A 72,089-nucleotide genomic window follows, 5' to 3' on the forward strand; every position below is an offset into this window, starting at 1 on the left:
TAGAAATCAAAGATTAATTACGTGTAAATAGCTTCACACAACTGTTTTTTTCTATAGAAAATGGAAGGTTCTCTATGAAACTTATTGCTTCTAGAAATCTAAATAAAAAAATTACAGAAATCAATAAAATGGATATGTCATTTATTCCCGAACAACTACATTGAAGATGAACACCTGTAATTTACTGTACATGTATGTCATGAGTTGATAAACAAAAATAAGCCCCAACTCTAAAATTTAGAGTGTTCATCATTAATCTTTTTTTACCATGACTAAAAATCAACATCTCATTTTCAAATATTTTGATTTAGGAATTCTAGATGCATTTACATGCAATTAAAGAAATCCAACAAGTTAATAAATACATGAGTCTATTGAGTTTACACTTTAAAAAAAAGGAAGATTTCTTATTTCTTATCTGATGTACTGTATGTAAATATTCCAGGGTACAATACATAAATTACATTCCCGACTCTAAATGCTGGATTAGTTAAGATTTTTTTAGATTTTATATAATATTTCATGCCTGAAAGCAAACTTTTTTTTTCTTCAGGATAACAACAGAAAAATATTCCATATTAGAATCAACCAAAAGTGCTCTCTTCCTTCGTTTTTGTCTCAGTTTAGCCAATATCAAAACAGGGAGTAAATATACACAATTACACATTAACTTTATACACTTTAAATACATTGCACATTCCAAATTTGGAATCTGTAGTCCAATTGTGATTTCATCTTAGGCCATTAATATTATCAATCAAATTTCATAGCATGATGGCACAATTTATAAAATCTGGCAGAATACCAGATCTGATACATTGCAGTTGCTGATAAATGGGTAACATGAAATTTGGCATATAAAATGTCCATCAATGCTCATGAATTTTCATCTTCAAGAGCTACCCAAAGTTGTTGATAAAAAATTTACTCTGAATGAAATAACTTATACAATATATACTATAACAAATTCATTAATTCTCCAAACTTAAAGTCTAAACCGAATTTGACTTTGACACACCTAACATGGAGATTATATTTCAGTACTCGGGCAGAATACTTTTAATCTCTGTTTATGCCTAGGCTGTGTTGTGTTTAATTACATTTGCGTCATTTTTTGACGGTATATGAATGCACTAAATTTGATCAATTTGAGAAAAAAATAAGAATGGTCAGGCTTAGATTTTGGCTCTTAGTGTCGAGCCCTGCATATATGTATCACCAATACAAGATGAACATTCATGAAAGAAAAGTTGTATGCATGTATGTACTTTCTTTGTTTAAATATTGTATTGCAGATGGGTTGGTTTTATTTCATTATAAACATGTACACAAGTTCCTGAGCAATGCCTGGCTCCAATATGAAGGCCTCATATACATTACCTGCAGATCAAAAATTCATGCCATTTTTCTTGACACCTTGTACATTTAGTATACTACTGCATGTACACAAACACAAAGCAATCTCTACATAAAAAGAGAAATTTGATACGATCATTACGTACTAAAAGAGAAAGAAATCTTTACAATTTTGTCCCCATATAACATGCGAGTTTCTTTTTCTTTCTCTGCCATTACCCATGTTAATGATCATACTGTCTTTTCATTGCACAATTAATTTTTCAATTAATCAAGGGCGGCCTGACACTTAATTGAGTTTTGTTTTCAGACTGCAAATGGCTTTAAAGTGCATGGTTAATGCTCTTATTCTTATTTTTAGTGCCCTTTACAAACCTAAAATTGGTATGAAGGTAATTTTAGACCCCAAAATGTGTGAAATTTAGTCAATACGACCATACCAATTCAGCTTCACTTAAAAAAAAATATATAGTGACCTTTAATTAATTATTTAATCAAAAATAACAATGCATGGGCCGAGTAGTTGTGCGTAATATAACCAACACGAAAATACCAACAAAAAAGCCAACATCGGCATTGGCTGAAATACGACGTAAAAGACGCTATTTTGTTTTTTCAACGGCTTTTTCAAATTATCTAATATTTGTGGTGGTACACAAGTATTAGAAATCGTATATTTATAGATATTTCAGCTCTCTCTGAACTGATTTTGATCAAACAAAGATGATTTTGTCATTTAAATTGTATGTTCTTTCAAATTTGACACTCAGTTTTTCATTATCTCACAAAATAATTATTTTGTGTAGCACCCTCTGCAACAGAACTCAACTATCCCTTTAAACAGGGATGATCTGATGTAACATGAATGCCAACATTCAGTCTGGAGCCCATCTCGTTAAGTAGGTACACTGTACATGTACGATTCGTTGTATATTTGACAAGAAATAAAATAACTCACAAAATCAATCACATGAAACATGTGAGAGACTTAATATTTTAGAGTACCCTTTGAATGAACATTCATCATTAATGTTACTAATATTGTTCAATTTCCTGTCAAATGAAGTAACCGCTAAAGGTATACATTTCAACTTGCCTCCTTAAATTGGAACTAACTAGATGTTTTCATCACTTTAGTATTCTTGAGACAAAACTACAATGTACTATTTTTATAACAATATTGATATAAAACTTCTAACTTAAGATTTTAAGATTTGATAAACCAGCCATATTTTGATATTGGAGTGAAGCAAGTAAACAGTAAAGGCATACAACATGTAATCATCCTTTTTGAAAGAAGTGTTAAAAGCTTCAAATTGAAAATTATATCTAAAACTGAAACAAACATCTGTTGTCACACCTTTTGGGCAAATAATTTAAATTGCACAACCTTACAAATACGGCAAGCCATTGCTTGCATGATTACATGTATTAGGCAAATAGGGGAGGGGGCAAAAATCCAATTTTAGGAGAAAGATTGCCACTCTGTGAATGATCTCTCAGCTAAACATTTTACTGAAACTACTGGTACAATTAATCATAATAAAAAATAAAAACAATTATATGTATGATCTTATACAGTAGGCCTGCGGATGCACCATGTGAGAGAGAGGGAGGATTGAGGAGTCCTCAAAAAGGACTCTCGGTAATCTTTCTTGAAGGTGTGTAGTCCCGATTATTATCTTATGATTATGATCTTGCTAGGTTTTCAATAATTTCGAGGAATAGCACTGTTGGTGAAGTTGCGACTAATACTACAACAGGGTTGTTTCATTGTCTAGAATGGATGTCACAATATATTTTGAGTTGTATTCTTTACCCTTCAGGAGCACTTGAATGTAGCTCAGTTGGGCCTGAATATCTCTTTAGTTTTAATATTGAAGTACCCGGTAGCCCCAGACCTGCCAATCTCTGGAGTTCAAAAACTGTATTCTTTAATCCCGAAAGTTGTATTTTACGGATAAAAGTAGTATTCTTAAAAATAAACATGGACTGTTACGCGATCAATGCCTCTTACAGTTCCTACATACAGGAATTTTTTTTGGTATGGATCATTGGTTGAATATGCATGATTTCGTCACGACTCCAAATTGCCGAAGTAGGATGCTAGTAGGATACTTTACAGGACAGAATGGGCATTTTGCCATTGAAAATGGCACACACACACACACAAAATTGAAGAAAAAAAAAATTGTACAAAATACAACTAAATCATACTGGTTGGCAGGTCTGTAGCCCTATATTCCCAGACAATCACTACAAAACTTCCTCACTGTCACTGTATAAGACATACCATGGCATTAAACTACCAGGTACAAACTTACAAAACTATCATTTTGAAAGAAGCATGGTCTTGCAGGCTTTAAGTTACTTAACAACCATCCTCAAAATGCTAAATACAGTTATCATAGAAAGGGAATGCAAATGAAATAGAAACAAGCAATAAATAAATAGCGAGATGGAATATTTGGAATGTCTTCATTACAACGCAAGAATAAGGCATCAAGAAGGAGGATGAAGCTGTTGTAAAATGCTGTCTATCTCTAGGACAGACTTAATGGTATAGTCTGCTTTGACATAGTCTGAGCTGGGTTGCTTTCCATGTGGATTGATCCACACAGTAGCCAGGACCCTAGCATTAGCTCCACCCTGAATATCGGTCTCCTGACTATCACCCACCATGACGCACTGTGAGGCCTCCACACCAAGCAGTTTACAAGATGTCTTGAAGATGGATGGATGCGGCTTTGGCTCAGGATGGTCTCCGCTGATGACGATCTCATCAAAGAAATCTTCTGCTCCTATCTGGGCAACTTTCTCTCGCTGGACTTGACTATCTCCATTGGTCAGAAGAAGCAATTTATACCTTAGCCGTAAACGCTTCAGTTGGGCCCTCACCTCTTCGTCAAAATACAACCCCTCAAGTCGTAGCTTCTTCCAGAGTTGGTAAACTCGGGCAGCAAACTCTTCATTCTGGTTGGAGTTGAGTGCAGTTTTCCAGAGTTGGGTCCTCCATTCATCTATGGGAATCTTGTTTTCAGGGTCTTTTTCTGCTGATTGTAGCAACTTCCTGAATGTTGAGACTATCTCTTCTGCATTACAGCTTGGAGTTTCTTTCTGGACAAATCTTGCAACCTGCAAATGATGAGATGGACATACATTTATTTAATTAGAAATATTCTAGTAAAGTCTCTTCAATTTATCAAATGGATTTCTGACCAGGTTTTTCATAAGTCATACTGCACTGCTTAAAGTTGGATTACTGACACCGACAGAATGAGTGATCTCTTGTTGAAATTGGGCTCTGTGTTGAAATTCTTGCAGCCGTATTTTAAACTGTTTAATACTGGGCATTGAGCTCAATTTCGACGCATCATAGTCAATCTGTTAAGTGGAACCAATGTATATTAGCCTAGGCGTGACCCATCGCCATCCAACCAGGCCAAGCGGCCCGCGCCGCCCCGACCGGCTAGGCCATGCCATGCCCCTGGTCAGGGCTCAGGCCGTTCGGGTGCGACACAGAAACCCCTGCCCGATCCGAGTTGAGTAGTGGCCCGCGCCACCGGCACGCCAGGCTCGTGTAGACGGCTAGGCCTAGGTTGTATTTGCTTAGAAAAGGGTGTAACCTCTTGTATACACAAACAATAATTACCTGCACAAAGGCATTAGCATCAGATTGTTTCGTCCATATCAAAGTATTGTCTAGGTCGAAAATGACTGCCGCAATTCCCATTTTTAGAGTGCAAAAAAGCATCAGAGTGAGAACAAAAAAATGTATTCGCGATTAAAACTCGACGACTAGCAACAATGACAAAAGTTGGCATACAGAATTATGTGCAGTTTTAGATACGGTGTCAGTGAATGATAAAAAAAGGCTAAACATTTATTGCAGGGAGGGGGGGGGAGGGGGGTGTGAGTTGGTCTAGAGACTATATAGCTCTCTGTTTTTCGCCTTCAAACTGACTAAGGCTGGGCTATATAAGACAACCCCGGTTCGAAACTGAACCACGTCTTTCGGATGATGTTGGTCCTCATACCTAAATCATCATATCTGATTGATACACGTCTGTAAAAATCCAATTCATACATCCATAATAATAAAGAGGAAATAATGATGATAATAATGATGCAAGAGAGAAAGACTGTACGAGTGCGAGTGTCCTTCATTTCATATTCCTCCGGGGCAACCTTTGGTACGTGAGCGGAGGGCTCACGGATCACGTACCAAAGGTTGCCCCAGAGGAATATGTTACAAATAAATACATTTTTAACTGCTTATTATTACTCTTGTGGACACACCCCGGAACACATTAATGATGCCATCCAATTTGAAACTTCCCCCTTGAAAAAGTCCTGAAAATATTGTTACGGGATATAGGGCGATTTTTTTTACTTTTACAACTATATGATGCTATTATTGTTTTCATTTGTTATGAAACATGAGCCATCAAAATGCTCTCTGCCACAGTTTGTCAATGATGATGCAATCATTACAAGAGATTGTATTATGGTGTTTGCCATCAAGACGATCGCAAATACCGTATTAAAATTTTTTTTTATTAAGGGCAATTCAATACCCTAATGTATTTTTTAAATAATTTTCTTAGGTAAAATTCATTACATAGTAGGCCTACATAAAACAGGGGTAAAACAGAAATTAAAAAAAAAGAGATAAAAATACATGGAAACAACATAAGTAATTGAATAATTATGCAACTCCCGCCCCTCGGTGTTATTTAGAGTACGCGTATGCATGTTCCCTCCCTTTAAAAGCCTCCCCCCCCCCCCGTGGTAGTGAGCACTATTTTTTTTAATTTTTTTTTTGCTCCCTAAAATTTGAAAATCGCGCCGACCGATAATTCGCTCAGTGGGGGAGGGGGGGGGGGGGGGGGGGGGTAATGAGAACTATTTTTTTTACTGGTGAACGGCACTTCCAGTTAAAATTTTCTTTTCAAATTTGTCGCAAAGCGCCAGTCAATTACATAATGTACTTGTATTTTCTTCATTAAGTAGAATTTAGAGTATAGATTCCTGGCTGCAGGCGCGCCAGAAGCTGTTTGGGATTTGGGGGGGGGGGGGGGGTAAACATTGGCGTAATGAGCAGAAACGCGTTTTAATTTTTTTTGTTGGGGGGGGGGCAAAAAATGCGTTCCCCCCCCCCCCCAGTGGCAGATCCAAGATGGGGGCCCGGCTCCCCCCCCCCCCCCCGGCAAAAAAAAAAGAAGGAAAAAAAAGAAGGGGAAAAAGAAGGGGAAAAAAAAGGGGGAAAAAAGGAGGAAAAAAAAAAAGGAAATAAAAGGGGAAAGATATCAAAGGTATCAAAATATGCTCATCTGACCGTAATTAATTGCCTAAAACCCTTGACTTCCGGTGGCTCTTCCCCATGGAACCCACCTCGGGCCCCTGGACTTCACGCGAATTAGTGTTCTGCCAGTGTCACAAATAAGGTATAAACATATGCTCATCTGACCGTTATTTATTGCCCCGAATCCCTGAGCTTCCGAGGGCTCCGCCTCCTGGACCCCACGCCAACTCGTGACCTGCAGTGTCACAAATAAGGTATAACATTATGCTAATCTGACGATTATTGATGTATAAACCTCTGAGCTTCTGAGGGCTCCGCCCCCTGATACCAACACCAATTTGTTTTCTGCCAGTGTCACAAATAAGGTATCAAAATATGCTCATCTGACGATAATTTAGTGTATAAAACCCCAAAGCTTCTTGGGGCTCCGCCCCCTGGACCCCACACCAATTCGTGACTTGCCAGTGTCACAAATAAGGTATAAAATATGCACATCTGACGATAATTTAATGTATAAAACCCCTGAGCTTCTGGGGGCTCCGCCCCCTGGACCCAACACCAATTTGTGTCGTGCCAGTTTCACAAATACGCTCAGATAGCAAAATATCTGAGGCCCATCTGGGTTTTGTATGGGCTGACTAAAGCTCACGTGGCCCATACAAAAACCAGATGTATACCAGATGGGCCTTCCCACCAAGAACCCACGCATATGGGCCCCATGTGGCGGATCCAGGGCCCCCCTTGAAATAAAATCATGTAAAAACACATGATTTTTTATTTTTTTGGGGCGTTGGACCCCCCCCCCCTGGCGCTCAAGGGGGGGGGGTGCAAATTTTAAATTTTCGAGGACCAAAAAAAAGATATGTGCTCACTACCCCCCCCCCCCCCCCCCTCCCCCACTGAGCGAATTTTCGGCCGGCGCGATTTTCAAATTTTCGGGAGCAAAAAAAAAAAATAGTGCTCACTACCCCCCCCCCCCCCCCCCCCCCCCCCTTCCACTGAGCGACTTTTCGGCCGGCGCGATTTTCAAATTTTCCCCTAAGAAATCCTGGATACGCGCCTGCATGATAATACTGTAATATAAACGATAAAAGAGTCCTATACCAGTTGGTAACCCCGTACTCTGGGGTAATGAGCGTATTTTCTTTTTGTTTGGTCCTAGAAAATATATAAAAATTTGCACCCCAAAAAGTTAAAAATCATGTGTTTTTACATGATTTTTTCTCAAGGGGGCCGGGCGCCCGGCCTCCCCGGCCCCCCCCCCCTGGCTCAGCCACTGTTATCATGTAAAATACTTCTTGAAAGTATTATTATGTACTAATACAAAGATGATAATAATGCCAAAAGAAGATGGTTATGATCATAATAACGATTAAATTTTTTTTTTAGATAAAAGTAATTATTTAGACATTGCGTCCTGGTACAATAACTTAAGTGGAAGTGGGTGCTGACATCGTTCACCCCAAGATCATCTACCTAGTCTAAAACTTTGGGACATTTGTCATAGTGAATAAGAAAATTGTCGTGAAAATATAGGTCTATATACTACAAATAAATCGGATCCGCTTGTCGGAATATGTCGGCCTAGACTATATCCCACCGCCTAGGCTAACTACGGAAGCCCATTAGTGCCACCTACGAAATAAATTTGAGAGAAATTATCTGCGGCCGCCGTTCATTAATTATCTGGCGGCCCACTTAATTATCTGGCGGCCGCCAGTTAATTATCTGGCGGCCGCCAGTTAATTATCTGGCGGCCGCCAGATAATTATCCGTGTCTTCACGGTTGTTTCATCGCAAAGCATGCGGGACATAATTCTAGTACATTTTTACCTTCGCCGTGATCAGCTGTCCCGTTGCAAAAACGGGATTCTTATCGAAGCAACATCTTAATCTTGTACATAATCCGCTATTCTGCAGTGATTTTCTTTCACTCCAGTATCGTTTGTACGGTAAGAAACCAAAGTTTGTGTTTATTCATTTTATGACGAATAAAGCTGATAATACGACGTAATGCATGAGAGTGGGCCGGGTCAAGCTTGAGTAAATGTAGGCCTAGACCTCTAGATCCAGTCCCGTATGTTTAAATGAGTGTGCATTTTAAGTAGACTGATTGCCTTGTGTTTTAGGTAGAAGTTAACAAATTTACAGTAAAATGAGACTTATGTCTCAGGAAATATGAATAGGTCTAGATTCTATAGACTATACATATTTGATATTGGAATAGGATCTACTAGAATGGCCGACAGTTGGATAGTGATGGCAATTAGTAAATGTAAAAAAGTAAAAGAGGCCATGAAAACGATAGATTTGTCGATCTTGATCTGAATATAATAGTATGTATTGATGAGCTCTACTTGAGGATCTACATGACAGGGGCGTATGAAGGAATTTTCGAGGGGGGGGGTTAAAATTTGAAAATCGTGCCGAAATTTCACATCGACTCAGCCAGCGGTGAATGAGAGGGGGGTGGGGGGGGGGGGTGGTTAGAGCATCTATTTTTTCCCGAAAATATGAATTTGGCAGACCGATATTTTGTTCAGTTTGATGGTAAGGTCACCTTTTTGGGGTCACCCTTTTGGGGTCACCCTTTAGCACAAAAATATTTCCCCATGATCTAGTGTGATAAGGGTTCTTTTGTTACCGTTATTCTTCAGGTTACCAACTTAAATTTGATTGTCTTTTTCCTTTTATTTATCAGTTGCAGCATCATCAAACACTATGGCCGATGAATCAGAAGATGACGTAGATGCTACAAGAGAGCTCATTTCACAATGGACAACAGAAGTGATACGTGACTTTCTACAAGGAGGGGACTCAAGCTTGTAGGAGTCATTATTTATGGGTGTTCTCTGCCCTGACGCTGGGGGTAATGTTCAGCCATTCGAGGTAGAGAGGTAGAGAGGAACTGGACGATGGATGGATGGGGGGGGGGGAAGAAAGGCATGTAGAGATGGCCGTCTACTATGTATAGAGACATTTGTGTGCTACTGGATAAGGACCCTCCATCACTAGAGGGGAAGAATAAGAGAGACTACAAAGAGGGGAAGGCATTTAGTTATTTTGTCAGTTTCTGGTTAGGGAGACATTTGTTTCATCTCCTGGGAGAAAGCTGTCTGAAATTCAAAATGTATTTGATACTTGAATAAATTTAGTTCATTTTCTAGACTGGTTCATGTCAAACCATTGATTCTACTTTCTTGTGAGTATACACTGTGCAGAGAGAAAGAGAAGTAACAGAGTAAAGAATGAAAATTGAAAAAGAAGCCAATATTTGAACGAGGAGGAGAAAATGGAGATTACGTTGTTGCCCATCAAGTTGGAATAATTGTCTTACTGTTTGTACATAATGGTCATATATTATAAGAACTGTATTGATCAATCTCAGGAGTCTTATACATGTAGATTGATTAATACAGTTTTGAGATGATGATGAACGAGAAGGAGAAGAGGGAGGAAATATCAAGAGTTGATGAAGAAAAGATTGATAGAGGGGTTATCATTACAGAGAGAGAGAAAGAGAGATAGACTAACATGAGGAAGGGAGAGCAAGAACAAGGCTATGACATAGGGGAAGAGATAGAAATCAAAATTATATTTATACAAACATTTACTAAATTAAAATAATAAATTAGAATACAAGGCGAGAGGAAAGAATGCAAACTAAAATTAAGCAATGACCATCACTATACCGTTCACATTATAATATAAATTAGAAAAGGTACATGGAAACATGTACATTTGTAAATTCAATCTCTCATTCTCTTGATCTTCCTTCACACCTAATTCTTGCTCTCCCTGTCTATCTCTCCCACCCCTCTCCGTCTCTCTCTCTCTTTCTCTCCCACTCTCTCTCTCCTTATTATCACTCTTTCTCTTTCATTAAGTGTCGACATCTCTCTCAATGCCTCTCTCTGTTTCTATGATGTTTCTCTTGTTAAATATTTTAAACATCAGGTCTGTCTGACCTTCCTCTCTTGAATAAATCTCTCTTGAATAAATCATGAATAACTTCAACTCAGTGTCCTACATACAGTAATGATTGCTTAGTAGTCATCTACAACCCTCGCTGTGTTGTTTGATTTTATTTATAAAATAAATATAAGCATGAGATCAATATCAACAGGTTTAATGCAATGCATATAAGTTGACATCCTATGAAGAAGTAGTAACACCCCCGCCCCCCCCCCCCCCCACCACTCCGGAACGAAGGTACCGCATGGTGTTCCCAATCTCTGGCTCGTAACAAAATTAAAAAAATTAAATATAAAAAAAAAAGCTACTTTTAAAGCGCTTACCACCAAAATCTCTAAGCGCTATAACAAACAAAAATAGACTGATAAACAATTACATATTAAACAAAACAAAAAAAGTGTGAATAAACCTACAAATACAATACATATACCGTACATGTACATCAAGTGAACAGAGCCTGGCAGCAGAGTTTTGGATTCTCTGGAGTTTTGCAATGAAAAAGATCTGCCCGTATTGACTTAAACAGGGGACTTATGCTAAAAAAAAGGGAAAGGGGGGGGGGGGTGCTGGGAACACGCATGTGCTTACCCTAAATAACACTGAGTTGGGGGGGGGGGGGTGGGGTACCACCTTTAATGCAAACGCATTTTAAAGGGATCCGGTAACTTTATCTCAGATTCTGAAACAAAATCCTGGATTTAGCTCATGCTGCAATGATAATTTTAGGTCAGTCAAGAACTCAATGACTTTTACAATCCATCGCCTGTCTGATTATCAAGATATTTACGATTGGAAATCGAAACAAATTTTGGGTTTGTCAAACGCTTTTCATAACACTACAAGCTATTGGGGAAAACGAGTGTGGTAAAGGGGTCAATCAAAGATTTTAAAATTTTTTGAGGCACTTCTTGATCATTTTGAAGCACAGTTTGGTTAGGGCTTCAGTATTAATACACCATATCGCAGACACTGGTAGCGCGTAGGGCCATACGTCAATCTCGAATTAAACATTGTTAAACCCCGGCCCCCCCCCCACTCAGTGTTATTTAGGGTACGCATATGCTTGTTCCCTCTTTTTGAAAGCACCCCCTATCTGAGGACTGCCAACATTTCCGAACCCCCCTTTCGCGGGCTTTTCCTGCCTTGGAGACTCCTCTAAATCATGAAAAATGCTCAATGTACCCCCTAAATTCGGAATAATTTCTCAGGAGTCCAAAGAGATAAGAGAAATAAAGAAAAAATACCCCCTTTTTAAAGAAATCTCCGGGTGAAAAGTTAATACACCACTTTTTGTACAATTCTCGGGCCGGACTTTGTCACACGAAAGTACCCCTTTACCGGACATTTTGGTAACACGCATGGGGTCCATCTGTTCTCGGAGTGGGGGGGGGGGCCTGGTGTTAAACAATGCCTTTTACAATACCTTTACAACATACACCATTGGCTGTCACATGGTTTGGAAATCACATTACAGATAATAATTCTACAATTGTAAGGTTTTACCTGTCATCATTTGATACCCGAAGGAACGCTTTTTTAGGGGCTAAATCTAATTTTTTTCACAAGGCAAAATTAACTATATGCCTTCCCCTCTTTGAAGTCTCTCATTATTTTTCCCTCTAGTGATGGAGGGTCCTTATCCAGTAGGTACATACATAGTAGGCCAGTTCTGCATTCCTACCCCCCCCCCCCCCATCCTCCCTATCCATCCATTGTCCAGTTCCTCTCAGTCTTAACCTCGGATGGCTAAAAAGCTACCCCCAGCGTCAAGGCAGCCGGCAGAGAACACCCATAAAATAATGACTCCTCGGTTTGCAAGCTTGAGTCTCCTCCTTGTAGAAAGTCACGTAGCACTTCTGTTGTCCATTGTGAAAATATGAGCTCTTTAGTAACATCTACGTCATCTTCTGATTCATTGGTCATCGTGTTCGATGATGCTGCAACTGATAAATAAAAGGAGAAAGGCATGTAATTTAAGTTTGTGACCACAAGAATAATTGTAACAAGAATCCTTATCACTTCTTTAACACAAGTTCATGTAGACCCATGTAGATGCTCAAGTTGAGGTCATCGATATCAGACTATTATATCCAGCAGGGGCGTACGCAGGATTTTTTCAAGGGGGGTTTTAAACAAAATAAAGGGGGGTTTTAGGGGGTTTTCTTAAAAATACACACGTAAAAAATGCCAAAGGGGGGTTTAACCCCAAAAACACCCCCCCCCCCCCCTGCGTACGCGCCTGATATCCAGATCCAGATCGACAAATCTATCGTTTTTATGGCCTCTTTTTTACTTTTTTTTACATTTAGGGCCTAGAGTCTAGACTAATTCATTTGCCTTCACCATCACTGTAAGTGTATTTGATTTAGTCGACCAAAAGGTTAGAGCGCCATCTTCGGCGACAGACTTTTATAGACAGAGTTTCAAAGTCAAACAATGATCAATGAAGAACAATGAGAAATCGATGATTAATTGCAACATATTCTTAGCTGCAGACAAGTTAATTGAGTTAGTTAGTTAGTTAGGAGGCAGAAGAAGGTCAGTACTTAAGCTTGCAGTGTTTCAGTTGTGGGAAATATGTGTATAATTATGATATTTATGCCATAACTTTGAGGCAGGTGCCCATGTATAAGAATGTATGTTGATGAATCTGTGTATAAGAACTTAAGTTGTATTAATTTATAGAAGCGTGAAGACTATTCAGGAAACACAAAGAAATAGTAAGATTAAGTAAATGGCAAGGTTTGGTATAATGCCTATGGGTCACGCCCAAATTTGTATTAAGGAACCTGTAATTATTACATGGATAAGGAACCTGTAATTATTATTGCATTTTAATTAATGCCCATTTTTTGTTGTTTGTTTTCTCACAGTTTTCACGGAGTGAAAAGAACAGAGTTAAAAGAAAGGAGTCAAAGAAAGGAAGCTACGCTCCTACCAAAGAATAAAAGAACACTCCCGTAAAACCTTGTTAACTTGTCGTTATTGATTGGCTGCAGTTACAATCACTATCTAACTGTCGGCCATTCTAGTAGATCCTATTCCAATATCAATTATGTATAGTTTATAGGATCTAGACCTATTCATATTTCCTGAGACATAAGTCTCATTTTACTGTAAATTTGGTTAACTTCTACCTAAAACACAAGGCAATCAGTCTACTTAAAATGCACACACATTTAAACATACGGGACTAGATCTAGAGGTCTAGGCCTACATTTACTAAAGTTGGACCCCTGCCCACTCTCATTACGTCGTATTATCAGCTTTATTCGTCATAAAAATGAATAAACACAAACTTTGGTTTCTTACCGTACAAATGATACTGGAGTGAAAGAAAATCACTGCAGAATAGCGGATTATGTACAAGATTAAGATGTTGCTTCGATAAGAATCCCGTTGTTTGCAACGGGACAGCTGATCACGGCGAAGTTAAAAATGTACTAGAATTATGTCCCGGCATGCTTTGCGATGAAACAACCGTGAAGACACGGATAATTATCTGGCGGCCGCCAGATAAATAACTGGCGGCCGCCAGATAATTAACTGGCGGCCGCCAGATAATTAACTGGCGGCCGCCAGATAATTAACTGGCGGCCGCCAGATAAATAACTGGCGGCCGCCAGATAATTATCTGGCGGCCGCCAGATAATTATCCGTGTCTTCACGGTTGTTTTCATCGCAAAGCATGCCGGGACATAATTCTAGTACATTTTTTTCCAATCGTAAATATCTTGATAATCAGACAGGCGATTGGATTGTAAAAGTCATTGAGTTCTTGACTGACCTAAAATTATCATTGCAGCATGAGTTAAATCCAGGATTTTGTTTTAGAATCTGAGATAAAGTTACCGGATCCCTTTAAATGCGTTTGCATTAAAGGTGGTACCCCCCCCCCCCAACTCAGTGTTATTTAGGGTAAGCACATGCGTGTTCCCAGCACCCCCCCCCCCCTTTTTTTTTAGCATAAGTCCCCTGTTGTTAAGTCAATACGGGCAGATCTTTTTCATTGCAAAACTCCAGAGAATCCAAAACTCTGCTGCCAGGCTCTGTTCACTTTGATGTACATGTACGGTATATGTATTGTAATTTGTAGGTTTATTCACACTTTTTTTGTTTTGTTTAATATGTAATTGTTTATCATTCTATTTTTGTTTGTTATAGCGCTTAGAGATTTTGGTGGTAAGCGCTTTAAAAGTAGCGTTTTTTTTTATATTTTAATTTTTTTAATTTTGTTACAAGCCAGAGAATTTGGGAACACGCATGCGGTACCTCCGTTCCCGGAGTGGTGGGGGGGGGGGGGGGGGGGAGGGGGGGGGGGGGAGGGGGGTGGTACTACTACTCTTCATAGGATGTCAACTTATTTGCATTGCATTAAACCTGTTGATATTGATCTCATGGTTATATTTATTTTATAAATAAAATCAAACAACACAGCGAGGGTTGTAGATGACTACTAAGCAATCATTACTGTATGTAGGACACTGAGTTGAAGTTATTCATGATTTATTCAAGAGAGGAAGGTCAGACAGGCCTGATGTTTAAAATATTTAACAAGAGAAACATAGAAACAGAGAGAGGCATTGAGAGAGATGTCGACACTTAATGAAAGAGAAAGAGTGATAATAAGGAGAGAGGGGGAGAGAAAGAGAGAGAGAGAGAGAGAGACGGAGAGGGGTGGGAGAGATAGACAGGGAGAGCAAGAATTAGGTGTGAAGAGGAAGATCAAGAGAATGAAAGATTGAATTTTACAAATGTACATGTTTCCATGTACCTTTTCTTAATTTATATTATAATGGGAACGATATAGTGATGGTCTTTGCTTAATTTTAGTTTGCATTCTTTCCTCTCGCCTTGTATTCTAATTTATTATTTTAATTTAGTAAATGTTTGTATAAATATTTTGATTTCTATCTCTTCCCCTATGTCATAGCCTTGTTCTTGCTCTCCCTTCCTCATGTTAGTCTATCTCTCTTTCTCTCTCTCTGTAATGATAACCCCTCTATCAATCTTTTCTTCATCAACTCTTGATATATTCCTCCTCTTCTCCTTCTCGTTCATCATCACGATCATCATCATCATCTCAAAACTGTATTAATCAATCTACATGTATAAGACTCCTGAGATTGATCAATACAGTTCTTATAATATATGACCATTATGTACAAACAGTAAGAACAATTATTCCAACTTGATGGGCAACAACGTAATCTCCATTTTCTCCTCCTCGTTCAAATATTGGCTTCTTTTTCAATTTTCATTCTTTACTTGTGTTACTTCTCTTTCTCTCTGACTACAGTGTATACTCACAAGAAAGTAGAATCAATGGTTTGACATGACCAGTCTAGAAAATGAACTAAATTTATTCAAGTATCAAATACATTTTGAATTTCAGACAGCTTTCTCCCAGGAGATGAAACAAATGTCTCCCTAACCAGAAACTGACAAAATAACTAAATGCCTTCCCCTCTTTGTAGTCTCTCATTATTCTTCCCTCTAGTGATGGAGGGTCCTTATCCAGTAGCACACAAATGTCTCTATACATAGTAGACGGCCATCTCTACATGCCTTTCTTCCCCCCCCCCCCCCATCCATCCATCATCCAGTTCCTCTCTACCTCTCTACCTCGAATGGCTGAACAGTACCCCCAGCGTCAGGGCAGAGAACACCCATAAAATAATGACTTCTCCAAGCTTGAGTCCCCTCCTTGTAGAAAGTCACGTATCACTTCTGTTGTCCATTGTGAAATGAGCTCTCTCGTAGCATCTACGTCATCTTCTGATTCATCGGCCATATAGTGTTTGATGATGCTGCAACTGATAAATAAAAGGAAAAAGACAATCAAATTAAGTTTGTAACCTGAAGAATAACGGTAACAAAAGAACCCTTATCACACTAGATCATGGGGAAATATTTTTGTGCTAAAGGGTGACCCCAAAGGGGTGACCCCAAAAAGGTGACCTTACCATCAACTGAACAAAATATCGGTCTGCCAAATTCATATTTTCGGGAAAAAATAGATGCTCTAACCGACCCCCCCCCCCCCCCCCCCCCTCTCATTCTCCGGCTGGCTGAGTCGATGTGAAATTTTCGGCACGATTTTCAAATTTTAACCCCCCCCCCCCTCGAAAATTCCTTCATACGCCCCTGTCATGTAGATCCTCAAGTAGAGCTCATCAATACATAGACTATTATATTCAGATCAAGATAGACACAAGGCAATCAGTCTACTTAAAATGCACACACATTTAAACATACGGGACTAGATCTAGAGGTAGGCAGTTCAGGTGATTTTTTTTTTGTAGGAGATAGGGGATGATTTCTATATCATTTTAAAGATCACATTTTTATTTACACAATGCACTTTGAATTGTTCAATTTGGACCAACGGTTCCAGAGATACGGATTTTTAAAATAATTTTCAGAACCATATTGATGAGGACAAAAGATCAAAAGGTCAAACCTATTATAATTGTATTGAAGTCCATTAAACCTGTGTTTAAGCAGTGGCACCATTGTTTTCAGAAGTTTGTGATCTGTTAAGCCTCATAACAGTCATATCTCTTCAATGCAATGACCAAACTCGCTGAAATTTGGCAAGTATATTCAGTGATGTTTGGCAAATATGAAATTTAATATCTTTAAACAGCACCGTATTAAAATATGCAAATTTATGCAAATTTATGCAAATTTCCATTTTTTTGTCATCATATTGTTATAAAAGGTAAATAAAAACCCTTTGAATCTAAACTTTTACCAAATGATCTTGTCTATTTATTTATTTCTTTCTTTCTCTCTCTCTCTCTCTCTCACACACACACACACACACACACGCACGTTCTCCCTCTCTCTCTCTCTTTCTTTTTTTTCTCTTTTTCTTTTTTTCTCTCTCTCTCTATTTCTTTCTTTCTTTCTCGGTCTTTCTCTCTCGGTCTTTCTCTCCTAGTCTCTCTCTCTCTCTCACACACACACACACACGCGCACACACGCACGCTTTCTCCCTCTCTCTCTCTCTCTCTCGGTCTTTCTCTCCTAGTCTCTCTCTCTCTCTCTCTCTCAACACGCACGCACACACCCACACAAAAGGATGAGGTGACAAATCGTCTATGTAGTCTATACTTGCAGCAATCTTGCAGTAAATGAACAGTTTTTTCGAAAAAATATCGTTACTTTACCCCCAAAATATAACCAATTCATGCTAGATTATTACAATATTATTCCAAATATTAAAATAAATATCACAATTATCAATAAAATACAACATACAATAAACAAAAATTGAAAAAACAAGTCAATCAAGTCACAAACGGGTCTGAATTCAAAGACTACGAAATGGTCTCGACGTCACTCACACAGCTGTTTCATTCACGTACACACCATGTACACGCATCACGCGTCGCATCATCAAAATCGGTTCGTGCAATTTTCAAAAACTGCAATCATATTATCATATCTACCATAAGATCTACTCATCATCATTATATGAAACTTTCAGGAAAGAAGGTAAGATGTTTAATTTTGTTAATTACGGAGTTGTAAGTTAGTTGAAAAACTCCTTCCATCTGAATTTCATCAATTTGTCGGCAGATTTGAGCAAAACCATCTACTACGATGGTTATTCAACGTACAACTCACTTCCGATGTGCATCGATAATTGTCGAAGAGAAATGACGTCATATTTTATTGTTTTAACCAATCAGAAGGCAGGGAAATCCGAAATAAACCGAGTGTTTTTTTTCGGCAGAACCACGAAAGCTCACGAAAGTGTGGCCGAAAGCGCGCTCACCCTGATGTATGTGGATTCGTATAGGGAGCTGAAATGCGCACCTGCGTACGTACTATAAGAAGTTGTCCCCATCGCGAAGGTCTAAACTGAACTGCCTACTAGAGGTCTAGGCCTACATTTAGTAAAGCTTGACCCGGCCCACTCTCATGCATTACGTCGTATTATCAGCTTTATTCGTCATAAAAATGAATAAACACAAACTTTGGTTTCTTACCGTACAAACGATACTGGAGTGAAAGAAAATCACTGCAGAATAGCGGATTATGTACAAGATTAAGATGTTGCTTCGATAAGAATCCCGTTGTTTGCAACGGGACAGCTGATCACGGCGAAGGTAAAAATGTACTAGAATTATGTCCCGGCATGCTTTGCGATGAAACAACCGTGAAGACACGGATAATTATCTGGCGGCCGCCAGATAATTATCTGGCGGCCGCCAGATAATTAACTGGCGGCCGCCAGATAATTAACTGGCGGCCGCCAGATAATTATCTGGCGGCCGCCAGATAATTTCTCTTAAATTTATTTCGTAGGTGGCACTAATGGGCTTCCGTAGCTAACAGAACACCCCCTAACAGATACCATAGAACACAATAGTGATATCGGCTGCTTATTTTATTTGACGATTTGACGATTTCATTTATTTTATAGGGGTTAACATATTCTGGAGGGGATGTGTGTGTTTATAAGTCACACATGCTTTGTTTATATTAAACTACCGAAGACAATTGAACAATTATCGTGTCATAATAAATCATTGAAAACATTATTTAATTTTTTTTAGCACGTAAATTTAACAAAATCTTGTAATCTATTGAAAAGTGATGGATTATCATTACAAATTTACCCAAAAGAGAATCGCATCCATCCACCGGGCGGTCGGTGTGTGTATACGAGCTCGAACTTGTGGCGCGCTATATAAATTCCACAATATTTACGTTACTTGGCACCATCAGTTTTCGAGAAAGGACAGGTGAAATGTTTTATTATATCATTTTTTCAATTCATATTACTATCTCAATGTGTGTGTTACATATTACAATGATGATTGAGTTTCGCTCATCATTTCAAAAGATTACATGAGACAAATAATGAATGTTACCTTCTAAAAATGTATAGAATGTTGATAGGTCTAGATCATAGATGATTTTTCCGCTCTCGCGATCGCGCTTGGCATGCTTGCATTTTTCCAGCTGTGCAGCTCCAGTGTGATTTGAGTTCGACTGTCGCCGCGCTGTGCACTGTGTGTAGTGAATGAACTGCTACTAAAACTTAGTAGAATGATATGACCAATGCCAATGGCATGGCAATGCCATTCACATGTCAATGTCTATGATTTTAGAATTTTATATCAAGCTTTAATGTATGATCTAATAATAATAATAGACCTAGATTCTGGATCTAGAGTCTACAGTTTCACAAATGTCAGGCAATTGAGCCTCTTTCAATTCACTGTGTTGACTGTAGACTATCAGTATCACACTCACACTCACCAGACCATGTTACAGCATTCTGGATCATTGACCAGTGTAGACTGAATTTTCTGTCATCTTTCGTTCGTTTAGCCTCTTATTTGGGTAGGGTCGGCAGAAAATTTGGTCTAGGACCAGCGCGAACGGGGCCGGGATGCATAAATTGCATCATATTTTGTCTTTTGACATGCAGGCAAGCTTGAAAAGTAGCCCCGCCCCCGAAAAATAAATATTAATTTTTTCCCTGTGTTTACCGTTAGACTCTAGACTTCATTTGTAGGAGTAAGTGAAACCAGTTGTAGTCTCAAACTCAGAGAAACACATCCCCAAACAAAATAAATAGACTTTTTTTGTTTTTTCAGTCTAGAATAGAACAAAACGGACTTAATAGTGACACTGTCACACCAACAGTTATTTCGTCAAATGTGTTTGTTTAATAGAGTGGTCAAGTGTGACGTCATCAAAAAACTATTTTGAGATTTTCCAAATTTGAACTTTTTCTGAAAGCGCATCAAAAATAATATCCAAATCTTGAAGCATTCGCTGAGATATGACCATCCGAAAAAAATAGATTAAAAATTTTGCTCTGGTTCGTAATGTTATGAACATAGAGCAAAATAACATTGATTTCCTGTTGAACTCTTCCATAATTTTATTAATTGAATTCGTTTTCACTGGCTGCCTGCCTGCCCTAACAACAAAGAAGATGAAAGACTTCATGCATGGCTGATCGCCAACGAAACAGAGTTGGTTGCTTGTTGCTACTGCAGGCAGCGAGTGAAAACAAACTTGTTCAATAAAATTATGGAAATGCAAGCATCACTTTAAACAAACAGAACTTTGTTATTCCAGGCTCCTGTTTAAGATGTCATATAAAAGGGCAGAAAATGAACTTTCTGGAAATGTGATTTTCTCTTTGAAATTCCAATAATGTTCGCCAAATGACATTTTGGTACCCTTTCTTCAAATTGTTTTTAATCACTCATGCGTGAAATATGCATCATATGACTTGCATCAAATAAAAGAGGAGGATCTAAGCTTTACAAATCATTTATTAATTATAATTGTGATTAAGTTATGATAAAACATTGATAGTTCTCGGTTTCGTTTTTTTTCTCGAACGCACTGTATATTAAAAGCAAACAAAGCAAATAAAGTGTTTGGTATAAAAAATACAATATTAAATGAATCTAATGCTAGAACTAGATGTCAGCTTATGAGTACCGGTATAATATTGCATAAAACCATACAAACTAGTTAAGGATAAGTCTAGCAGTTGATATTTGCAATTTTATTGATTGATTTTTTTCTTCTTCCAGGTTCATTCAAAAAGGAAACATGGCAATGCAAATGCACAATGCTGAGCAGGAAGTTTCTGAGGAGTTTGGTCCACTCGGTATCAGTAGGCTTGAGGTGAGAAATTTCATAATCCTGCCCTTTTACCCCATGGCTAGAATATGTCCAAAACTCTCATTTATCTTGCTTTTATTTTATTTTATTTCATTTTATTTTTATCATTATTATATTTGTACAGTCAAGCCAATACTATTAGGAGTAGACTGAAGATTGATACGGTATACATACACTTGTACATTTAGTGTGTATGATGTGAACACTGTTCGGATGTCCACAAATTATCTCAACAATGTCTTTATTTCTACAAAAAGTTATTTGTTTTAACAAATAATTGTGGATTAAATCTGGAATGACATGATATATCCAATGCATTATTAGCTGTATTTTTAGATTGATTTATCTGTTCATATGAGCATGGCCTCTTCAGCTTGTAACAGCTGGAAACTTGCCGGTTGGGAAATTCCTAAACCAGAATTATAGTTGGTATTTATAGTACATATACATGTATATATTTGATTTGTATTTAAAGTAACTCCTTATGCATTCTCTGGGTAGATATACATGTATGTGCACTACACAAGTTGTCATTATTATCACATGGTAGAGGGTTTCCAGCTTTCCTAGAAAGTAGGGATGAGTTCCCTTTTTACAGTCAAGGAAATATGGAAAAAGTCTGGGTATTTGAGGGGGGGAAAAAAAATCACTTGAGAGAAAAATCAATCTGACCAATCAAAATTCAGGGAATTTCATTTGTCCCCCCCCCCCCCCCAAAAAAGAGTAGAAGCTCTCTTACATTTTTGTCTTGTGTCCACATAGCATATCTACCAGAAGTTTGGATCTGGTGGTTTATTATCATATGCATGTGCTGTGTAGTGTGCCTCCTTTAATGATCTGGACACTTTGAAACTTTGTCTGGGAAAAGTAAGGGAATTATGTTTTTCACAAAATGCTGAGAACTCCACAATTATCATAGTTACAAGTGATGTTGGAATGCATATGAGTAAAAACATATTGACATTCTAGATGCAGGTATTTTGATAATGATAATTTCATTTCCTACAGGCTAGTGGAATAAGCTCTAATGATGTGAAGAAGCTGGAGGAAGCAGGTATGCACACTGTGGAGTCTGTGGCTTACTCTACCAAGAAAGAACTGTGTGCTGTCAAGGGTATCAGTGAGGCTAAGGCAGATAAGATCCTGGTAAGATTTGTTTAAATAAGACATGGACAGAAATTGATAGAATCAGAAGAAGGAAGAAGAAGGAAGAAAGCAAAGGTGAAAAGAGTCTAGTTAAACCTGGCCTTATCGTAATAAATGTCTGATATTCAATTCAGCTTTAGGCCTTGTTTGGGGGCAAATACCGGTAGAGTCAATTTACGTCCAAGACATGATGGCTCTTGTAAATATATGTTGCTTGTGATATTGGTATTGGATTGATAGTGTGTTTTTGATCCAGCTATTTTATAATTTGTTTGAGCCCAGGTTTCTTTTCTTTACTTTGTTTCATGGAATTTATTAGTCAGTTAAATATAAGGTAAGCCTTAAGAAGCTGTAACAGTTTTACATGAATCCTATAAAATGTGCACCAGATAATTTTGATATGTGTGAAGTAAAGTACAAACTACAAAGCTAATATTTTGATTGAAAATGAGACTTTAATTCCCTACTCTTGACTTGCTTCAAATCAATTTCATAGTCCATGTCAAATTGTGCTTTTACAGACGGAGGCCCAGAAGCTTGTTCCTATGGGCTTCACCACGGCTACTCAGTTCCACCAACAGAGATCAGAGATCATACAGGTCACAACTGGCTCCAAGGAGCTGGACAAACTTCTACAAGGTATGGTGTATTCTTCACCTGAAACAGTACAGAAAGAAAAAAAGATGTGTGATTCTAATAGAATGGAATGTTTTATGTGGAGAGTCTGGGGACTATCCTTTCAAAACATTTACTTTCTCATTTTATTTTTGTGTAAGTGGCTATAAAAGCCGCTAAAGTGGGACATGGCCGGGCCTCAACTCAATGGTTCCAGTTCCTGGTCCCCTCTCCTTTCAGTTATATAGGCCAAGTAAAAAAAACACTAGAACAAAGAACTTGCACTCAGTTACCCATATCCATAAAGTTGTGCCCCCCCCCCCATATTTTGTTGTTGCATGTTCTCAAATGCCTCCTATAGATGAGGCTTGTAATTTCCTTTGATAATATACAAGCTTATTCTTTATTCTATAAAGATTTTTTAATTTTCCTGAAGATATGTTTTGAGATTTTCTATTGATTTTTTTTTCTTTCCGGCTTCAGGTGGTATTGAGACTGGTTCTATCACAGAAATCTTTGGAGAGTTCAGAACTGGAAAGACACAACTCTGCCATACTATGGCAGTGACTTGTCAGGTAAGAGCTTTGCCTCAAATTTGTTTACTGTTAGTGTGTATCTTGGACAAGACATGTTGTGTAGAAACTTACAAAAAACAAAGAAAAAAAATCATGTGAATGCTACAGACCATCAATATTAAATCATAAATGTGTTATATTCTATTTATTTCTTTTTGTAAGATTTATCATAAATATTGTATATATTATGACTGATTGTATGTATAATTATGGAATTTTTTCCTGCTTAATATTATTATCTGAACCCTGTCTTGGTTAAATTCTACAGAATGTTAAACATTTGGCTATGGGATAAATAAATCAGATTTTGAATTTATCCATTGATAACTCCAGCCCAAATCTTTATTATGAAACAATTATTCCAGTACAATTGCCCTCAATTTTTGCCTTGTTAGCTACCTATTGACAATGGTGGAGGAGAAGGGAAATGTCTCTACATAGACACAGAGGGTACCTTCCGACCTGAGAGATTGATTGCTGTAGCAGACAGGTGAGTACCAGAAGGGCTGTTAGCTAGCTCTCCATGTAGTTATGCTGTTCTTGTTCTCCATGCACTGTACAATGTGCAGTACATGATATAAATCAGGTAGACCAGAGTTATCTAATTAAAAAAAAAAGTAGATTACGAGTATGCATTTAAGCAATGGTACTCTACAAATTCCCAGATTTTATAGGATTGGATATTGTTTTAGCCCAAAACCTGATGAAATTTATCAAAACACACATGATGGATTACAATAGTAATAATGAACTGTTTGTTATATAGTGCCTTACCAGTCATTACACGACTGACCAAAGAGCTTACAGTATTATTTCCCCGGTCACTTAATTACCAGAATAGAGGTAAGATAGGAGGGACATCATTTAGGATGGCCTCATTTTTCTTACCTATATGTACTCTACATGACTGTATGATACATTTAATTTGATTTAGATACAATCTGTCAGGCAGTGATGTGTTGGACAACGTAGCGTATGCGAGAGCTCACAACTCAGATCATCAGTCACAACTCCTTCTTCAGGCTTCAGCAATGATGGCAGAATCAAGGTGAGAAAAGTTTAAATTTCAAAACGAGTTCACAATTAGTTCATTCCGAAGACCAGTCTTGATACATAAATGAAACATAGGATTGTCCCAATTTGTCAAAATCTGCAACACCATGTTTCATTTATTTGTTTTTGGTATAGTCAATTGTCTATTTTATTCTTTTGCTTTCATTAGGTTGAATTTCTGCTTGGGGTCGGGGGGGGGGGGGGGGGCAGGGATTGGTGTTCCATGACATAGGAGAACCCTTATCCTAAGCTTGTTTCTGCACTTCTCATCCAAAATGTGGTGAAAATATGGTGCATGTAATAACCTCCGTATCTCAATCAGTTATATTTATGAGAAGAGAGGACTGATAAATTAGGTGATTGAATGAAAAATATTATTGATCATGATGATGTGATCATTGATAACAATCCAGTAAAATGATAGTATGTTTTCATTTGCCAGACTACCCACTACTTTATGGAACTGGTTGCTCAAACACTGTTTTCATGGCTGATAGAAATGACATTATGTTACCTATTTTATACCAGGTATGCTTTGCTGATTGTAGACAGTGCCACAGCACTTTATCGCACAGACTACTCCGGGCGTGGTGAGCTAGCCTCAAGGCAGATGCATTTGGGGAGGTTTTTAAGAACACTGCTCAGACTTGCTGATGAGGTAAAGAACAAAGAAAAGAAAAACCTTTATAGTCAGGGTATTTTACCAATATTGCTGCCACTTCTGTAAAGTATTTTCAATTGTGCCATATTTCGGTGAAAGCGTACATAGAGTGATTTCCAGTTCCTGTACCCAAGCATCATCATGCTCATATCGTCAGTTGGTGATATATTGTGGGACATGGACATTGTGAGCAGCAGATGGTAGTATATGTAAATCTGAAGTAGTGTCAGTAGAATACCTTGCCTTTAAAGAGTGAAATAATGCTCCATCTTGGTGATATCTCTGCATTTTTGTCTCGCCTGCGTAGCAAAAAGCGAGACATAGGCGCCGCTTTTCGGCGACGGCGTCAACGTTTTAGAATTTTTAATATAATTTTGATTGTATAAATTCTTATTCAATGAAACTTGAACTAAAGAGTTATCAAGTATTCCCGATCATGTGAGGAGAATTTCAGGTCAGTAAGTCAAGGTCAAAGGTCATTTCGGGTCTGCAAACTTAGACTTTGTTGTGGCATCAACATCAAGATTTTGAATTTTTAGCATAATTTCAGAATTCCTATTCCATGAAAATCAAACATAAGTGTTGTCAAGTATCACCAATTATGTGATTAGTCTCTTAGGTGACAAACTCAAGGGCAAGTGTCATTTCAGGTTTGCATTCAGTGTTTTCAAGAATTTGAATTTTTAGCATAACTTCAAAAGTGTTTGTTCAAATTCCATGAAACTTGTACCCAAGGGCTACCAAGTATCACAAATCATATGACACAAATTCCAGGTCACAAAGTCAAAGTCAAAGGTCATTTTAGGTCAGTAGACTTGAATTTTGTTTTTCACAACTTAATATGAGAAATAATAAATTAATTTTTGTTATTTGTTCATATTTCATGAAAGTTATTAATCTTGGTAGAAATAATAGTAAATAATTTTTCTGATGATTCTTAGTCAATATCCACTTCACAATGCTGATTATATTCAGAGGATTTCACATTTTGCAGTCTGCTAATGGACCACAATGCCTATAATAATGTCCAAATCTCAATTTTTCATCATATCGAATTGCGTAATGCAGGCTAGACTGCCGAGAGCGTTTCCCTTGTTATGAAAGTGGGGTATGCTAGCCTTAAGACAGATGCATATATGGGAAGTCTCCCAAGTACACTATTCAGCCTTGCTGAAGAGGCAAACAAATGCCTTGAAGGGATGAACTTTATTTCTTTTTCTGCGTTTTCTAGGCAATGTTGGTTTAAAGTGTGAATTAGCATTCATACATTGTGAAATTCGGATCAGAATTTGAATTTGTGAAATATTGGTAGAGGCATAGTTGGTATGAAACAGTGTTGATCCAACATGGTTCACATGTGAAAGCACATTTGTGAAAAAATAACTTTTTTTTTCTTCAAAGGTCACCTTTTTACAAATATATACAAATTATTGTTTTATGTCTTACCATTTGTGTAACATGCACACATTCTCACTGTCATAAAAATATCTCTTGTATTTCTTAGTATGGTGTTGCTGTGGTGATCACTAACCAGGTTGTCGCTCAAGTAGATGGTGCAGCGATGTTCACTTCAGATCCTAAGAAACCCATAGGAGGTCATATCATGGCTCATGCTTCCACTACAAGGTTAGTGCACTTTCAGAAAGTTCAAATCAATTTAGAAATATGGTATTGTAATTTGATTCACTGTGTACTTGATAACAAGAGCCATTATTTATTTTGCTGTGTGAAGTGCTAATATTGATTTTGCTGTGTGAAATTGGTATGAAAAATTTGTATAAAAATGCATAATTTCAAGAAGCAATATGATTAACCTAATTATTAGCATTGCATGTTCTGGCCATAATAGCAATTTTTGGGGGGTATTCAAGAATGCTCTTTAGAAATAATTCTCTTCTTGTAATCCTTTATGTTTGATGATATGAATAGTTTCGCCTCTTTATGTCTTTGTTTTTCTTCTCACTCTCTCTTTATTTCCTCCTTTCTTTATTTTGCATGTCTTGTACTTCTTTCTTTTCACTATTATTGCCCCCAACTCATCTCTTTTTGTCTCTCTGTGCCTCTCTTCATCTTTCTCCCACTCTGTTCTACAGGCTATACCTGAGGAAAGGTCGAGGTGAGACCAGGATATGTAAGATCTATGATTCCCCCTGCCTGCCTGAAGCAGAAGCCATGTTTGCCATCAATCCCGATGGTGTTGGTGATGCCAAGGACTGATCTGATCTGACCTGACCAAAATCCTTACCGAACTCTTTCTATCAAGGCGAGCAGCCCGACACTTGACCTGAAGTAGCCCTCCAGTTAACATGAAGAAGCCTACATTGTACATATGGACATGGATTCAGTTGCTCCTGCTTAAATTTTGTTGATCAAATTGTCCATCATGATGGTGCCATAGAAGGTTGTTACACATGATATCAGGGCTATTAGTCCTACCCTGGTCTCTAAGTAGCCTACCTTGTATATGGACATGGCTTCATTTCTTCATGCTTAATTGTGTTTATCAAACTATCCATAGTGATTGCAGAATGGATTTCCCAAAGAACAATTGAGTAACTTCAGCTGTGGTAACCCTACAAATGATTAGTTGTATGTAACCATGTTGTATAAAAGGACATTACTTCAATCACTCATCATTTATGCTTCATTTGGTTCGTCGTAATGGTCATAGTGCTGTGGTGTTTGGGTAAATATGCATTCTTGGTCAGTTTCCATTTAGAGTGTAAGTTATTGCATTACTGATTATTTTTCCTGCTTTCACTGAGGAAAAACTGATAATGGAATGGAATTTATTCTGATTGATATGCATAAAACAAGAAAACTTCATGTGGTCTTTCTTGAAATTTATGGAGAGGAAATTTATGTTGATTTCAAGATTTGTAAACATTAGCAACTCTGTGTATGTGCGAGTGATATAGGAATCTAATGACCTTGAGATATACAACAACAGTCCATTTGACTCATGGATTGAAGAATCTACAGGTGGATTAGGTCTAAGAAACTTGCATCTGACTTGCATCTTTCCCAGTGTTTCCTGGAATGAGAAGTGAAATGTGCATACATTGTCTTAAATCAACGTCCAAGTACTTTTATACTAGATTCAGTCACAAATTCACACTTTAGTATGTGGCCATTTCTTGACAGATACCTTTGTTGGGGCACATGAGGAAATTATTACCCGAACTTTTCCTGTGAGCATTCATATTTAAAAATGTAAATCAAATCCTTTTTTTTTCCTGAATGAATTGTACACATATGATTAGGTTATTAATGGCTATTAGAACTTCATTAAAAAGTTGTAGAAGCTAGCATTGTTTAATTTTATTTGAAATGAGAGATTAAAAAAAACTTAATCAAATCTGACTATTATATTAGTTAAGTATGATACATGTACATGTAAGATAATATATATTTAATACACTGTTCTCTTGTATGTGCTTAAAATGTTGGCTTCTTTAGTTTGAAGATATTTTATTGTATACGACAGTCATTATTTGTACTATAAACAATTTTTGTCTCCCATAGCCTGATGCAAAAAGGGTGACAGTAATAATATGCACCAACCATCAAAAGAAGGAACTAGATTGTAATTTCTTTTCCTTTTTTGTGTATAAATCATGGATTTCTGTTGATAGTTTCCTTTTTATGCTGGTAATATGTCTTTTAATATTTAGGTGATTATTTCTTTATTATTTCCTTTTTACAAATATTATAATAATTCCTTTTTTTGCATATACATTGTATGATCAAAAGACATGTATTATGTCATATTCAGTTCTTATCATTTGATCCTTTCTTCATTCCTTGCATCAAAACAGATCTGTAAATAAAGCAAAATTTGTATATGGTTAACACGTCATTGTTTTCATTTAGAATACCATTACCCAAGACCCTTGAATTTTGCAATGTAATCTTGCACTCTCTGCCCAAGAAAACTTGGGATCAGTTAAGTCTAGAATCTGAAAAGTGTTATTTTATTTCACGTTTGCGATCTCTGCCTTCCCCTACCTGCTCCAAGCTGAAGATCGTGTAATGGGGATCATGTAAAATTTTTGGCTTGCAGCAAGTAGAGGAAGATGGCATAACATTATTTGAGATTGTCTAAAAATTAAATCGATCAGATTCTGGACTAATCATCCTCTTTCGCCACCTCCAAACCCACAACCTAATACTGACCACATTGTGAAAATGGTCATCTTTTGTTAAGAAGGATGAGCAATATGTACAAAGCACAAAATATCCAGTTCAGTGATCATGGTCAGAAAAGTGGAAAGAGATAGAGAGAAGGATAGAAAGATCAACAGGGAGAGAGAGAGAGAGAGAGAGAGAGAGAGCAATAGTGCTTGAACGACAAGCGTTAAGGTATGGAGAGAAGGAATAATAACAAGATGTACCTGCCAACCCCTACAAATAATCCAGAATATTACGTCTTCCTGGATTTCTAGGACCTGAAAATCTGGAATATTCTGATTTAAATTTTTTTTTTTTTATGTGCTAAAGCCAAATAAAGCTTGTTTTATCATGTGCCGTGATTTGAGAGTTCACATATTGTGTACGTTGATTGGCTGCATGATCGAGCAGCAAATTTGTATTCAATTTTAGGTACAGATTTCTCATTTTCGAAGACATGCCGTGCTAAAAATTCCTAATTCTTATTTTCAAATGTTGGCAGGTACATGTATGGATGTTAACAATGATGCGAAGGAAAATCAAACATGATTATTGCCTAAAAAAAGGAGAAAGAAAGAGAGAAGATGGTTCAAGAAAGAAGATATGAATGATTGTTGGAAAGACTCCTTACATAGGTTTAATGAGATGGAATATAGCTGGTATATTTTCATGTATAATCGGTACCAGTGTCTTTGCTGACCTGCTCTATGAAAAACTGGAAACGACCTGCATGTATGTTCTGCTGGTAGTTTTTTTCTGTATCTCATTTGTTTCTTTCAAACCTATTGTAAACCCATCTTTAATGTAGTTTACTAAAGAACTCTATAGCAAGCAGCTAAAATGTAAGTGTGTAAGCATTTTCTCATTATTATACCCCATGTAGGCTATCATAGATTAAATACATTCATTTTATGTTTATGATTAAGAAATAATGTAATAGTTTACCAGATTTATGATACACATTCTTCAATGATTTTGTTTTAATCGCTCATAAACAGTGCATTATCATTTTCATTCTTTCCAGCCAAGACTTTATGATTTCTTATATAAGTCAAGGATCCAAAAAATTTGTATGTACAATTACTTCTTTTTTCAGGCTAGTGATAGTACGTACATGTACATCTGTCATTTTCTCATGTCTCTTTTTATTTCACTGAGTCAAGCTCTGACGATGTAATTTTGCATTACTTATATTGAAGTTTTTGTTTGTTTATTTTCTTTAAAACCGATTTGCTTCACCTTTTCTTTGTCGACCTAAACCATGCAACAGGTCTACCCCGAGTGTGGTACTTACTATTATTGTACCATTAATTGGTGTAGTAGTCTACTTGCTTCCAGCTCCATTTGAACCAGTCGGGTTTGAGTAAGTTCCATCAGTTTCATGTCAGATTAATCAATTCAGTCATTCAATATTAAAAATTGTAAATACTGTTACATGTATATGCAAACTGTTTTTAGATATATGCAGAAAATACCTGAAACAGCCTGTGATTTATTTTCCAGTCTTGTCTTAATTCAATATAACTTATACCTCAAGTGAAGGGCAATATTTTAATAAACTTAATTCTCTATGTGTGGAAGAGACATGGTTAATGGCTCTTTAGTCATTGAAATAGTTTTACACTCATAATTTTATATACTTCAAATGACTATTTCTATTTTCTTGTATCTTGTCTTTATTGTCTTCCTAAAATGTATTATTTAATTGTGACAAAAATTATAGCAATTTAAAAATCGTACCAGCAAATTTATGTATAGTCATATCCTTCATTGTTTTTTTTAGATAATCGCCTCGCCCCCCAAAAAAATAAAAATAAATAAAAAATAAATGAGTAAAAATGAAACAAACAGTTGAGATCGATTATCGGACACCACACCAAGATTTATGCTCGTCAATTTCTATTACATTTCCAGATTGCAAAGTCCTCCATATCTTGGAGACGCTCTACCAGTGAATGATCATCTCCAGAGAGCAGAGAAAATCCTAGAGAATCAGGTCCTTGGTCCTGAATCACTGGTCTTCAAAGATGGTAGAGACACTCTGACAATAGCCTACTGTTGATATAATCATACAAGTGATCAACCAAAAACCACTTCCCAATTTAAGTAAAAAATAAAATGGTATTAATCAAAAGATATGAACAGTAGGCCAATATATCATTTCAGTGAATTTCTTCATTTCAATATCTCATTTCTCTCTTTCTACATAATAAATACATGCGCATATATATATCTCTCTGTCTATGATTTTTTTTTCTTTCTCTCTCTCTCTCTTGCCTCTGCCCTTCTGTTTCTATCCTTCCACGTTCTTGTCTTTAAGTCTTTCCCATTTCACTCCTTGATCTCCTGCAATCAAAGTAAATGGTTCCTAGTTATCATTTAATTCAGAATATTGAAAGATATGTGATATAGCACCTTTTCCTTGCAGTTACAAAGTGCTGCACACACCGCTCCACAATGTTTAGGCCACTTATAAACGAAAGTTAGTCACTTCTCAGAAACCAGTTCAGTATATGTAGGCTGGTAATAAGGTAATTTCTAGCAGAATCAAGAAGATTTTAACATAAAAATCATTTTCCTGTTCATGTTCATAAAGGTGACATCTACAGTGGTACCGCTGATGGAAAGATCATCAAAATCAACTCAAACTTGGAGCTAACTAATGTACTTTCACTTGGATCTGTATATTGTGGTAAGAATTTTGATGTTGCTTTATAATGTTAGGGTATGGTGGCGATGACAAACTTGTGCAGTATACTTCTTTGTAGAATTCATCCTGATCATGTTGATTATTGTCATTATGAAAGCGGTATGAGATACTGTACTAATGATAAACATAAATTGTATCACACCTTGTGTCTACGTACAGTATGCAATTAGAAATGTAGTCTAGAGGGAGGGGGGGGGGGGGGGGGAGGGCGCACATTATTGTACTTGTGTAATGAAGAATTTCAAGGGGGTACAGGCCGGTTGGTTGCTTGTACCCCTAAGGTGTATTGGTGAGGATACTACCTCGGATGAAATAAATGACATGGTCATTTCCCTTAAGAATACAATCATTAAAAAAATTAAAATTCTGTCTTTCAGGGAATGAAATTGAATGCGGTCGTCCTCTAGGCTTACGGTTCACCAAAGATGGACTCCTATACATCATCGATGCTCATCTAGGCCTGTTCCATGTTAACGTGTCAACAGGTATGCCAAAAAATTGGTTCTCACTACCATACTTTTAATTGAAACAGATATGTTCATTGCCCTGGGATTCTTTCTTCACTTATTGATAAGAATGTCCTATCTCCCCATCTTTGAGCTTATACTACATATTCCAGTATCCAAACATTGCTACTTTAAAAAAAGAGTTAGGTTGCGACGGGGAATAGAATGAGGGGCATCATTGTCTCCTTTCCCCCTTTTTCTCTCTCTATCTCTCTCTCTCTCTTTCCACTGTCTCACCTCCTCCTCTCTCTCTCTCTCTTTCCACTCTGTCTCACCTCCTCCTCTCTCTCTCTCTCTCTCTCTCTCTCTTTCCACTCGATCTGTCTCACCTCTTCCTCTCTCTCTCTCTCTCTCTCTCTCTCTCTCTCTTTCCACTCTGTCTCACCTCTTCCTCTCTCTCTCTCTTTCCACTCTGTCTCACCTCCTCTCTCTCTCTCTCTCTCTCTCTCTCTTTCCACTCTGTCTCACCTCCTCTCTCTCTCTCTCTCTCTCTCTCTCTTTCCACTCTGTCTCACCTCCTCTCTCTCTCTCACCCTCTCCTCTCCCCCCTCTCATATTCAGAATGATTAATGACAGTGACCTTCTCCCATACACCTTTATATAACAGGAGAGAGGTCTAGCTCATTTAGTAGCTTGTGGTAGCTAGTACAAAAAGGGAGATTAGAGGAGGGATTTAAATATCCCCCCCCCCCCCCTCTCTCTCAATGTCATATACAGAATGACTAACTCTTTGACCTTTTCATACATCATCTCAGGTGAGAGGACTCGTTTAGTATCTGGAGGTACAATAGTTGATGGCAAGCCCATAGTATTCTTCAATGATCTGGCTGTCCGATCCGATGGTATGGTCTATTTCACTCATAGCAGCACAAAATGGCACAGGTTTCAACATGTGTCACTTGCCATGGAAGGAAATAATGATTCAAGGTAATTGTACTTTAATTTACAATCTATCTCATATATTACTGTTTATCATATCTTATTTTTCAGTTTATTGATGATTTCTGACTCTGTACTGTAGCTGTATAATTTTTCATTCTCTATGAACAAAACTAATAGTGATCTCATAATCTTTCTCTTTCCCTCAAATTTACACAAAAGATTTGACAAAAACAGTAAAACAGTAAAACTATATGTTTACAGAAGTTATCAATTAGTTGTACTGCAATTTTACTATGATTATATAAGCACATATTTTTATAGTGCATTCAGAAACGTGAAAGTGGATAAAGTAGAAAAGTATGAAAAACCAACACAAGAAATATGTAGAAGACAAAAAGAATGTTTACTGCACCCATACACCCATTCATATTACATTTCAGACTTCTTCAATTCGACCCGACATCAGGCGAGGTTTCTGTTCTAATGGATGGTTTAACATTAGGTAACGGAGTACAGCTATCCCAGGACGAGAGTTTCTTGCTTGTAGCTGAGGGAGGGAGGATGAGAATACATCAGTAAGTACATGTATGGAGTTGAGATCGGGTTTGAAAAGGGTTCGAATCAATCTCCTTTCCTTTGGGAAGGGGGCAATTATATTGTTCTTGAAATATTCAGATACAGTTTTAGTAAAGGTCAAATTGTTAAAATAAGTTCCAATCAATATCTTTTCTAGTCTACTCATTAGAATAGAACTGAGAGAGAATTAGCGAGAATGAGGTAGAAAGAGGTAAAGAGTGAGAGAGAGAGAGGGAGGGAGAGAGAGAGAGAGCGCTCTACTTCTTTTTCAAAGAATTACATGGTATAACCCTGAAAAGTTTACCGGTACCTATAAATTATTTCATACAAGTTTATATCATTTGATCTCATTGGCATAACTACAAAAATGTACCAGTAGTCTGAATAAGTTTGACTCAAGTATGTTAATTCTGTACACCAAGCACAATATATACTTGTATTCTGCTGACCTTTCAAAAATAAAATGCTGTATTTGTCCTTTTCCCCTACAGTATATGATTCTCATAAAATTGCATTATATATTTCACACAATATAAATCCTTATATGTGAAGGTACTTCCTGACCAGTTCACGAGAAGGAGAAAGAGAAATATTTGCTGACAATCTACCAGGCTTTGTGGATAATATCCGTCCAAGTTCCAGTGGAGGATTCTGGGTAGCCCTTCCTACCATCAGACGACACTGTCTCTATGACGTCTTTGCACCAAGACCATGGCTCAGAAAATTTCTTATCAAGGTAATATAGTCATTACAGCAGAACAGGAGTAAATATTACCACTTAGTTAAAGGATGTTAACGGAATGGTTAATTCAAACTAGCATAAAAATATCTTAAAGTGACTAAAAACAGACGACAAAAAAATTCAAAGAAAATGATTATCAACCGGAGAAACTTTCACCTTCTTTTGATAGGCTATTACCGGTATCATAATTCCTTTCCAAAATTGTTCTGGAAAGAACATTGAACTTGGCCCTTGATTTTTCTAGGTTATTTTGCAGCCTATAACAAAAAGAAGAGGTAAATGTATTTCACTTCTGTTCTTGATTTCACTATTACAGCTGTAAAGAAGGCTGTATTACTTTGCTGATAAATTGGACAAATTAAAATAACTATTCCAATGACAACATTGATGAGTATATGTTTGTATGTAACTTTAAAACCATTCAACTGTTGCTTCTTTTTGCCATCTCTCTTCATCCTAGTTCTTCAGTCCTGAATTCATTGTGAAGTCTACCACTAAGCCTTATGGTCTGGTCATGGAGTTTGCTGAGGATGGGCACATAGTACGAAGACTTGATGACCCTACCGGTGCTGTAGTATCTTACATCAGTGAGGTCCTCGACACGGGAAGCTCACTGTACCTCGGATCATATACTTCTCCATTTTTAGCTAAGCTTAGTCTAGAATGAATCTTGTTTTCTGTGTTGCCAAATATTGTAATTGAAATCTAATTCAATCTAGAATTACAGAAAATGATTGTGATGTCATAATGAAACTTTATTGATTGATTCTCAAGAATACCGCTAAAAAATGTTCATGTACACAAGAATGTTTTTGCCTCCTGTGAAAGTTTATTTTACCTGTAATAACACTGTCTTTGCGTGCTTGCTTATTAAAATGATTATTTAAATTATATATTCTTGAATGTTTGATTTATTCTATGTATTAGAGGTAATTTAGTGATTTTATTGAAATGACAGATACATATATCTCTTTAGACATTCACTCCCGGTAATTCAATCACACATTCACACAGAAATTCACCATTGTGTCTAAAAAGGGAAATAACCTTCACCAACTACTGGTTATCAATATCTTTTATTTTTATTTACAATGTTCGGACCTCCAATGAAATAATATGCAGAGGATGCAGAAAGAAGATTGAGTAAGACTTAACACGGACGACCACAATGTCTCACATTGATCATGGTGTCTACTATACACACACTGTACATCTCACTGATTTGAGCATGATTTTCTGTTTATTGCATGTACATACAGCTGTTTGGAGAATATTATTGACTTTGGCCTATCATTCATACAGAGAGCAAACATTTCACCAAACGTGTACGATGCATCCTCTCCCAAGAATAAATGTAATTTCACAAAAGGCATTGAATATATCATTGAAGAATAATGTTAATTGTATGAATACTATCATGTAACCATTTAAGAGCTTACATTAACCAGCAAGCATAAATAACAACAAAAAATAAGAGAATGACAATTACTACTTAAGCCTCATTGTATTGAATGGTTTTCACTAGAAAACATAAAAATATAGTTGCACTTCATAGGTGAAAAATATCTCTATACAAACTATTCTCTACTCCATAATACCTTACATTTTCTCTGATGTGTAGCTGTTAAATTATCTTGTCTTGTTACTTTCAATCAAATGGTATCGTTATAAACGATATAATACTACCGGTATATGAAACAAAGTATAATTTACCTCTTTAGCACAATGTTTATGAATTGGGGGAAATCGGGTAAAATAAAGATATTTTATCAAGCACACACCAAAATTTACATATCAAAGAGTAGATTTGCAATACAGGTCCTTTTAAGTGTCTTCTGGTCACATAATAACAGAAGGTTGAAGGTGTGATGATAAACAATGTACTATTCAGATGATATGCAAACAAAACAAATCATATCTAATATCCATTCCGGAAGAAGTTCTCGATCCACTATTAAGAGCAGCATTTTTTCAAGTATTACCCAAATTAAAGATTATATCTTGAATCTTTTCATACACACATGAAACCAATTTGGCTGTAACATATAGAAATACACACTTCCAATCAATAGTTTATGGAGACAAAAAATAAACGTGATGTAAAAAGGACCTTTTCAAAGATACGTAAACAAATATTTTTTTGTGCAGAACAGATCTATAGTGAGTAATACTAAAGTTGCAAAACCAAATGCTATAAATAATATAATGTCTCTTCCTTTGATAGTCATGGACAAAATCAAATCACATTTCAGATATTAATTTCCAATGATTTCTATTAATTTACATGTTATAGAGAATATTCAATTGTTCATACCCATTTATATACTGTTGAACATATAAATGAATACAAAAATACATAAACATCATAATTTGATTTCTAGCTTCTGAATTTTTAAATGAAAGGTCCAAACTTCATATTTCACATTTACCAGGTCATCAACTATATTGCTTACTTTCATTCACTTTGTGGTTTTTGGTTTTAACAATCTCTATCAGGAAGATCCCATCCAAAAAACAGTCATCTAAAAATCATTTATTAAAATAAATACTGCAGATATGATATAAGTGTAACAGGTCAAAAATACTCATTCCCACAGTTAATTGCCAACTAAGGCATTCATTAAATGTGTTTAAATGCCTATTAATTCAACAGTTTTTTTCACTTTGGGTCACATGTTCAGCAAGTCAGCTACACAAAAACAAAGAAAAAACAATAAGCCATAAGAAGAAGAATGAGAAGGACAAATAATCACAGCTATTATGGAAAGGATGATGGATGAACACACACAACTACCCAAGAAGAGATATTACTTGCATTGAAATGTCAATATTCTCTTTATAATCCTACGTATATAACCCACTCTTTCACCAAAAGATCTATAAACAATTTTGCAGATGTAGAGAAAATCAAACTAGCATTTTTTTTAAATAGGAGCTCCTTCAGAATATAATACATTAAAAAAAATTCAATGAGTATGCAGCATGTGATAACTATTAAAAGTACACAGTAAAACATGTCATTTATACAACCATTTTTTTTTCTTTCTTCATTAACTTAGTGAATAAATGACAAGGATGGGGACTTAACATTTACCAATTGCTAATTGAAACTGAACTGTTTTCTTGACATGAATACAACATTCCAAACTTTTAAACAATGGATACTGATGGAGACATTTATGAGGAAGACAAGTGATGTTGTCCCTCCCTCAAGAACCACATCCATATAACTAATAAATGAATTTATGTGTCATTTATTACTTTCACCACACCTTCCACGACTTACACTAAACCTATAGTAAGGAAGCCAAGAACAGCAGGAAATAGGCAAAAATTAAATTGTTACCACTGAAACTTGATGTTGCGTTTCCCTCAAAACCGAACCCACATACTAAATAACTAAAAAAAACTCCTACGAACCATTAATTACTTTCTGCACTTCTCCTAACCCTGAAGTTAAAAAACCTAGGACATATTTTTCATACAATCCTTAGGCAACCACTGGGGGAGCAACCCCGACTCAAGAACACCACTGGCAATGGAACCCTAAAATACCAAGAGGGGGGGGGGGGGGGGGGGGGGGCACTGGTAGAGGAACTACAAAACAGTGGGGTGAGAGAGCAGAGGCATAAAATAACTAACCATTAAACCAATCTATATATTACTCCCATCTCATTTCATTTCTTCAAACTGATCTAAAGGATAATGCTCCTTGTGTTTCTCCACGTGTTTCTTCATCTCATCCATCTGTCTCTGGAGATGGACAGGCATCTCCTCATAGACATCTGTCAGCATGTGGTTTGGGGAGGGCTTCTTCAGCTTCTCCGCTGCTTGAAACTCTTGCAGTACCTGCACAGGGAGACAAAGACAAAGAGTATAGGTTTTTTTCTTCAAAGATGATTTCAACTGAACCGCTTATAGTTTAAAAGAATTAATATTTATATAAAATAACTTTGATTACAGTAAAATCATACTTTGTTGAAATAATATCCCATGAATTAACAAATTCTTATGTTTGGTTCCAATGATTCTCGGGATACATTCAAATATGATTGCAGGGCCCTCAGTATCAACACTGATGAGGCTACCCTGGGTAAGCAAGAAATATTATTACTATTATTATTATTATCAAACACTTGCAATGTTGTCAAAACACACATATAATCTGTTATCAGATGTATACACAAATTGCGTAATAAATAATGAAAATCATTCAATACATTTCCAATGATGGAAAACAAACATGTACTGGGGGGTATTACAACAAAAAAATCCATCAATTTAATATCAGGTGTTGTGACGGAAATGTGAACAATCCAAGACAGCTTGTTGCAAACCTCTATTACTTAAACAATGCACCAATTTCTTCCTGGACTGCGCTTCTATAAACAAAATCATTCAACATTGGCTTCAAAAGACCCCCCCCCCCCCTTTTTTTTTTCTCACATTGAATGTGTGACTTACATCCTTCTTTGTTTCTGCCATCCATGCCTTCTCTGTATCAATATCCCACCATTCCTTCTGCATCATGTACCTCCTGAGACGACCTATTGGGTGATCCTCACTGTCCCAGTACCGTACCTCATCAACAGATCGGTACGCAGAGGAATCATCACTGGTGCTGTGATGTCCTATCCTGTATCAATAATTGGATGTAAAAGCAATGGGATGTGTCCATATTATTTGTGCTTTTGGATGAATGAAATAATATCAATAAGCACAATATAATCTAAATTCCAACTCAACCAAACTTAATTTCGATCATAAATGTACAAGGCACTACTCAACATTACTCCAATTTTGCCTACTTGATTTGTAGTATAATGATCATCTTTGTCCTCTTTATTTTTTTGGCCCATACAAGAGAGGGCCTATTTAGAAGATATAGCTGAAATTGCGGTAAATATCTACATCCTTTATCATTTTGGAGAAATATTTCACTGTTTAAAATTTGTTCTGTTTCTACAAATAACACTTAAGAACGATTTGGCTTCACATAACTCAAAATGTTACAAAATGTGTTTAACAGATCCCTTTCTCTGAAGTGGCAAGTTATCATTGCCTGTTTTATATTACACATCTCATTATACAATTCATGATGTACCTGTAAGTCATGGCTTCAATTAGGACAGGTTTACTCTCTTCTACGGCTATCTTCCTTGCTGCCTTGGTAGCATTGTAGACAGCAAAGACATCATTACCATCTACCCTGATGGTGTTCATGCCATAGGCTGGTCCACGGATGGCTGGGAGTCGGAAGAGGAACAATACCATTAAAGATAAGACCAGTTATGGTCATGCGATTGCATTGTGAAAGAAACATTGTGGAATCGATCAGAAAAAGTTGATCATCTAGCATATAAGTATTGCTGTGTACTGCAGGTTCTGGAATCATCAAAATGATAAGAAATTTGGCCCAGTCTTTGTAAAGTTACAAGCACCGTACACAGAAAGATGTATATGGGACTACGCACACATGCGTGACAGGTGCGTTTATCTCTCACACACCAATAGACAAACTAATTTACCAAATATATCAATTAGTAGGCGGTTTCCCGGCAAAATTGTTATCATCATGTATTAGTCAAAACATACTCTTTCACATGATTGGTAATAAGAGCTTCCATTTCATTTTTTGAAATTGAGGCATTTCCTATACTGGTCTTTACCTTTAAGTATATATTAAGTAAGGCAAAGAGAGGTGTAAAGAGGGAAATATGAAAGCTACATTTAGTGGACTTCCAAGCATACAGAAGAAACTTGAGACTGTGTAGTCCCCTAATTCACTGTTCCTACTCTATTCATTGCACTTCCATTGTCTTCTAATATTGAACTTTGGTTCTCTTTTAGAAAATGGTCCATACCCATAGACGAACTATCACCATGCATGGTATTATCTAACTGGTCATCTGATTACTGTAAAAATAATCATGTAATATTTCAAACTGGTCACTTCTCAGAAAGAAATTACACCACTGTTATGTCAAGGTTTGTAATCTCTTTAGAAACTACAAAAAAATTAAGTTACCATGCGAACAACAGATACTTTCTCTAAATAAATTACCTTAACAAAGTTATAATCAACACCAAAACATTTAGTTTCTAACAATTTCCATCCTTCATAAATATAAACTGCTACAAGTCCACATAAGAAGATAAAACTAGCACATTAACTATTCCGTTATAAATAATACTTACCAATGCCATCCCCTCTATACTGCTCAGCAGTGGGTGTTGAAATAGCATAACCATTATTACGACTACAAAGAAAGTGTAAAGGAAAAATACTTTGAGCAGAGAGTTCCAGAAAGAGGCATACATCATAAATGAGACATTTAATATTTTTTTCAAACTAATTTTGATTAGCTAAAGAATAATAGATAATAGATGTAACATTCCTCACGAGATAGAGAAATAAAATGAATGTTTTTCTATAATCAGTCAAGCATATTTGAGTTAAAATCCTATTTTTATATGTGATGCTCTTGGCTACTACTAACTACTAACAGTGTTCCGATTCCAACATTATTTTCTTAAACCAAATTCATATCATATTTGACAACATTTGCTTGCAAGGGTAGAGCTTTATGCATATGCATAGATATAGAAACATGCTTAAACCTCAATTTCCAAACAAATACCAGGTAGAGTAGCTAGGATGCTAAACTCACCAGAAGAATATAACTGGAGCATCTAGTGTAGCAGCAAAGTTGAAAGCAGCATGAGCGTCACCTTCACTGGCAGCTCCATCACCAAAATAACACATAACACAAAGGTCACGACCTGCTCTCTTCAAAGCGTAAGCTGCTCCAGATGCTAAGATAGACAAAAATAGTATTTTAAGTTTAAACATGCCTTTGAATTAATAACACAAACCTGCATAACCATCACAAGTCAATAAGGACCCCTTTCAAAAGCAAAACCTCTAATTGATTATTAATTAAAGAGCCTTTCAATCTAGATTATTTATGATTTGTTATGAGCTGTACAAAATTCTGCAATTCAGTTAGATGGCTGCAAAGGAATTATTCAACAACAGAATAGTAATTAGATCATGAACAAAAAAACATGCTTCTATCATTTACTGAAATCTCCATTCTATTTCTATTCAATCAAAAGACATCAGATTCTGAAAAAGCAAAAAACAAATTAGAATACAGTATCCTTTCAAATCCAGAGGAAAAAAATTCATGAAATACATTTATCAAGTTCCCAATTTATTCGAGGCAATTAGGGAATTCATTTTCAACTTTATCAACTTTATTCTCAAATTTGATACTGAAAACCTACCATGGGGCATCTGTGTGGCAAGAGGTGATGAAATTGTCATGAAATGATGTTCTTTTGAGCCGTAGTGCACAGGCATCTGACGACCCTTGGCTAGATCATTACAGTTCCCATAGCATTGGTTCATGGCTTTCTCCAATGAAAATCCTCTCCAGAGAATTACACCTGTTGCAACCAATCAATCAATCAATAATATTAAATATGTTTTATTCTATTTTTGACATTTGTAATCATAGATGTGAATCTATAGCCTTTATAACTACACTAGCAATTCACTGCAGTTACTATTCATCTGTTTCACTTTGAGTCAGTCTATAAAGCAATGATCACAGGGTATGCCAGCAATTCAGTGATGAAAATCTGCAGAAAAGGGTATTGTTTCGGTATAAAACTTTTTTTTTCTTTAATGTGAAAAATTAAATTAAAATAAATTTAAGAATGGCCTTATACTTGTAAGTATTCCAAAATTATAATTATTAACTAATAACCACACACAACTCACCTGCCTCTCTGTATTGACCAAAAACAATATCCTTGTCATTGAGGGCAGCAGCACTTCCAACGTGAGTTCCTTCTTCACCATAGTTGGTCATGTAGAATGATATTCTCCCCTGAAAATACAGTTCATAATATTGATTAGTTAGGAGGAACTTGTAACAGATAAATCTTTAGAGGAAAACATAACTGCTGTAAAAAAAAATTAACACAACTTGTAAAGCTTAATCACAAAAAAAGTTGTTAGTTCATTTTGTGCATGAAAAAATTTTGCAATGTTATAACAATTTTTTTAACATTTTAGATAAAACACTTACTAAAGGATAAAATAGACTTACCATTTTCCCCCTTATCTTTACATCTATTGAACAACATACCGCTATGTGAGAAAGACATCTACATATCTCTTTTATTTCTTGTAAGCATTGCAATATGTAATCTAAATAACCTGCTGTTACTTTGGATTGATTTTGTGTCAAAGCAAAAAACAAATGATACCCACATGTAGTGCCTATAATTGGTGTTAAATGGGTACCCGGTAGGATGCGAAAGTTAATGTGGTCGGATTAGCAAGTGGCGTTTGTAAAATGGCGACTGGCTGGAATGCTCCCCAGGGAGTGGAAAATGTGCATACATTGTGTTGCAGGTAAGCCTGAATCTGATGACCGGGGTAATACTATGTGCTGCGCCTAGAAACAAAGTATTAGGCACATTATAAATGTGAGCTATTATTATTATTATAATTGAAACTCCCCAAAATATATCAAATTTTAGAAATTTAATCAAGGGTGTCAATTTACCTGTCTCTGAGATTCATACAGAATCTTATCCATGGTGTTTAGGGTGGTCATTGTCTTATACATCTTCACAACCATGTCCTTATCCAACCCAGGGTCTTGGTCAGGGTCAATGACCTCTCCATCTCGACTCATGACTCGGTAGACTGGGATCCCATCATACTCGTCTGGTTTGAGAAAGTCAAGCTTCTCGGTGAACACAGACTTTGAGCCAGGGTACTGTGGCGTGTCATCATCGATAGCAAACTCTTGACATCTTTTGGCCTGCATGCGGATGGTACAGAGAAGGAGGAAAACAGGACATAATGAAGGCAAACACTTACTTCAATGTCTGCAACCGATTTCCCCAAACAGTTTTCAGTATCTGCCTTGAAAAATACTAGTAGCAGTGATCTCATACCCCGAGAGGGCGTCGGTTAAGTCAATCCAACTCTTACAATTAATTATCTGTACAGATATTAATATTGATATTTATAACTTTGCGCTTGTGGTTGAATATGAATATGAGAGCAGAAATCATTATATCCGACACCATGGCACAGCGAGCGTGAACATAAACATACCCACGGCGGCGCTTGTTCAGAAGCCTATCCAAAATTTTGACCCGTAACTCCGGCGGAAAATTGACACGAAACAGGTAATAAACATAACAAATTTTATTAACTCATGATCTTTATTTGGACATTTAATGTAGAGTCTATATTTACTTCATTTTGGGTATGTTTTGGTAGGGTATTTCCACGCCGGAGTTACTGGTCAAATTTTGGAAAGGCTTCTGTTCCTCAAGAAGGACCCTGCGAACTTCCTTTCTCTGGATGCCTTTAAAAGGGCATTGAAGGAAGCGTCCAACTGATGGCAGCACATCGCTGTCCACGTTTTTAACAGCACATCACTGTATATATATATTTTGCACCTGGATTGAGGCCTACACATATTTTGGACATGGCACACACCACACTGCAGTGCATAATCTTCGTTGTATGAAGTAGCACTTACCGAGGAAGAAGAACAAGAACAAATGAAGAACAAGGCAACAAGCGCCCCCACGGACTACCAACAACACATATTCAGTACATGATACATCATCATTGTACATGCGCTACATGTTTGAAATGGTGCGTACGGTGTCTGGTCAGGTCGCCCCCAAGCCGGTCGCCTCCTATACGCAGTCGCCTCCTATACGCAGTCGCCTCCTAACGTAGTCGCCCCCAAATTGTGTGGTCGAGTCGCCTCCTATACACAGTCGCCTCCTATACACAGTCGCCTCCTATACACAGTCGCCTCCTATACACAGTCGCCTCCTAAACACAGTCGCCCCCTAGGCAGTGCGCTAGTGCAGCGGTCAGAATCAGGCTATTTATGCTATTTATATGTTTGTAAATATAAGAGAAAGTTTCATTCTTTCTGTTATATTGTTGTCCACCTTCTTCAAGATAACTCTTTTGTGCTTAAGTATAATTTAATAAACGTTTCATTTTATTTTGATGCAACAGAGATTTACATTCAAAAGTTTATTTGTTATAATATATAAGTATTGTATACAGTAATATTCTTCTCATTTCGACATTATCAGCCGCTTGTTCTCTATTTCGTTCCCTAAACTAAATATAAGGTATAATTATGTGAGAGGGGGGGGGGTAGAAATTTGGACGTAGCCTGTGTACTGTATTTATTATATTTGTCTCTCCGATCACCATTTTTCATAATCATGTTTTCTGTGACATTTTTCTGTGAACAACATTGGCAGATAGACAGAGAGAGAGACAGAGTGAGAAAGAAAGAAAGAGCAAGGGGGGGGGGGGGGGGGGGTTTAGAAAGTTGGAAGTATAGTCTGTGCTGTATTTATTATTATGCTAGTTCTCTCTCCGATCACCCCCCCCCCCCCTTCCGAATGTTTCTTTGGTTTCTTTCTTTTTGTTTGTTTATATCTTTTCGCTAAATTATAATGTCCGACCAATGTACTGTCAACAAATATTTTTTTCATATTAAATGTATGCAAAAGAGATGCTTTTAATAATTTATTATTGTACAGTAATATTCTTCTCATTTCGATATCAGCCGTTCATTCCGGGTTTCTTTTCTTCTTCATTTAAAAATTATTGTATAGTATTTTTTCTCAAAATCGGAAGAAATAATTTTGGTATAAAAACAAAAAGCGGAACAAAAAGCAGTACGAGAGATAAAGATGGAAAATGGCGTTGAGAGAGCGAGCGAGCGAGAGAGAAGCAAACATTTCCCCTATCATTTTTCGTCTGTGACAATACTTAATCTCATCCTCTTGTTTATTCCTTTATCTTTGCATGATTGTAATATCTTTGAATGAATATTTTAGATAGGGTTAAATCTGGCTATGCGTTATATGATTAACAATTCTTATTGAGGAGTATGTCGAAACGTGCTTTCGAAAATCGCCAAACAGAAGACAGTATGCTATCAAATACTGTCAAAACACATACATAAACACACAAATTGTATGCATAAATTAAATGTATTAATCCCAGATGCAAATAAGAAGCTGTATTGAAAAAAACCTTCGCTCATGTTGTTGTTTGTCTGTGTTACTGTTATTAAGTAATATTAACAGCGTTGTGGTGTATACTGTTAGCGTTTGTTGTTAATTACAAAAAATCTATGATTACTTGATAACCCAATCTTACCATAAAAGAATTTCTTACATTTTAATGAATTTTATTGCCATACATTACCTATCAAATACTGTCAAAACACATACATAAAAACAAGTTTATAGGCCTACATTAATCCTAGAATGGGCCAGATGCAAATAAGTAGCTTCACTCATGTTGTTTTTTGTGTGTCTGTCTGTGTTGGATTTGGGGTGTGTTGTTTACAAAAATAACGCCGGTGCGAGTGGGCGGTTGTACGGCCAGTACATGCAGGCGCAGGCTAGGTCGCAGCAGCGCTGACTTCCCAATGAATAATTCAATAGTCTAAGAGTTGAAATGTAGCTGTTTCAAAATTCAACTTTTAACAACTTTTCACTGTGAGAACACTTTCTTTCATTACAAATACAGAAAATATGGTTGTATTCAAGTTTATTTTACATCCGTAAGCTCCGTCACTAGAGCTATGCAGTGGTCAGTGGAGTCGGAACGAGCGATGTGGTAGTAGGCCTACTAGTACGTAAAGCTGGTGGAAACTTAGATGCAAATATCCTCCAAAATATGCAGTTACGAGGAAAATTTTCAATATTTAGTGATAACAAAGTAATAACATATAGTACTGAGATACAAGGAACTAAAAATGGCTTGACTTTGAACTTGTAAAATACATCAAATTAAAACAACAAATTAGGGGGCGAGATGACCAAAAAAGTGGGGGCGAGCTGACCAAGAATCCCAAAATCGGCAAAAAAAATCGGGAGGCGACATGACCAATTGGGGGCGACTTTGTAAGGGGGCGGGCTGACATTGGGCGACTTGACATGGAACCGTTTGAAATATAGACTAGACTCTCCGCGAGCGATTTCATTGAATTAATTGAGCTTTTCCCCTCAATACCGTGTAGCCTAAATGAAAAATACGCGCCCGGGTATATTGGCCTCCCTATGAAGAGGACCACATGAATACGAACAGACGGGAACTTCGCCTGAAAAGTGAAACGAAGCACTGCGTTGTCGTTTAATATAGACTAATTGCACAAGGGAATTATGGGCTTCAAAGTCACTTTTAATTTATCATAGTTAGCTTACCGAATAATGTAGATTTCTAATCTGCTTTGAAGCTATCACCTGTGCAGGAATCCTCATCTGCTGCTGATAAAGGCGTAGAAATCGACATGTTTTTGGTATTAACGACGCCATTATCAGTTTCAATCTGTAACTAGCAGGCTATTTTTCGTACTCGGATTGCGCGAAATTGATTATGGTATCTTTCACACGCAACAAATCTCCGACAAAAGCGGAGGGGGAACAAGAAGAAGAAGAAGATAATCCATTTATAAAGCACAGACACTACTTTGCTGCAAAAACTCGTGACGTGCTTAAATCAACAGCATAAAGTTAGATTAAAAGATTTCATTTACTTTTGATTTAAAAACGATGGTGATTTCCTAATTTCTAACGGTAAGTTATTCCACAGTTTGGGGCCTGTGCATGCGGATCTCCCAATCAGTTACTTTTGTTTTATGTGATGGGGTTCGCAATAATTACCTTGGGAGCTGCGCAGGTTGTGAGTATTTTTATGAGAATTCAGTTTTAACAGTTCTACATATGAATAGGAGCTTGACCAATTAAATTGTATTCTTTAGCGTACAGGGTCCCGTTTCTCGAAACCAACGACAAGACAGTCATAACTTTATCCGCCAACCACGGAGATGGCTCTGATCTTCCTATACTCGTTTCACAAAGAACTACAAGCTAAACATCTTGTGAAATCGATACTATCGGCGATATAGAGGAGCCAAGACATAAGTCGCAATTCCACCGGATTAACAAAGAGTAAAATTAGGAAAACTGCACTTATTTAAATAAATTATGAATTAAAAAAAATAGAAATAGTACCAGGGAATAAGTGATGCAAAATGATTCAAAATTTGTGTAGATTATACCATAGAATTACTTTTAAAGTACAATTTATTGTATTACATTTCATAACCGGTGAATCAGTTTTGTTTTTTAGATGGGTTCCCCGGGATATTTTTTATTTGATAGTGTATTTTTATTTTTAAAATCCCTTTTATTATTCTTAGTGAAAATACGATGCTATGAAAGTTTTGTTCAATGTTTTAGCCTTTAACAGAATAATAAACTGACAAGACTGTAATATTCTCAACGTTAAAACACATGTTTTAAACTATTAAGTGTGCACATTTGGAGATAGAATTTATCTCGAAATTAATACAGGTCTGAAAACTAGAGATACTTCTGACTATATGGCTGGACGGTTTCGAGAAAAGGGTCCCTGATGAAAATAGACTTACTCCGCAAATTTGAAAATTAAAAGACAACCGTGTTTTTTTTTCATCAGCGAAGAGATAGCAGTGGATAATGCTAAACAAATCCTTGCACAAAGGCCCTCTCAGTTACAATATATGTCTTTCCTACTGATAGTGGTAGGGAAATGAAAAGAAGAATATTATATATTTTCCAGATTTTTTCTTCCATTTTCTAATTTTAATAGCGTAAGGAATACGAATCTACCAGGGGAGGGGTAGAGGAGTACGTGCACTGGGCGGCACTGCAAGGGGCGCAAAAAGGGAGAGAAAGAGGAGAAAAAGAAAAAATTATTCGCCCTCAATACGCAAAGTAAAGTGCAGTAAAAGAGTTCTTAGGGATAAAAATGCGATATTTTCTAAAAAAAAGCTCTGTAGTTTTGCTCTTTTGCTTATGTTGATTCAGGATCTTGTAATTTCGCAATTTCATTGTTTGCCCAGGGCGCCATGATCCCTAAATATGATTTATTCATAATTTTTCGAGAATCTAATCCTGAAGAGCCAAAGTGCAACAATGTGATATCAAAAGCATGGAACATGTTCCCAAATTGATATTCAGTTTTCAAATGTTTGTGCTAAGATGAAACTTACCTTTTGAAATGAAAATGGTCTATCAGAGGGCTACAGTACCATAATCCCACACCAGCTTGTAAACATTTAACTGTGACTTACCCATACAGTATGGGACACAATTAATGATGATGATGATTACAAAAATGGTAATAATAATAATAATAAAAATAATAATGATAATAATAACAATAATAATAATAACAATAATAATAATAACAATAATAATAACAATAACAAAAAAAAAAATAGTATATCAATTTATAAAGTGCAGCTACTATAATTGTGAATAAACAAAGTATCACATTTTTCCACGGCTGTTGCTGAGACGTCATGAAGCATTCGATGAAGTTCTACCGACAGGGGCGGCGATTTCTTTTCATGGCCGGGGGGGGGGGGGCGGACAAATGCGAGGGACGAGAAAACATAGTAGCTGGGCAAGAAGGGCAAATGGCGTAATGGGCACAAACGTTGGGGAGTGTTGAGGGCTAAAGTATTTACGAGTCAGGTAGAGCAAAGCAAGTGGAGCGTGAATATGCGTAGGAAAAGCGGCGGATCCAGCCGGCGGCAGGGGATTCGTGGGAAAATATTGAGCGACGAAACAGCCACCCGGTGAATAAGCAGGAGGGGGGGGGGGGAGGGGAAGGAGGTGGGGGGTAAGGAGCAATATTTTTTGTTTGGCCCCCGAAAGTTTACAAATCGCACAAGCCGATAAGTTGCTCAGTAGGGGGGGGGGGGGTAATGAGCATTACCTTTTTTTTAGGCACTCGAAAATTAAAAAATCGCACACCCCCCCCCCTCCTCGAGTACCAGGGGAGGGGACCCGTCTCCAAATAAAGGTAAAATTAGCGTGTTTTACCTGTTTCTCCCAGGGGAGGCCCCCCCCCTGGATCCGCCACTGGCGTAGGGTCCAGGGGCAAAGCCCCGGCGGGAGTCAAGAGGCGGAGCTTCATGAAGCTCAGGGGTATTATGCATTTAATTACGGTCAGATGAGTATGCAGGGGCCAGGGTGGAGCCCCTGGAACCCATTAAGGGTTTTACGCATTTAATAAACGGTCAGAATGATGAGCATATTTTGATAACTTATTTGTGACACTGGCAGGATACTAATTGGAGTGAGGTCTAGGGGACAGGGTCCCCAGAAGCTCAGGGGTTTTAGGCATTAAATTACGATCAGAGTGATAATCATCTAGGGGCCCGCCTTTGGACCATTGGTGGAGTCCAGGGGGCAGAGCCCCGGGAACTCAGGGAAAATAATGCCATTTCAGCAACATTAATCACTGGTATCAAATAAACCATGTTTGAATAGTACTGGGGAGGGGAATCACTGCCCCCCCCCCATCAGTACGCCAGGGAAAGGGGCGGGTGACGGAAGTGACTACCCCCTCCCCCATAGAGCTATTTAAATCTCTATGCTACCCCCTCACACGTTTTTTGAAGATCTGTTGTTTTACAAAATTACATTCTTTAGCACGAGCACGAGAAAAGAGGAACTAACTTCAAGCAGAGCTTGTTGAAGTGTTAGTTCATCAGCAAAACTATAGTATAAAAACAAGCAAAATGCTTTTTTCACACTTCACTTTTACTTTTCCGGTATCTCGTGAGCAGTCCGAAAGGTTGTCAATATCTATTAGGTAAATTTTAATAAGTAGGCAGGAAGGGACTTAAAAGAGCAAGCTAAATATTCATTTTTGTAGCACTGATCTATTTCTATAACTCTTAATCTTGTAAACATACAGTGTAAACTGTGCTTACATAATACCAACGGAATACATATTTTCTACAATATTTATTTGTACATTTTGAAGGATATTATGGGAGGGAGCGAGAAGATTTTTGCATTTTTCTTAGTCTAAACGCTGCCCTCTAGAGCCTAAAAGTGTGTTGCAGTCTTTAGTCAGTATTTGCTATACATTTGTTTTTTGTGTGCACTTTTGCAAATTATCCGGGGGAGGGGAGATGTGTCCCCGCGTCCCCCTGCGATCGCTGCCCCTAACTCACACATTTCACTTTCAATTGCAGAACGCTCTAGCTGTGTCCAATGGGTAAGGGAAAAGATCTTCGGAAGGTGGGGCATCTCGCAAAAACATGTGGAAATATGTGTTCAATATCCTAATCGCGAGCATGCAGTTTGTGTCATGTTGTCGTGTGAAAAGCCATTGCCGAAGGACACAGACACACAACCTCCATGGGTGCGATGTGACGTGTGTGAACGTTGGCTCCACCTACTTTGTGTTTTTTTTGCTAAAAAAAAATCCACGAAAAAGGACTATGTATGCCCTATTTGTGAAGCGACCAAGGGTGTCGATTTGTATCCGTGGTTGGAAGATGGGGGGGGGGGGGGGGGGGGGGGGGGTGATATTTTCGGCAATGGATCAAAGCAACCAAGAAGATTATTCGATGTACCATTCTCTACTCTTAATCCTTGTTTGAATCGAGTTCCCCTTCCCCGCGCGTAGCTCGGAAGCTCTGACGTTTCATTAGATTATTAAAAAAAGAAGACGTTTCGATGTACCATTCTCGACTCTTAATCCTTAATGCTTGAATCAAGTTCCCCTTCCTCCGCGCGTAGCGCGGAAGCTCTGACATTTCATTGGATTATTAAAGAAAGAAGACGATTCGATGTACCATTCTCGACTCTTAATCCTTGTCTGAATTCAGTCCCCCCCCCCTCCCGCGCGAAGCGGGGAAGCTTTGACATTTCAAATACTTATTACCCTTAATTCTTGTCTGAATTCATTTTCGCCCATCCCGCGCAAGCTTTGCCAGTTCACTAAATTATTCGAGAAAGAAGACGATTCGTTGTACTGTTCTCTATATTAATCCTTGTCTGAATTCAGTTTTCCCACATGATGTACGTATAAAACGTTCGTTCGCAAATCTCTGCATGCACAGCCCGAGTGGTGGCCCGGCAGTGCTTGTCGCAATAGCTTCTGGAAAGGAATTGTATACTTCTGTTAGTGTTAACGGCCACTAAGTAGGCCCATTAGTGACTATACAAAATATATGCTCTTCCTGGCTTTTTGGGAATGTGTCAGTTTGCAACAGAAATGGAGAAACGCGGATTTTGTTGAAAATCATGTGATATCACGAACATTTATAAATCACTTGTATGAAATTGAAAATAAGTCATGGTTGGGTTACATTGCCCCCCCCCCCCATTAACCATTAATAATGGTGTAGGTTTGTTTGAGACAATCTTCTATTCTCCTAAATAAACCTTGGAAACCTGAAAATTGCATTACATTGTAAATTCATCGTTAGTGAAAATGTAATATTATAATAATATACAACAATGGGCAAATAATTGTTTCCAGACCAATGGTTTAAGTGAGAAGAACTAACATGTTATATTGAAGCTGTTGCCGTTTGTATATACATTTACTTGAAATAATAAGTAGCCTTGAAAGTGTCGCAATATTTCATGTGTGAGTGAGCTTGAAGTTTAATGGTGTAGGTTTGTTTGAGACTTATGTAGCCTTTACACTGTTTCATTAATATATCTCCAATCAAATAAAACTGAATGATGCTATCGAACAACTTTTACCTATCAATATCAATCTGGCTTAAAGTGACTCGGTAATGTTGATGAAGATTGATGAAAAAACTGCGTAATTTTTGTATGAAATGTTTTTTTTACTTGTTTAAAAATACATCTGAATTATATGCTCTCCTTCCAGGGGCGGCGATTTCTTTTCATGACCGGGGGGGGGGGGGTACTAAATGCAACGGATCAGTAGCGTAATGAGCAAAACGTTGGGGGGGGGGGGGTAGAAGAAAAAAATCCACATCACCACCACTCTCAGAGGCGGCGGAGCGACTTCCAAAGTGGGGCGAGGGCACCAACAAAAATGGGCTCTTTCTGGGGGGAAAAGGGCACCTTCAAAGGGAAATCTCAAAGCGAAAATATATATTTGTTTAGACATTGGTATATACCCCTATATTGTGTTTACATTATCAGGGATGATTTCAATATCTAGTTTCTCTGTATACATCATATAAGATATTGCTTAAGCATCATACTTTGCAGTTGGGTGTGATGGTCTGAAAATTCATTTGCGAGCTATCAAAGCGAGCGAGGAATTGTGAGGTCAAAGTGCGAAAAATTACATCTTATAAAGAGGAAAACCCAATCCTGATGGGGTATAAGCACATTCTCATAACGGAAAACTGAAATGACCTTTGATAAGTTACATAATTATAAAATCTATAACTACGAGCGAGGGTAGCGAGCTAGCTTTGTGGGAAATTGCTCTTAGTCGCTTTAAAAAAGGGGCACGTTTAATGATGAGAGGAAAAGGGGACACTTATCAAAAGATTTAAGACACGTATTAGAAAAGAAAAGGAGCATGTGTCAAATTACAAAGGCTTATTATCAGAGGTGAAAATGGGGCACTTCTTACACCTAAAAAAAGAGGCACGCACCAAGGATAAAAAGGGATTTTTATGAAAATAGGAAATGGGCATTTGTCGACGGAAAAGAGGGATTCATCAGATTTTGATAGGGGCATTTATACGAAGTGAACAGGGGGGCATTATGAAAAAGGGATAGGTTCCTTATTAGAAAGGAAAAAAGGGGCTCATAATTGTTAAAAGGGTAATTATCATATGTGAAAAGGGGCACTTATCGCATCTGAAAAGGGGCACTAACCATAAATGAAAAGAGGCACTGATGAGAATGAAAATGGGGCACTATTATTGTAAAGGGAAATGTGCATTTGTTGAAAGAAAAGGGGGTAGTCGTCCTAGAGGGTGGTTGCCCTGGCCCCCTGGGGGTAGTTGTACTAGGGGGTAGTTTACTGGGGGGGGGGGGGTATCCGGGGGTGGATGTCTTAGAACCGATGAAAAGAGCACTTATCAGGAGGGGAAGGGGCACTTGTCAAAGTAAAACGAGCATCTTTTAGAACTGAATAGGGTCATTTATAAGAGATGAAAACGGGCACTTATGAGAATGAAAAGGGAACTTTTTTCATAGATGAAAAGGGGCATTTATGAGAAGGGAAATGGGCCCTTTTTTAATGAGGGCACTTATCATAAGGAAAAGGGGCACTTATTAAAAAGGAAAGAGGGCACATGTGAAAATATAAGGTGCGCTTATTCGAGTTAAACCAAGCCTCTTACTCCCATGGTTGTGAGTTACACTGGGCCTATAAATATGATCACCAAAGTATTAAAGTCTCAAATATTGAATATGACAATGTGTTATATATTATGTCAAATGTTATTGTATAAATTTCATAGAAGAACCATTTTTCAAGGACTATGATTTATACCCGCTAAGTCCTTGTAAACTTATTTTCAAGCTACATAATATTATAACACTATTATGTAACACCAGTAATAATCAATCAGCCGACTAACATTATTTATTGTCCAACAAATAAATAAGTCCACCAATAATCTGTTAATCTATAAATCAATCACTCATGCACACACTCGCTTAAAGGTCATTCAGATTTGATGCGGCAAATCAATTACTCACTTTCTTCATCGATCTTCGGTCGTTCAATCAATCAGCCAACCAACCAATCCATTAATAATCTGTCAATCTATCAACCAATCCATCACTTAATCAATAATTCATAAATCAATCAATCAATCAATCATTCACACACTAGCTGAAGGCTCGTACAGATGTACTGTGCCATATCTGAACAAGCCTTTACTCAGTTAGTCAATCAATCATTAATCAACCATCAATAGATAAATCAAAATCTTAGTGTTCTCTTTCTTTCCATTATCCTCTTTCTTCCGTGGCGTAACGTATGTTAAATTTGGAGCATGTAGGGAATTAGAACTCCCTGAGGGATGTCATTTAATTGGGTATTTAATATTTCTTTTTTTACGAGGGGGATCATGATAGAGAGCGATATAATATATCAATCTACTTCCCAAGATTACAAAAAAACTCTACTTCTCTTTTCTCTATTTATGCATGTCTACATGTCCACCTCTCTCTCTCTCTATCTCTCTCTCTCTCTTTCTCTCTCACTCTCTCTCTCTCTCTCTCTCTCTCTCTCTCTCAGACACACTCTTTCTCTCTCCATCTCCCTCTCTCTCTCTCTCTCTCTTTCCCTCTCTCTCGCTCTCTCTCTCCATGTCTCCATGTGTCTCTGTCTCTCTCTGTTTATTGTCCGACTCCCTCTCTCTAGTTATATTCCCTCCATTCTCTATTCCCATTTCTACCTTGTTTTGCTATTCAGCGGAGAGGGTTAACACACTACCACTGCCCATCAGCATCATCATCATCATCATCATCAGGATAATAATCAACCCCATCGTAACCATCGTCATGATGACCATCATCATCACACCACCAAAGTTAGACACACGACTATTAACAGTTTTGTTTTAGATAATTTAATACGAAATTTAGTTAGGCCTACACAAAAATTAATTATTGTATTGCAATGTAGAAGCGATTAATTATTGAAAACAGCGAAAATCGATCTTCTCACGGTAATAATAATTACACGGTATGCCACTGTATGTAATAAATTTCATTTATACAGTGATTCACTGATTATGGTAACAGATAATTATGAAAGATTCGCTTTCCCCGTCAGCGGAAAGCAATTTTTAAAGATTACGATGAACAATAAGATAATAAGATTAATTCTTGTAATCATAATTATTTTCATAGTTATTGCCATGCACGAAGCACGTATACATAATGTTTGCTGGAGGATACACCCGAATCACGGGCGATTTATAACCGATACAAAATTAATATGTTTAACTGTATTATCAAATTATTTTTAACCTTGTTTTCCTTCATTTCTGTTTTCACATGATTTAGATGTACATATTCCTGATCATGAGAGACAGTCCCGCTGCCGAAGACCACTGCAAGTTGTAGTATTAAATATTGATGTGAGGGTCAAACTTTATGCGGGGGCGTACACAGCTTTCATCTGCTGGATATACATTATACCACTGCAAAGCTTGTCCTGTTATTGTCACGTCGGAAACACAAAGATGGTATTTCCCTTGCTAGGTTGGATAGATTTCGAAATGCTTTTTTTGAAGTGGGCAATGTATCTTCCCGTCCATGTTCTCTCTGAGGACAAAACAAATGCACCACACTGTCGATCTCGAAGACACATTCTTATTGCTTCGTTCTCGTCGTGTACGGACAGTACACATGTCGCAGCGAGTTGTCTGGTTCTAGAACACCAGTAGTCCTCCCCTTCGATGATATTTTGATCATGGTATACTTGGTAGTGTGTATCTATAAGATGGATAATGGAGAAGAAAAAACCCGAAGACAATAAGGTTAGTTTATACGCATGTTTGGTGAAATGTGGAAAATTTTGTCTTTAAATTTCGACACGGGGTTCAAAGAAAATGCACACACAATTGTGTACACTATATTTCATGAAATCAGATCATGTTGACTCGGTTATCAAGAGTGCGTTATTTTCCTGACGAGAAACATTCTGTGATGTACAAGATTTTAAGGTTTTTCTTTTGAATACACGACTACGTAGTGATTACTATCATTATTACTTTTTTAATCTGTGTTGCCGATTACTTCTTCAAACTTGGAGCAATAAATCTCTATCTTCTTACCATTGATATCGAAGGTATGTGCTTGGTTCGTATATCTTCCCTGCTGATAGTGGTCGAGTATTGTCTGCATATGTTGCAAGCACTGTCTTGGAGACCAGGAAGATTTTTCTGAGAGTATAGAAAGAAGGATTATATTACTCTTAATGAATTTTAGTATATAAAGCTTCGTTAACAACTAAATGTAAGTTTTTCAAACTAGTATGCATGCATATTGGTTTTCAAGACAGATTTAGTGACCCTGTATGGTAATGACAATTGCCCTTTTCCCTACCTCAATCTCTCTTTTTATTTCGAGATCCGGCGCCTCACCTGATGCATTTCCAAGCTGGGAAGCAACTATATAGGTTTGATGATCATATATTTTGGATATTTTATAATATTTCTTGGCTTCCAAGATTAATGAAATCATGGACCCTCAGCGACTGGGTCCATGATGATACTTAGTTAACTTTTAACTTGTAACAAGCAAAGTGTAAGCCTAGTTAGGAAAGAAGATATTCATTGAATGATTTTTTTTTTTCTTCATAGAAATATATGCCTCTCTAAATATAAAATTGATAAACATTTTTTAGCTTGAGTAAGGAACTATACTTACTTGTATTATTGATAAGCTGTCCTATAAGTTCGCTCATCCCGGGTGGTTGTTCTAGCTGTAGGAAGACAAAGAACTTGAGGTAGGATTGCGCCATGTTGGACTTCTGACGGTAGTTGGAGCAGACTCCATTCTGACATAAGGCGTAGACCCTGTTGTCAGTCCCCATGTCGATGCCACAGTCTGAGCTCGTTGAGCACGATGGAAGATTGTCGTCGACATCATCGAGGTCGGCCAGTTTGATCTGCAAGATTATTGTATGATAAAAAAAGGGTTGAATAATATTGAGCAAAATAAGGAGAAGAAAGCATCTTGAGTTGTCTTGCTCCGAGCGCGTGAAGATGGCGAATAAAACTTTGAAAACTTTTTGGGTGACAGCCACTGATTGCTCAAGATGCAAGATTCAAGAATGAAAATGACTTCCTTCTAATAATCAAATAAACAAAAAAATGAAATATATAATTCCACTGGAGGAAGGAGGCGAAATCCCCTGAAAGCACGAGGGCTGCTCATACAAATGTGTTTTGTTTTATCTAAAAAAGAATAATATATTTTCGATATGCAGCTAAAATTGTGATGAATTTGGTAAAACATCGATGATTTAACTTGTCATAGTTATGATAGCTTATGGTAAGCAGTCGACTAGTTCGCAACATCCGAGTTCGAATCAAGTGCTGCATTTGCTGATTTTTTTTTGGAGATAATATATGTTTGTCATACAATACTAGTATCACTTATGCGTGATCACATTTTCTTCATTGTCATGTGATACTCATGTGTCCTAAACTTGTGTTTTCTTTGCAAGTAGGGATTCGTGTGAAAATTAGGACCCTTGTAAATCTTGAAGCGTTCCCAGCATGCAGCTGATAGTTTGATACGTGACTAGCCTGACCTAACGCAGTTTGACATCCTTTTTGATGATTTTGTAATCTGTGAGTATCAAAATAGCATCACATCAACACTTCGTAAAGGTTTGGCACGCTTGTTTCAAAACACCATTCAGTCCTACTTTCGTAAGTATGGGGTGGCGTTGGTGTATCCAGTAGAGGAAGGAGCAGGCGTACGTCCGCCCACCCAGGCACGTACTCAGGATTTTTTCAAGGGGGGGGGGGGGGGGGGGGGGGGTTTAACATTTATAAATCGGTATGAAAATTTCGCAACGACTCTGCCAGCCGCTGAATAAGCGTGGGGTGGGGGGTGGGGGGGGGGGGGGGGGGTAAGAGGTTACTTTTTTCTTTTTTTTTTATCCCAAAAAAAATCGCAACGACTCAGCCGACCGCTGAATAAGGGGGGGGGGGGGATAAGAGGACACTTTTTTTTTCTTTTTGGTCTCGAAATTTGGAAATTTGACATTTTGCTCAGTTGGGGGGGAGGGTAAGGTCACCTTTTTTAGGTCGGCCGTGGGCATAATTTTTCTTCTTTTTTTTTTCCTTTTTTTTTTCAAAAAAAAAAAAAAAAAAAAAAAAAAAAAAAAAATCAAAAGGGGGGGGGGGGGGGGGGTTTTAGGTTTTTTAGGGGGGTTTACGTACATAAAATTACCAAAGGGGGGGGGGGTTTAACCCCCAAACTCCCCCTGCGTACGCGCCTGCGCCCACCCCCCCCCCCGTATTTTGAAGGCACTGCAAATATGTAAATGAATGAATTAATGAATAATTAATAAATAAATAAATAAATGAATGAACAACTAAATAAACTAAAAGAATATATCAATCAATTAATCAATCAATAATGCATAAAATTTAATAGGATACGAATAAAGTAAATATAAATTAATAAAGTGAAAATGTCAATATTTGTAGTAGGTGGGGCTTCCAAGATCTCCTATCCCCCTTCCCATTTAGGGAAGGATGATCCACCCATCCATTTTCTAATTACTGGATATGCCTCTGGAAGATATGTTAGTGTGGCATCACATTCTATTTATTTTTGGATATAAATTATGTAGTATGGAAGATGAATCGTGATTATATGTTTTTGCTAATCAAAGCAGCCACGATAATATAAAAAGAGGTGATTACTTTGGATGATTTGGATGATTAGGCAGAGTGTGAGAAAAAATATCCGGGCAGGAAAATAGACCATGCATAAATCATTAGATGCAACATCTCGGAATAGAATTAGAAGCCCCTTCTCGCCGCACTCGTGCGTATCAAATATTAATGATTTAACTGTCCATCGGGAAACCTGAGGACGTTTCCTCATTCCGCATGAGTGCATTATGTCTCGTTAATGTTATCAAGGCTTAGACCAACGTCAACGCTCTATAGGTAGCTTGTCGAATCGAGGAAGAGATATGGTAAATCGAGTCTTATAATTTATGAACCATCTAGTTTGCAGATATAACATCAAAATCATCAGAAACTAATTGTACATTGATCCAGAAAAAATGAGTTTTCTTAGATTTTTTTTCTTCGGCAGATTATTGTTTAGTGATTAAGTCATTGCAAGAGCTCTTGATGTGCTAAAATCTGTATCATAAACTTAATTTAAAATTAATAACGATGGCGATTTCCTAACTTCTAACGGTAAGTTATTTCATAGTTTTGGGCCTGCGCATGCTCGATCTCCCAATGTTATTTTTGTTTTATGTGATGGGGCATGCAATAGAAGAGTTGTTTCGTCACACTGAGTGATAAAGTCAGTAAGGTTTACTACGAGACTGTCTTTATTTTATAATATTTTAACAAAGTGTAGGTTGTTCTTTTAAGTATAGCGGATCTATTTTAGTCTGTGTTTAAGGTTGCCGAAGTATATAAAGCCATGTTCGTATACGAGAAGGACGGAGCACATCATCTCTCTCGACTGGAGAGTATGACTCTGGAGGAACAAATTGCCCTGATCATGCCGATAATGTACGGGCGGAGTGGGAAAGAAAATAAGATGCCTTTCATCAAGCTATGAACTTAGGAAATTTAATATATACTTGGTGCATGTATAAGTGAATATATTCTTCCTACCTCTCCATCAACGATGACGAACTGAGAAAGCTTGAAGTCGTGAACGGCCATTGATCCCAATGGTGACTCAGCAAGATAGACCATCAGCCGACTTATACCAAGACATACCTGATATAGATCAGAGCATTACATGTCATTATAAAAATAGATCATTATTTTAATTTTTAAGAAGTCAGTGTCAGAAGGAATTAGCAGGGTCATCATTGAAAGACGATTGTTAACGATGATTACATGTTTTTTGTGTTTTTTCTGCAACATGGTACATAAAGAAAATAGTCACTAGTATTTACTTTGATTCGTCATTATAACGGTGATATCACAAAATCGCTAAAGATAATAACCATTCGCATGGGCTCTTTCATAACATCGCAATTTGACAAGCCTTTTCATGATTCTACATGCCTGTTGTTTTTGGTATATCCCATGTCATTAATAACATGCCAAATGTAGATTTATTCTTGCAATTGATGGACAGAATTGTAACGAATGAAATAAATAACAAGATACATACCCTGAGGCGGTCCTCCCATGGCATCTGAAGGAGATTGATAAAGGTAAGAGGTGTACCACGCTCTACTATGGCCAAACTTGAGGGCGTCTTAGAGCCTGACCCTCTGAACGGACCATCACCCTTGACACAGAAACCTAGAAGCTGCGGAAGAAAATGTAAAACGTTGATAAATATGATATCTAATGTAATGTATGTAATTTAAAAAATGTAGATTGAGCTGACTAAGTAGGAAAAGAAGATAAAAGACATAACAAAAAATGTGAAATGACACAGATAAGGCAAATACAGAAGAGGCGTTCATGTAGCAGTGATGATCCTAAGTCGATGTGATCTTTAACTCATTTTCGATATGTTCTAGATGGCAGTATTTCGAACATAATTATGTACTGAAAGATACGAAGAGAGAGAGAGAGAGATGAATGGATGTGGGGACGATTTTTTTTTCTTCTTCAATTTTACTTTCAGAAAGTAATGAAAAGAAGAAAACAAATTGGCATGACACTCTACAAAGTATTGATTCAATTCTTCAAGGTGTTTTTTATTTTCGCTCTAGAGATCTGAGTTTTCTCTCCATGTAGTACATGCAATGGAATAGTATGCGTTAAAAACAGCACAACGTACTATTCTCACCTAGGCCTACGTCTTGTCGAACAACAATCTTGGGCACCCCTTTACAGAGTACTTTTTTAAATCGCATCTCACCCTATCACCCGAAGACTTACGACATGCATGTAATAACCAATCAAGTCGTTCAATTTAAGAGCTATTCACCTTGTAACTGTGTTCGGAACACGCCACAAGGCCTTCTCGATCGTGAAAAAGAACTTCCAACGTGAAAGTAATTGAATTTGTCATCTTTTCGCGTACGAAGTCGTCGTATTTCTTCTATCATTGAGGTCTGACTATCAATAGCGACAGCGGGGTTGATTTGATTCATTCAACCGTTACGCTCAGAGCATTCATGTTGTCACTATTCTCCTTCTCTCAGATTCTTTCACTCCTGCTGCAACACAGTCGTCAGGTAACTGCACTTTTCTTGCCCATCCTATAAGGGCATGAGGAGATAACATTCCAGATGGGGATGAGGCATTTTATCAACGATGCTGGAGTGACAAGATACAGTATCTTCCATGTGGGGGGGGGGGGGGGGGGTAACCAGGAATGATTGATGAGGCTGTCAGTTTTAATCTTTACCTGATCATGTAAGGAATTCAATTTAAATCTTTAAATCAAGATGTAAAACTTAAGACAATTCTATTTTGAAGAAAAACAAATCGGAAAACACCACGGCAGGTCACGAAGCTAGATCCATATAGACATTCAAAATATTTTACTGATGCAAGTGATGAAGAGGCCAACATTGTTTTTCAAAACCAGAAAAAACAGCCACTAAATTTGCGGAGAGCACTAAACCTCCATGTACACGTACTTCGTTTTGACTGACAGTCGAAAAATAATAAGATCAGCAGTCTAATGAGGAAACGCCCTGAGGGGAGAGTGCGTGGTTAACAAGCTTATCATAACCTAAAATCAAATTTCTCTTCAGTGATTTGATAACAAAAAGTCGAATATGATCTCCATTAATAATGTCAACCATTTTGTATTAGAGTAGGTGTGCAGTAATTTAGACGTATAATAGCTGAAAAGAGAAGCAGGTGTAAGTGAGAAAGGGGGAAGGGGTGAAGGGAGGCGTGAGGATGTGCCTCCGTGAAGCTATACGCTAGTGGTCATCCTGACAATTTCACACCACTTATCCCCATCCCGCGGAAATTGCCACTTCAACCTGTCAGAATGCTCTACTTCTATCTCTCTCCCCAAGAGATGCGAACTGATTCTATATTTTCAGAGCACGATAAGGGAACGGCGTAATCTCGGCATGTTTAGACAAAATAAGATTGGGAAGAAATGGCTATAATTGACGGTAACGTTTTAGATATGTTCAAACAAGCAGGTGCTGGTACCTCCTTGGTTCAAATCAAACCAGGCTACCGTTAACTGCACAACATCACATGCCTTATAAATGACTTGTCCTACACAATGTTGGTATAAAAAAAAAAGTGAATGCTGTTCAGGCTCGTTGGGTTCTTTCGTTCCGATCATTTCGGTATTCATCACCATCTTTGATTGAATTGAAGATTATTTATTAACTTAAATTAAGAGGAACATTATTTAAGAGATAACAATTTAATTTAAGTTGAAATAAAAACAGAATAAAAAAAACAGAAAAATATACCCTGGCGCAGCAAAAGAAGAAAACCGAAAATGAAGAAACTAGTCAACTTCAATTTTTACGAAACCTATAGAATGGGTATTGTCGGATTACAATAGTGCATTACTGCTTTAATGCTGACGTCCATCGCAGCACTAGATACACTAGTTCCCCCTTTTACAAGAACACGTCACGTGATCAACATCAGACGATATTAGCATGGACGTGGGAAGGCGCCAAACGAAGACGACATTCCAACCCCTATCGTAGATGTTCTCATTTTCTTCTCTTCGCCTCGGGTTAAAATGAAATCAAGCTGGGGCAATGTCTCGAGACATTGACTATGTCAGTTCATGCATGGACCTTCTACGAATTCATGGGAGAAAGAAGATGTCGCCCCAAGCGCGTCATGTCTTGCCGACTTTCATATCTATTCGTTTTACATTCCTTTTTTTAGTTGATGTGAATTGTCTTCATATCTCTTTTAATCATTGTTACCAAAAGCACAGAGTCAAAACGAAGTACTCGACTTGACACAAATTAAATGCCGACTTTGAGGCAATTATCCGGATAGCAAAGAGTATTGGATAGAAATCTGAAAACCGCGCTTTTAATATTCTTGTAGGATGAAGGATAGTCCTTTTACTTCAATATACATTGTGACAGATCTGCGTATCACCAATATCCTGTCACTGATTAATCCCACTAGATCTATACCTTAATCACTCTACCTGGAATGAATGTAATTTCGTCAGCACGAAGATGACGTTCACAATAATTGTGTTTCGCAGCATTAAGATGAGGGATTATAACGAAAGTGCCAATCAAATGCATCTTTAAAACAAGGTAATTGTAGGCTAATTATAACGTTTCTATTGAAATGCGAAATGAAGGAATTTTCTATATCATAGAGCTTACTTCCGATGAAAATAATACCTGGTTCCAAAAAAGTTACCGTAACTCTTTCTGGTCTATATCACATCATTTTGTTTACACTAGAAATTACTGTGTAAACTGATAACCATAAACTTTTCAGACCCTAAGGTTGTAATCTGTGTTGGTTACTCGTAAAAGAGAAAACAAAACAAAATCTTGTTTTTAGTATGAAATATTGAAGGTAAAGTTCTAGAAATTGTGACAGGCTATGATTATTCACACATGAGAGAGAGAGAGAGAGAGAGAGTTGAAGAAGTTGACTTCGACGGGGAATGACCTGAACGATCTGTTATCTCCACGGTAGAACTAATATATACACCAGGGGATTCCAAGCTCTCAGATCGACGGGACGATGACCTCTTCTTCCCATCTTCCAGACGCGTTTATATGGTAGTAAGTGGTGGTGGTGGTGATGATGATGATGATGATAGGGGTGGTACAAAGTCTTTAGAGACCGACGGGGACGATGACCCCCACCCCCTCTCTAATCCTCTCAAAGGGTTGATTATAAGAGCCGGTGATGATGATGATGATGATGATGATGATGATAGGGGTGGTACAAAGCCTTCAGAGACCGACGGGGACGATGACCCCCACCCCCTCCCATCCTCTCAAAGGGTTGATTATAAGAGGCGGTGATGATGATAATGATGATGATGATGATGATAGGGGTGGTACAAAGCCTTCAGAGACCAACGGGGACGATGACCCCCACCCCCTCCCATCCTCTCAAAGGGTTGATTATAAGAGGCGGTGATGATGATAATGATGATGATGGTAATGGGGGGCAAGAGAAGTAGATGAGGTGCAGGGGTAATTCAAAAAGATGTCAGATGAGAGAGGGGCAGCAGTTTTTCCTAGGAACATAACCGACATGACCTTTTTTTAATTTTCATTTTCCCTTTTTTCTCACTGTTTTTCCTCAAGGGGGCGGGGGTAGTCATTTTGGCCACCTAGATCTACCCAAGGGGGTGGGGGGGGGATACGTCTTACAGGTAGTATCGTTGAAAATAAGGAAATTTGCTTTGTGTTATAACCAGAGGAAACTGGACACTATATCTCTTTCTATAATGTCTATGAAATGACGGTGCTTAAGTTTGAAACTGATCCAAATTCTGCCTTGAATAATAGGATTAGGCTAAGTTATCTGTATACTAAAAGCTATTAGCATGTAATGCAAGGATGAAACCATCAGTCTATAGTAATACATATCTCTGAAAGAAGATAAACTCGCGAGAAGAAAAAAAAGTTGCGATATATCGTCTTATAATGCACTTTAAAATGTTTCTGAATTTACAAAGCAGTGAGTCATACCCACCCAAAATTTTAGGACCGTTTTTATCGTTCTTATTGCTTGTCGGTAATTTTTCGGGTAATTTTTCGGCAAATTTGGCCCGACGGCCCCCCTCCTCTTGAAAATGATCTAACAACGCCCCTGGAAGACGCTAGCGAGCAGAAGGCGGCCGAGCTATATTGGAAGGCGAAGACAGATGGTGGGGCTACACAGTCGCAAGTAACACAAATGGAGCCTTAGTTAGCGTAAACATGCGAAATATCTATTGGCGTATCTTAGCAATGATTCTGTTTCCTCTTGCAGGCTCTTCTTACAGTGGGAATGTGAGGAACTGAAATCGAACCTCACTGAAAGGCCGTGTTAAAGATATCCTTAAAGTAACGTTCACATGCCGTACAGTCGTGAGTTGAAGAACCTTCTATTTAGTGCCTCACTATACAAGTAATATAAACCTTGCAGCCCCATGCGACCATCCTAATAATGTCAACCGACCCCTATCATGCCAATTACTTTAAGTTCCTCACTGTGCCATGTTTTCGAAACAGTTTTTAAAGTTTGTTGGACCTAGAACTCGACAACTTGCAAACAGACTGATATTGGAATCTTAAAACTATAAAACAGCATTGAACAAGTTCAGTTCAGTTCTGTCAGTTCATTTTATTCAAAACCACACAAAACATGATACAATCTGTTACATAAAAAAGAGACTGGTAACAGTACATTAATCAACATATTTTAACTTGATTACATCATAAACTGAATGGTTTTAGGACCCTTTAGAAGCTAAGTTTGTGAGCGGGGCCCGGGGCGGGGCCCTATAGTCAACAAAATACATTAACATTAAAGAGAATGTAAGGTATAGGGATGTAAATACTAAGCTACAGAATATAGAACACACAAATACTCTCTCACACACACACACACACACACACACACACGCACACAGCAAACACACTGATGAGTAAAGGTCCTTAGTGGTCAAAAAGCATTTGAGAATAAGAAATTACTAAGATGCAAAGAAAAATTATGTCAGTCTTTCAAGTAGGTACGTTTTAGATAACCGTCTAAACCTGGAAAGAGTTGTACTATTTTTTTTAAATATCATCAGGCAAACTGTTCCCTTCTTTAATGCAAGAGATACGGAAAGAGGTCAAAGTGACATTTGTTCTTGCAAAAGGCTTATGAATAAGATACCTTTGATGTGTATTATAATTATGAATTTGCGAGTTTTGACGGAATAAATATGTTAACGTACATTCATGAGGCATAGACTGAAGTTTAAACATAAACAATACGCAATTGAACGACACAAGTCCACATAGTGGTATCTTTAAGGACTTTTAGATTTGCACAACGACAACGTGGATTGCTACGATCGACGTCCTTTTAATGCACTGCCTTGAATGGACGTCACACGTATCAGTCCACAAAAATCTAAAAGTCCCTATTCTAAGTCGAAGGAACAATGAAGAACTTGGATGGCTCTAATAAGAATTAGTAATAAGCCTTATTGCCTTCTTCTGCAGTTCTCTCAGCTTATCAAGATATGACTTAAAAGTGTTTCCCCAAGCAACATTACAATATGTCAAATAAGGAAGAAGAATACTATTATATAATATTATCAGCACTCTTTCGGGTAAAATAAATTTTAATCTAAAAAATGACACTACACTTCGGGACAACTTTGTGCACACAGCTTTTTAATGAGTTTTCCAAGATAAAGGCTCATCCATGGTTAACCCTATAACTGAAAATTTTCACTAAGCGCAACATCATGGCCTTCAACATTAAGAAAAGTAATACTATCTGGAAGCTTTATACAAGATAACAATCTTCTTTATTACCTGATATTGTATTTATTTCATTCGTTACAGGTTTAAGCTTCTGATTGCAAACGTACAACGTCATTTTGAATAACTCTGCGGAGCAAATTATATTTTGGTTGGAATTAGTTCTTAAGTCTTAACTTCTTAATTAAGGAAGTGGTGAGTTAGGTTATAAAATGATTTCATATTTCATCCCTATTATGGAAGTAGCACTTTAGTATGAAAACTATTGTGCTATAGAATATTTCTCTCATATTAGTGTTTTTCTCCAGAAATGTATCATTATTTGGAATAAATACTTTTTCACAACATTGTGTTTATCAAATCCATTTCTGAATGCAACTAATCTTAATTTATAGTATTTTGGTGTTTATAAGAATGTTACACGTTTGTCTATGATTATGACGGTTCTATAACAACACTTTTTAAATACTAGATAAATCAATCATTAATTTTGTATCAACCTCGTAACGTTCCTTCGTCCCTTTCTAGTCTCACCTCCTAATCAATGTACCTCTATATCCACCTATATTGACTATATTTCCTCGTGCATACAATACGTTTCACCAGAATGTATCCACGGGTCTACATGAAAGAAATAACATGCTTCGAATCCCGATCACAATACTTCAAAAGACAAACTTTAGACAAATAAACCCCAACCTACGGCTAAAAGTACTTTTAAGAGAAGCGATGTTTTGTTCCGAAGTTTGATCAAGGGATTAACAGTCTACCGCTTCTGTACTGGAACAGTTACAAGTAAGTTTTATTTGTCATTCTTGTTTGGTGAGACAAGACGTAATGCTAAGTGCTTTCGACTATTTAGCCTCTGCTGATATAGGGGGTCGATTTGGTAGAGACCTGTCAGAGACTAAAGATTATGATTAGCCCAAAGCAATCCTTTACTGAAACACATCGCATTGCCTATAATGGTCGTGCACAATTTTGATTTGATACTAATTTCAACTTACGTTTAGTACATCATTTCCCAATCTTAAAGGGCACTCCAACCCATGAAATAATTTCGTTGATATAAAAGCAGACAAAAAAAGGGAACATAATTACGAAAGTTTGAAATGAATTAGACCAATGATAAGATAGTTATGAATGTTTGAAATATGAGATCTATATTATATGAGAACTTCAAATTGGCACTTTGGTCAGAGGGTTCTGACTTATAGTCACGAATAACTCTCCCGTTTGTATAGTGTCCAAAAATATAATTAATTTTTGTTTTTCTCCTAAGTGCCTTCTTCCTGGGGGCACTACCGAGAATATAATAGACAGCATATTAATATAGGTCCTCTAAAAAGAAAAGACACTTGCGATTCATACATTTTGAAGATTTTGTATGTATTTTTTTTGTTGACATTTGTGTGTTGAAAAAAAAATGGGAATGTATTCCGGCTCTGCGTCACAGTAACATTACCATTTTGAAATGTCCATTAGTGTGGTGATTGCAACTTTAAAAAAAAAAAAAACTTTCTTATTTTTTGTCCCATTTCATTCAAGTTTTTAACCAGTCTGCTTCTCTGATTTTCTGCCTTCTTGAAGAGTAGTAGTCTATTCCTTTAATATAACAAAATAGGGGCGGGGCAATCGTATCTTTATGATTGATTGGAAGACTTGTGATAGAATCGGATCAATCGCAAAACTTCTAACTTCTAACTTGAAATTGTTTATTATGCGAACTGTCTTGTGAGGACATTTCTTGTAAAGAGAGAGATGTTGAACTGATAAAAGGCTCTCTCTTTTTTCTTTCTTTTTTCTCTCTCTCTTGCTCTCTCTCCTCACCTTTGTGTCCCACTTTTTGATGCATGGTAGCCCATTATATTTGGTGCGTATGATGTTTGATCTGAGTGTTCTGCCGAATGCTCATATCATAATGGAGGAAATTGGAACTGACATTTCCTTCAAAATGTCAATGATTCGCGCCTATCGATCCGTCATTTTTCTCATAAATTGACTCGAATACAAGAGAGACAACATCGTTGAATATGGTGCGCTCTATTAAATGCAACAAAACACTTCCAGTGCAAAACTGCAAAAAGGGAAGGTATAACTATGGTTAGAAATATGTTCCCGAAGAAGAGGGAGGGAGAGAGAGAGAGAGAGAGAGAGGGGGGGGGGGGGTATGGGAGGGGTCGGTCGAAAATAAAGAGGGGTAATGATATAGTTTCTCAACGTCAGATTTTTTTTAGGTATCAAGTAATTCTGCATATTAATTGATGCCTATATGAATGTGAATCCCAGCCCTTAAATTAAGGAGATAAAATGGTGGCAGCGGTGGGATTTTATTATCAAATATCGGCAAGAGGTAGAACGTATTCGAAACATAGCCTTACATCTGCATGGGCAAGTCCGAGCTATTGTTCCTAATACGTCACAAACGACTTCAATTATTATAACTGATTGACTTAAGTTAATAGCCCTACTAGAGTTTTAATATCAGACCATATTATGTAAAATAAAAAGACTCATTTGACGTCAATAAAATCATGGTGAGTGCTGTGTGACGTACGGGAGAGCAAATTACCAAATACCTTGGACTTATTTTATATTAAAATATTTCAATGACAGTGACTTGGGATGATTGTCTCTCAGGTAACACAATCATTCTTAATTTATTTGAGGAGAATCCCGAGTAAATCTGTATTATCTTGCCTCAAAGTCATGTCTGCAACCGTACAAAAATGCCAGGTTATTGCTTTTAAAGACTCACAAAGGAATAATTTCTTTTTTACCCTCATCATGGTTTTGGAGAAGTCATTCAGATGACAGGAAAAAGCTTACTGTTTTGACCGGCTCTCAAACCTCCTTTTTTTTTCTCTCTCTCTCTCTCTCCTTTAGACACTTGTTCTACGATTCTCCTGTTTGAATCTGTGTACATCTCTAGCACCAATAGCGATTCCTTTTCATCATTTCTCCCTCCCCCATCATGCACATTCCCTTAGTTCCTTTCTCTAGTGCTTCCTTTTCACCTCTTTTTCAGTTCTTATTCTACTTCTTTCAATTACTTCTCTCTCTCTCTCTTCTAAACTCTCTGTTTGTCTCTATCCTTTTTGCAAATCTTGTAAATCGCTTCTTATCCATGGATGTCACGTTTCAGTCTAAATAATTCGATGCTTCAATCCCTTGTACGGATTTGTACCTGTCAACAGCTTTCCATTAATGTATACATGCAGCTCTGCGTTATTTCGACATTCGTGTGCGAGCATCCCAAACTCATGAAAAGAACACCGCGCGCAAGGAATCCACCTACCCTCTTCGTAAATGATGAGGAGAGCAACAAGCACTTCATCTAGGCACCCCTTGATTCCTCATCAATCACCAGACTTCAACATATTGCAACGTTCGGCGATTTAACCCAAGCCAAGAAAAGTAACGAAAGGGGTATCTTTTATCAAGTTGGAGCGGCCCATTCTCTCCGATCTTCAACGTCAGGTTCTTGGTTTAGACAAGGGGTACACAGAGACTCTAATTGTTATGGATTGACTTTGAAAGGCTTGCACGGCAATTTGTCCATCTTTCATCCTCCTAATCAATCATTCTATCGTATTCCCCTCCTAATGCCGTGACCTTTGACCTTAAATCCAGCTCGAAGTGATGGATTGCCTCGGTGCTCGAATACTGCGATGTCGGGTTGCACTACCATATGCTCGGTGACATTTTTTAAAGTGTTCCAACAGCCAATGTATCCATCGGATAAGATCTGGGAAATAATCCATTCCGCTTGGCTTGAGAAGCTCGTCTGAGAGTAATTATGTGATCACGATGCGATAAGATATCGACTTAATTCATTCCCGAACTTAATCGTATTCGAAACAAATCGAGCAAGGAATTATGAAATATCATATAAAGTCAACGCCGTATACCTTTAACTATTGGGCACAATTCATGATATGGATATAGGTCCTGGAGAATTCTTCCTATACATTGAAAACCTATGAACTCTTTAAAGCCTTGAAGAAACATAGCGTGATGTGAAAACAGTTGGATCGGGAGCGCGCGGGGGGGGGGGGGGGGGTGAGATAGTAGAGCATTGTTTTTCATATTCGGAAGAATACAGTCATCTATATTAGTTACAAGATATTGATCATGACTTGTTTAACCTGTTCGTATATCCTACTATGACAGGCCCATAACTAGGCCCAGACTTTAGCGATGTGATGAATGGATACATCTGGTGTTTCTTCATCAGACTTATTATCTTTGCTGCAACGCGAAACCGCCGGCGCCACAGATAGACAAATTGACAAACAAGCGTGCAGACAGACAGACAGACGTAAAAACAGACCATTGGGCCTACTCAACAAATACATGTACATATAAATTTATGGCGTAGCCAGGCAACAGATTCTAAGGGGCTCTGGGGCATCATTATCACTCAATGATTACAGTCATGGAATTCGGTCGCCATCTATACATCTGCTTCCTTAACCATTTCCCTCTTTGTAGACGAACGTCTTGGATATTGTTATTCGTCCGACACATGCATGCTTCAACAGAAAATACACAAACTACAAATAATCATACATGCAATATCAAATCTACAACTTGTGGTCATATTCTTCATGAAAATAACACTGGATATTTTATAGTCAATATATATATATATGTATACTTTTATATGTAGATGCGTGAATTCAAAAGCAAAATTAATTTTCACTTTTTTATAATTGTAAAAACAGAACTTCCATGCTTGCCTTGATGTTAGAATGACGTTTCTAGGACATTGGTAAAACATGTCAACCGTTTATTCTACACCTTTCTCCAAAGTTGTACAGGATGTCATTTCCAGAGCAGGGAGATTTAAAGATTTAAACGAAGCTCAAGACAATAAACACTATGAATCCTAAGACATTACAGAATCGTGAAGACATGGGAGTTTATTTTCTCTGATTACCGGGGTAGGTCAGGTTTATGATGAAGAAAAAAAGATTCGGAAAAAGGATTTAAATCCCCGTATATGGATTTCATTCCGCATCTCGTTAGAAGATTTTTTATCAGAAATACCCGTTGCTTGGATGTGCATGTTTTAAAGAAACCAACGAAGAGCTCGACTCATCTACAAAAAGTCATTGAATAAAAGATTTGAAGAAAACATACATACATACATACATACAATTGTCTTTTATATAGCGCAACATCCA

The 72,089-nt window shown here is 37.4% G+C and overlaps 5 protein-coding genes and 1 long non-coding RNA gene across 7 annotated transcripts; 3 read left to right on the forward strand and 3 right to left on the reverse strand.

Annotated features, from left to right (window-relative positions):
- Positions 1 to 3,489: 3,489 nt before the first annotated feature.
- On the reverse strand, positions 3,490 to 5,172 carry LOC582852 (N-acylneuraminate-9-phosphatase). The gene is made up of 2 exons (XM_782790.5): positions 5,009 to 5,172; positions 3,490 to 4,491 (listed from the first exon to the last, which is right to left on the reverse strand). The coding sequence occupies exons 1-2, from the start codon at positions 5,108 to 5,110 to the stop codon at positions 3,859 to 3,861; spliced, it is 735 nt and encodes a 244-aa protein (XP_787883.4). The 5' UTR covers positions 5,111 to 5,172; the 3' UTR covers positions 3,490 to 3,858.
- Positions 5,173 to 8,562: 3,390 nt separating this feature from the next.
- On the forward strand, positions 8,563 to 9,597 carry LOC115929771. The gene is made up of 2 exons (XR_004066723.1): positions 8,563 to 8,613; positions 9,363 to 9,597. It is a non-coding gene; the product is annotated as an uncharacterized LOC115929771 (long non-coding RNA).
- A 9,679-nt stretch (positions 9,598 to 19,276) lies between these two features.
- On the forward strand, positions 19,277 to 29,206 carry LOC583691 (DNA repair protein RAD51 homolog 1). Its single transcript, XM_030999365.1, has 10 exons — positions 19,277 to 19,395; positions 21,214 to 21,307; positions 22,313 to 22,450; positions 22,972 to 23,089; positions 23,549 to 23,640; positions 24,036 to 24,130; positions 24,575 to 24,688; positions 25,222 to 25,351; positions 26,859 to 26,980; positions 27,448 to 29,206. Exons 2-10 carry the CDS (start codon positions 21,233 to 21,235, stop codon positions 27,569 to 27,571), a joined length of 1,008 nt encoding a protein of 335 aa, XP_030855225.1. The 5' UTR covers positions 19,277 to 19,395; positions 21,214 to 21,232; the 3' UTR covers positions 27,572 to 29,206.
- Positions 29,207 to 30,108: 902 nt separating this feature from the next.
- LOC583714 (adipocyte plasma membrane-associated protein) lies at positions 30,109 to 35,833 on the forward strand. Of its 2 annotated transcripts, XM_030998890.1 has the most exons (9): positions 30,109 to 30,366; positions 30,795 to 30,887; positions 31,439 to 31,554; positions 32,121 to 32,216; positions 32,612 to 32,719; positions 33,496 to 33,667; positions 34,063 to 34,197; positions 34,751 to 34,934; positions 35,401 to 35,833. In XM_030998890.1, coding segments are annotated over exons 1-9 (1,113 nt in total). In that variant the 5' UTR covers positions 30,109 to 30,364; the 3' UTR covers positions 35,608 to 35,833. The 2 variants fall into 2 exon arrangements, with proteins under 2 accessions (XP_030854750.1, XP_030854751.1); XM_030998891.1 differs by lacking the exon at positions 32,612 to 32,719.
- A 2,210-nt stretch (positions 35,834 to 38,043) lies between these two features.
- On the reverse strand, positions 38,044 to 47,374 carry LOC583728 (2-oxoisovalerate dehydrogenase subunit alpha, mitochondrial). The gene is made up of 9 exons (XM_030998889.1): positions 47,229 to 47,374; positions 43,523 to 43,783; positions 42,730 to 42,838; positions 42,231 to 42,392; positions 41,612 to 41,756; positions 41,139 to 41,200; positions 40,045 to 40,186; positions 39,405 to 39,576; positions 38,044 to 38,789 (listed from the first exon to the last, which is right to left on the reverse strand). The coding sequence occupies exons 1-9, from the start codon at positions 47,337 to 47,339 to the stop codon at positions 38,613 to 38,615; spliced, it is 1,341 nt and encodes a 446-aa protein (XP_030854749.1). The 5' UTR covers positions 47,340 to 47,374; the 3' UTR covers positions 38,044 to 38,612.
- An 8,009-nt stretch (positions 47,375 to 55,383) lies between these two features.
- LOC583754 (extracellular tyrosine-protein kinase PKDCC) lies at positions 55,384 to 60,808 on the reverse strand. Its single transcript, XM_030999049.1, has 5 exons — positions 60,672 to 60,808; positions 60,161 to 60,268; positions 57,207 to 57,447; positions 56,612 to 56,719; positions 55,384 to 56,270 (listed from the first exon to the last, which is right to left on the reverse strand). The coding sequence occupies exons 1-5, from the start codon at positions 60,693 to 60,695 to the stop codon at positions 55,999 to 56,001; spliced, it is 753 nt and encodes a 250-aa protein (XP_030854909.1). The 5' UTR covers positions 60,696 to 60,808; the 3' UTR covers positions 55,384 to 55,998.
- Positions 60,809 to 72,089: the final 11,281 nt, after the last annotated feature.

Source organism: Strongylocentrotus purpuratus, unplaced genomic scaffold (assembly GCF_000002235.5).
Source record: "Strongylocentrotus purpuratus isolate Spur 01 unplaced genomic scaffold, Spur_5.0 spur5_scaffold_5, whole genome shotgun sequence".
Lineage (NCBI taxonomy): Eukaryota > Metazoa > Echinodermata > Echinoidea > Camarodonta > Strongylocentrotidae > Strongylocentrotus > Strongylocentrotus purpuratus.

Coding starts and splice junctions, on each gene's coding strand:
- LOC583754 (XM_030999049.1), bottom strand. CDS start 60,695: ATGCCATGGGAGGACCGCCTCAGG. Junction 57,448..60,160: donor TCGTCATCGTTGATGGAGAG/GTAGGAAGAATA, acceptor ATAATCTTGCAG/ATCAAACTGGCCGACCTCGA. Junction 56,720..57,206: donor ACAGCTTATCAATAATACAA/GTAAGTATAGTT, acceptor CTATACTCTCAG/AAAAATCTTCCTGGTCTCCA.
- LOC582852 (XM_782790.5), bottom strand. CDS start 5,110: ATGCTTTTTTGCACTCTAAAAATGGGAATTGCGGCAGTCATTTTCGAC. Junction 4,492..5,008: donor ATGCTAATGCCTTTGTGCAG/GTAATTATTGTT, acceptor CATCATTTGCAG/GTTGCAAGATTTGTCCAGAA.
- LOC583728 (XM_030998889.1), bottom strand. CDS start 47,339: ATGGCGTCGTTAATACCAAAAACATGTCGATTTCTACGCCTTTATCAG. Junction 43,784..47,228: donor TTAGAAATCTACATTATTCG/GTAAGCTAACTA, acceptor ATCCGCATGCAG/GCCAAAAGATGTCAAGAGTT. Junction 42,393..42,729: donor TGGTCAATACAGAGAGGCAG/GTGAGTTGTGTG, acceptor TGGTTGCAACAG/GTGTAATTCTCTGGAGAGGA.
- LOC583691 (XM_030999365.1), top strand. CDS start 21,233: ATGGCAATGCAAATGCACAATGCTGAGCAGGAAGTTTCTGAGGAGTTT. Junction 24,131..24,574: donor TTGATTGCTGTAGCAGACAG/GTGAGTACCAGA, acceptor AATTTGATTTAG/ATACAATCTGTCAGGCAGTG. Junction 24,689..25,221: donor GCAATGATGGCAGAATCAAG/GTGAGAAAAGTT, acceptor ATTTTATACCAG/GTATGCTTTGCTGATTGTAG.
- LOC583714 (XM_030998890.1), top strand. Junction 33,668..34,062: donor GAAGGAAATAATGATTCAAG/GTAATTGTACTT, acceptor ATTACATTTCAG/ACTTCTTCAATTCGACCCGA. Junction 34,935..35,400: donor TCAGAAAATTTCTTATCAAG/GTAATATAGTCA, acceptor TCTTCATCCTAG/TTCTTCAGTCCTGAATTCAT.